Source organism: Sander vitreus, chromosome 2 (genome assembly GCF_031162955.1).
Source record: "Sander vitreus isolate 19-12246 chromosome 2, sanVit1, whole genome shotgun sequence".
In the NCBI taxonomy this organism is placed as follows: Eukaryota; Metazoa; Chordata; class Actinopteri; order Perciformes; family Percidae; genus Sander; species Sander vitreus.
The window spans coordinates 31,589,523-31,661,611 of NC_135856.1; the positions used below are offsets into that span (position 1 = coordinate 31,589,523).

The window sequence follows — 72,089 nt, forward strand, 5'->3', positions numbered from 1 at the left end:
GGAGAGGGGTTGCAGTTCGGTGGGCTGGGGATCTCATCGCTGCTTTTTTGCAGATGATGTGGTCCTGATGGCATCATCGGCCTGTGACCTTCAGCACTCACTGGATCGGTTCGCAGCCGAGTGTGAAGCGGCTGGGATGAGGATCAGCACCTCTAAATCGGAGGCCATGGTTCTCAGCAGGAAACCGATGGAGTGCCTTCTCCAGGTAGGGAATGAGTCCTTACCCCAAGTGAAGGAGTTCAAGTACCTTGGGGTCTTGTTCGCGAGTGAGGGGACAATGGAGTGGGAGATTGGTCGGAGAATCGGCACAGCAGGTGCGGTATTACATTCAATTTATCGCACCGTTATGACGAAAAGAGAGCTGAGCCAGAAGGCAAAGCTCTCAATCTATCGGTCAGTTTTTGTTCCTACCCTCACCTATGGTCATGAAGGCTGGGTCATGACCGAAAGAACAAGATCCAGGGTACAAGCGGCCGAAATGGGTTTCCTCAGGAGGGTAGCTGGCGTCTCCCTTAGAGATAGGGTGAGAAGCTCAGTTATCCGTGAGGAGCTCGGAGTAGAGCCGCTGCTCCTTTGCGTCGAAAGGAGCCAGTTGAGGTGGTTCGGGCATCTGGTAAGGATGCCCCCTGGGCGCCTCCCTAGGGAGGTGTTCCAGGCACGTCCAGCTGGGAGGAGGCCTCGGGGGAGACCCAGGACTAGGTGGAGGGATTATATCTCTAACCTGGCCTGGGAACGCCTCGGGATCCCCCAGTCGGAGCTGGTTAATGTGGCCCGGGAAAGGGAAGTTTGGGGTCCCCTGCTGGAGCTGCTACCCCCGCGACCCGACCCCGGATAAGCGGATGAAGATGGATGGATGGATGGAATACCACCGCCAATGACAAACTTTGCTTTGCTGTATGTCTGGCTCACTATGGAAACCCCCAGCTGTCTCAAAGTGAGAAGATAGACTACGCAAAACAACTGCACACGGATCTTGGGCTTGAATATTCACATACGGTTTCGTTCGCAGATGTTGACAGATTTCAGAAACATTTGAACATAAAAATCGTAATATTTCATCACGGAGCCGGTCATAAAAAAAAAGAGATCTTCAAAACACACGATGAACATAATGTGAAAACGGCATGGTTGTATCTGCATAATGCGCATTACTACCTCATCGAAAACAAAACTTTTTTTTTCGGGGCTACATATGTGTGTGATGTGTGTTACAGATCATACAACACAGCATTGGATCACAGGTGTAGTCTGCTTTGTAATGTGTGTCACACAGCATGCCGCCCAGGTAAAACTATTAAGTGCACAGCTTGTAAACGCATATGTAAATCAACGCACTGTTTTGAACAACATAAAAGGCTGGATGCAAAACATGGACTCATTCCGTGCAACAGATGTAAATATTGTGAGGCATGTCATATGACATATAGGGTGGCTAAAAAGCCTCACGTATGTAGAGCTCCAAAATGCACACATTGTAGAGAACCGAAAATTGACACAATGCATGAATGCTATATACAACCCCTAAAAAAACGCTAAACATAGTGACAAATACATCTTTTACGATTTCGAGACTAGATACCACGATGCCCGCCATGAGGCTAATTTCGCATGCAGTACGAATATGGAGGGCAAAAAATACTGCTTTGAAACAACAAAATGCGTGGAATTATTCGTCAATCATTATTATTATTATTATTATTATAGGACAGCCGGCCTATAAAGGTTTTACCTTTATAGCCCACAATGTCAGGTTTTGACAGCTATCTGGTGCTCAAGTACATGGTGAATCAAAGCATACGTCCAACGATTACCATGCGCGGTTCAAGGGTGATTATGATACTTGATGCTACATGCAATCAACGATGGATCGACTCATTCAGTTTTCTCCCGATGGCTCTAGCTAAAACACCCGCTGCTATGGGCTTTTCAGAGGTACTCAAAGGTTTTTTCCGCACCGCTTCAATACACGGCAGAATGAGCAATACATTGGTCCATACCCACATCTGTCCCTCTATGGGTATGACACCATGTCTGATGACGCTAAGAGGGCCTTCATGGAGTGGTACGTGACAGTTTGTGACACTACATTTGACTTTCGAATGGAATTGATTCGCTATTGTGTTAACGATGTGGCTGTATTGCATAAAGCATGCACAATATACAGAGATGCTTTCAAAGAATGTACATCGTTAGACCCCTTTGCATTCGCCACCCTGGCCTCATCATGCATGGGCGTGTTTAAAACCCTTTTCATTCCCAAAGATACCGTGGCATTGACATACGAGGGATTGTACATTAGGCAAAACAAAGTCTATTCGGACATTTCGATTCAGTGGTTGCAGTATGTCTCAAACCGAGAGAACATTGAAATTCAACACGCTGTTAACAGAGGGGAAAAAGCATTTGGGGCATTCTTTGTCGATGGATACTGTGCAGCCACAAATACGTGTTATAAATTTAATGGCTGCTTCTTCCACGGATGTAATAAGTGCTATGCACAAACTGAAATCAATCCTGTCACACAAAAAAAAAAAACACACTGAATTACGCAGAGCATTTTGTGACAGAATAGCCGCGCTACAAACTGTGTACGGTCTAACAGTGGTGGTGAAGTGGGAATGTGATTGGAAACGGGATGTGTGCAATAATCAGGACGTTAAGGCGTTCATGGCCACATATGAAAAGCCAGAACGTCTCAACCCTCGAGAAGCCCTCTTCGGAGGACGAACGAATGCAATGAAGTTGTATCACAAGACAGAGGGTGATGAAAAAATCAGATACTATGATTTCACAAGTTTGTACCCAACTGTCCAGGCAAAACGACACTACCGCATTGGGCATCCTCAAATAATCCACACTGATTTTGACGACATAAAAACATACTTTGGTATTGTAAAATGTACTGTGTCACCCCCCAGAGGCCTATATCATCCGGTTCTACCCTATCGATGCCACGGTAAATTGATGTTCCCCCTGTGTCGAACGTGTGCCAAGCAGATGAATCAGGCAACCCCATGTAACCACAGCGAACATGAGAGACAATTGTCGGGAGTGTGGGTAACGTTTGAACTAAACAAAGCCGTGGAGAAAGGATATCGGGTAGTATAGTATCAGTGAGGTATGGCATTTTCCAGAAAAATCAGATCAGCTTTTTAAAGGCTATGTTAAAACATTTCTCAAGCTCAAGCAGCAGGCTTCTGGCTACCCAGGGCATATCAAAACGGAAGATGAGAAACAAAAGTACGTCGAGGACTACTATGTCCGCATGGGTATCCGTCTGGACCCTGTCAAGATAAGTGTTAACAAGGCAGTCAGAAGTATCCAGAAACTCTCGCTGAACAGCCTTTGGGGTGGGTTTGCGATCCGTAATAACATACCAAATGCTGAGCTCATAACAGACCCAGAGCGCTTTACACAACTCATGTTCAGCGATGCTTTTGATGTTCGACAGTTCTCATTTATTTCTCCAGAGGTGGCGTTAGTGCAGTGGCGACATGCTGAGAGTCAAGCTTCCAGTGTAAAAGACGTTAATGTCTTCATAGGGGCCATGACTACAGCTAGATAAGATAAGAAGAAGAAGATAAGACTGTGACAGGCAGTCATTTGTATGATCTACTGAAAAGCGTAACAACGCATAATAATGTTTCAGACTGTTCGAGAACTGCCGGATGGAATGTCTTTTTAAAGACGTTAGCTCGCTTAAACATACCTCTATCCATAATCCCAAACACAGCTGTACGTCGTGCTATTGTTGGATTTAAAACAGGGTCCCCTGGGGCTGCTAATAGACATCACACAGTGACTGATACACAATCACCAGTCATGTTCACACCTAGGTCAGCACATATTGCCACACCCCTTAGACAGCCTTCATTGACAGGCACAAGCTCCACAAGCTAGATCAGTACGTATGGCTTCACCCATGAGCAGGACCCGGTGGGCTAGTTTTTGATTATTTTTTATCGTCAAGTTGTCAAAGACATTTAGTGATTGTATTTGCCTATTTTCTATTTTACATATTGGTTGTTTTTATTTGTTAATACTATTTTTTACATTATTTACCTATTGACTGTGGCTATGACACAAGAAAATGTTTTTCCTACTGTGAAAACCTAAAAAAGACGGTTAGTTTTTATTGTAAAGTTGCCAGAGACATCTAATGATTGTATTTTCTATTTTACATATTGGTTGTTTATATTTTTTAATACTATTTTTACATTATTTACCTATTGACTGTGGTTGTGACACAATGAAATGTCTTTCCCTACTGTGAAAACCTAAAAAGACATTATTGACTGTAAAACTGTGATAATATTGACTGTGTTTCTCTATTTGATTTTTTCAAAACTAATCATGTATTTTCCCTATTAGCTCTCTTTTTGAAAAGTTTGAATAAAAACTATTACAGAAATTGGTAAGACAATTATTTTCACGTTTTTATTAGCTAAACAAAACACATGCACATTGCACACATTTAAACTGCTGATCGTGGCACACATCGGGGTGTATTTTGTTAACAAAATGACTGACCATAGTATCGTTACAGACAAGATTATTACCGTACATGTTCAACAGTTTTGTATAAGACATTTTTTTTTTCTGTATATTACATAAAAAGAACACACAATGCTGTCCACAGGTTGTCGAATAGTTATTTTGCACCTGTACCCCGGAGTGGTACATCTCCACACAATTTTTTAAGAGGAAATGACTGATTTCTGGTAGAAAAACAGTCGGACTGTGTCCAAAGCTATCAAAGAAAAACCCATGTCTGTTTTCAGTAAGGTATATAGCCAGCCAATGTTGACCCGGTTTATCACTTGTGTCTGTGTTTACCACTAACATTGCGGGTAGTTTACGAATGATGGTTTTTGGCGGTTGATCACAGGGCATGACGCCTAAGAAATTTATTTCCTCATTCATTCTTTTTTTAAGCACATTGGTAAGCTCCATTGTATTGATACTAATAATGATCCAATAGGACTTGTCGACGGTTAGATATCTCGATTACAGAATCAAAAACAGAATAACAGACCAGGGTCACCGTCCGTGGGAGGGGGTTACGAAAACGCACTTCCAGTCTCACATTCCAGATTGAAACGGAACAATGTGTAACCATCACCGAAATCTGATCGTGTTATGGCTAATGATCTGTCCTTCAAATGACGCCCTGTTGATTCCACCATCTGATAATATTTGTGACAATATTGCCCTCTTTGAAAATGTGGTTGAAAAGGTCGGGCAGGGTGAGGTTGTCCGTCAGCGTATAGGCCTATAAATTCTGCATCATAGTGTCCGAAATGAAATGGGTTACATGCATACGAACCGGTGTATGCTTCATTATCAACAAAAGCTATGACTACGAATTTAGGTATCTTGAAAAGAACAAGTCGGCATGTACTGGCGATATTAATTCCACAATACGACTTTCACCAGTGTAGGCACCCCGTTGCTCTAACCCCAAATGATCGCCTGTAATAGATGTATCGTCCTGGTTACGCCCACATACTGAGGGGCTTCTTCTTGACGGTTTGCGACTGTATACCATGAGACCATGTCCCTGCTGTTTACTTGCTATGGTATTTCGAACATTAGACACAACGTTCCCAATAATACCCATGGCAGCAGTTTTCTGATGCGGTTTGGCTAGATTAAACCCCTTTTTTAAAAGGGGGACAGCCATTCGGAACAGATTTCTGAACAAGCCCCCTAGACCATTCCCATATGGGGTGCTGGTACCTATGTAACCAGGGAGTTCTCCACCCGCCTGGTTCATATAGTAGGCTGTATATCGCCCATCATCTGAGGTGTATGCTTTCCGCATCATTTTAATGCTGCTTTACGGGTCTAAAATGTAGTTTGACAATGACTTTTCCGTATGAGAAGGGAATGTGTTTGTTCTGATCGTCGCGTAATTCTATTTGAATGTCTGTAATAGTTGAGCGTGACAGCGATGTGTAATGTGGCGTATCGTAACTCATAGTGGGGATGCGATGGCTCTCATCAGAGATGTTTATACACCGGAGTAGTGGGACATGGCTATCACCGACTAACTGGTTGTCCACGATGTCGCTATAAATAAATATATTATAGCGACCCGCATGGATGTCTGCAGGTCTGGGGGCTACACATTTAACACGTGGGTTAGAATCTATTTCGAACACAGTGTCTGGAATGAAGCCAAGAATCCCGGCCAAACGGCCTGTAAATGCTAAACGATACCCCGCACCGCCGGTAAAGTAAACCCTACTTGTAATATTGTTGTAGCTCATGGTTATGTCAGCTGTCCCTATACTAGACATGCATTTCATATTATACTCTTTAACAATGCTAGCCACTGAATTATAACAACCGACCGCTAGCTCTATTCTATATGTCTGTTTAGTTTTTGTTTCAAAAATTTCAACCTCAGCATCATCAGTGATAAAATTATTCCATATCCTGGGGTACTGTATCTCTATGAGGCCTACCTCGTAGGGCTGCTGGAATATTAACGGTTTTGCCAATTTTGTTCTGAACTGCCATATCTTATTGTTCAGATAAACTAGGGCTGAGGCATTGCTGGGGAGCGTAACAAAAAAAACATTCTTATTCATTATACCTACACCTTTCACTACCGAATCAGAATGACAGTTTAGGTGTTTGTCATGGTAGCTTTATCTCGCATCAACTATGTCTTTTTCAGCGACCCATGAATTGAATTTATCAGGCCACCCTAACCATTTCACCAGGAAGAGTTTTTTACGACCTACTTTCTTGCTATCAATTATTTTCTCTATTTTAAACACTTTGTTTTTGTCTATAGTTACGGGTTGTAACTCTGCCTCATAAAATGTTCCAGTCAATGACTCCCCGTCAGTGTCTTTTAGTATATAAACAGGGGGTGTCCTTCCAACACATTTAGCTACTGTAAAAAATTCATCTGTAAAACTTTGCGGATAACCTTTCCTAAATACACCCCTATGTTTTGACAACCTGATGGTATCGCCCTGCTGAAATTTAAAAGCAACCATTCAGTTTCAGTTTGTATAGATTGTTAAAGACTGTTTTCTCATTGTCTTTATTCACTGCAGACAGTGCCATTTTTATTGACCTATGGTGTGAATCATTACACCGTAAGCACTCACCAGATCTTGCACAACATCAATATATCTATGTGCGTTAACAGCTGTTAAATATCTCCACATACGTGTCTTGAAAGAACAATTGAAACGCTCCACTACACTTGCCTTTGTCTCGTTTGATGTAGAGAAATGATGTATTTTATATTGAGTCATCAATCTTTGAAAAACCTTATTATAGAACTCTTTTCCCTCGTCTGTTTGAAGTTTCATATGCACCATTCCTTGACACAATATTTCTTTAAAGGCACTTGTGATGGTGGGGCCAGATTTGTCTTTAAGACATCTGGCCCATGCGTACTTAGAAAACACATCGATACAGGTTAAAATATACCGAACGTTATCGTTTTCCTCTGAATATTCAGACATATCGACCAGATCGGCCTGAAATTGTTTATCGATACTATTAACTAACACTCTGTTCCTGGGGAAATGTCTCAATGCCGGAGCGTGTAGAGTATACGCATCCTGACGCAACAGAAACTTTTTAACCGTAGGAATTGGTGGAGCCATCCCCGTACATTCTTTGACTGCATTGCGAAGCTTATGTACCCCACCTAACCCTCCAGGGTGTGCGGGGTCATAATATATTTTTCGTATTACCCTCTCCATGATTCATCTAGGACACATGTGAGCACATTAGATTTATGGCAACCTTTTTTATTCTACAACACACTCATGACAGTTATGTGGACAGCGATACCCCCTCTATTACAGATAGTGTTTTAGCTAAAATGGATACATCCGTTTTACTGATTATGAATACATGTAGTTTTTGCAAATCATGTAAGACACCTTTACAATGTTTTTCTTTCACATATAAACTCAACACATCTATAAGCATTGTGTACATAACCAGTATATGATATACTTTCAGCATCTTGAAATTGTGTGTGATGTTAGTTATGACTGTACAAAATGTCTCCACAACACTCTCACGAGTTATTACCATTGATAACAACATTTGCATCAACTCATCCCAAGGGGGTGTGCTATACTGGCTTCTAACAAGATCCATCAGTTTTTCTAACCTACACACATCGATGCTATTTACATTACGTTTACTCTGGTACTTTTTAACATCATTCACATTGATGGCAATGGTTTGATCTAAAATACAGGATAGACAAGTTATCACATAGCTCTCACTGATATGGTCACACATTACACCTAAACAGTTCCCCATATCCACACACAGTTACTTTTTTCTCTCATATAAATCTCTCCAGTAGTCTCCAATTTCTCGAATTTCAGCCACTTTGACAACGTCCTCACCAATCATAGCATCATACATTTCTCGTATTTTGACTGTGACATCTTCCACAGATTTCAACTCATACAAAACGGTTTCTGCTACACTACGGATTCTTGCCCCATCAGCACAGAGATGTTTCATCGCCAGAAAGCGCCGTATGACAGGGATAAATTTATCCGTCAACAGTCTTTTCATAAGCTGTTCAAAATGTCTTGCATAGATCCCCTCTGGTATACTGCCCAAACACTCGTGCTGTTTCTGACTCGGATGGCTGATCTGACAACCTTGGCACAACTCCTCCCAATAGTTGTAAAGCACCACGTTAAGCAGATGTAGAGACGCTGTTTTAACACTGTCTATAAACAATGTTGACACCATTCCGTCCGATTGATCATCCCCCACATTGTCTGAAGCCATCTGGCAGTTGTAAGACATCAGACGATTTGGGGAAAAGCGGATGTCCATAGGGGTGTGGGGAAGGTAGCGGTGACCTGATCAAAAGAGAGGATGGTAAAGGGGGGGAAATTTTTGGCGGAGCCAGGAAGCGTTCAGGGGTTATATGTGTTGATGATGATGATGATGATGATAAGAGCGATTGAGGAGATCCGGTTGCAGTCAGCTGAGCAAACAAACTGTGTTGGCTCGGAGGAGTCCCGGGTGATAAACAGTTCCACTCCATACATTCTGGAGAAGAAAAAAATCCACACATTACAGTCACAGTAATACACAATAAGAAAATTAAAAAAGCCTTTTTTAACTATTTTACAAGCAAATAGCACATACAAAAAGACCCACCGTTTTACTAGTCTTTGTGTCTGACGATTTTAGGTCTATAAAGTGGTCGTGGCAGGGGCAGAGAGTGTTGTCCGCCGTCATCGAAAATCAACTTTTTTCTTATGGTCTCATAAGAGCTCCTTATTTGGTTTCTTCTGATGATATAATCGACGGTATCAAACTGCTTCTTCAAAGTCTCCCAGTCACACCATTGTATAAAGAAGCCATTTTTAAACCACTTGTTGTATTCAGCGTTAGAAACAGAATATGGCTTTAATAACCATTCTTCACGACCTCTGGCTGCAATAACCTTCTCTTTTTCTGCGCATACACTTAGGAAAATAAAATCCTCAGCAGATCTTGTGAAACGGTCTGCTTCCATACGGTAGATTTCACCCCCTTTGCAGCCATCCCACTGGGACACATACACTATCTCAGGAAATCCAGGATTGTCCAGGTCCTTACACACAACCTCCCTAAAAAGGTTCCAGTCTTTCACCGAGATCGTACACTCTGTTTTAGCTTTGCTAGATAACTCCGCAGCAATTCTAGTGTACACAGCTAATGTCACATACCCCTCACTGTATCGAATGGAATAACAATATCCATTGTCACCCACATATTCCATACTAGCTGTACACGACTCTGCCATGCTTGGCATAAACATCTCTGGACGGGATCTCTTTTTCCGGGACGCCCAATTCACAGCAAATGGGGTATCTGTGATAGCAGTAGCTTCTCCAGTACTAGATGATCCATTTCGGTGTGCACAGTTCAGTTCAAATGTACTGGGTCTCAATTCAAATGTACTGGGAGCGTGTGTATCAAGCATACCTTCTTCAACAGATGATCCAGCTTGATATCCAAATAGGTGTGTAGACATGGCTGTAAGACGTTTTTCCTCTTGCTTTTCCCCAAAGGAGTTTAAAAGAAAAATACACCGTTGGTCTGTTTGAGATGATCGAAGGGACAAAACGAACTGACAAGCTAGCTAGCTAGCTAGCTAAAAACGGCAGGTAAAAAAGTGGCCAGACATGTTGAGACAGTACCCATTGGTCTAACAACGGCGTTTTTAACACCTTGATCTAGATAAACTCCAATATTAACGGCATCACACAGGTGCGGCCTCTGTGACGACGTCAACACACACTCGGGGGTGTGAAACGTCACTACAGTTGGGGCGGTAGCTTTAACATAACCCCCACACCAGACGCCCTTTAGGAATAAATGATTTAAAACATCACCAGACTGTGACAGGCCACTCAGGGCAGTCATGACTCTGGTTCTCACGGAGGTCCCTTCCCCTCAGTGGGGACCGGGGACTATTGATTTATTTTATTCCAGCGTTTTTTTATTTTAATATATATATATCTTTTTTTTTTATGCTGAAGAGGAACTGTAAACTGGCTGATGTTTTCCCCTGCTTGGCTGTAGAGGATTTTGAGTTTTTCCAAGGCTCTTGTGAGGTTGAGAAAACTGCTCCTGAGGAACATGCCACACCCACCAACCTTTCAGAACTTGAACAGAGACTGCGAGATGTTGGCCTCAGCGACCTTGACCTAAAATCTTGTCACACTGACCACAAGGGGAAAGAAAAGTTAGTGCAGTTGATTGAATGCTATAATGATGTTTTCTCAAAGCATGCATTGGACTGTGGCAAGACAAAGGGCTTTGTCCATCGCATCCGACTTACCAATGATCGTCCGTTCCGCCTTTCTTATCGGAGAGTTCCACCTGCTCAGTATCAGAAACTACGACAAACCGTGACAGAGATGGAGGAACAAGGGACAATACGGAAGTCTGTGAGTGACTATGCCTCACCATTGGTGTTGGTATGGAAGAAAAATGGAAGTTTGAGGATCTGCACAGATTTCCGTTGGCTGAATGCGAACGCTCAAGGACGCCCACCCGCTCCCACACCAATCAGACTGTTTGGTTGCTTTGGGGGGGAACAACTTTTTCAGCATGATGGATTTGACCCCTACCCTGATTTTTCACGTCCACTGATCCTGTCAATCGATGCTTCCTTGGATGGGCTTGGTGCAGTCTTATCTCAGATACCAGTTGGTGAGAGTAAGGCACGACCCATTGCTTTTGCAAGTAAGACCCTGAGCGGTTCACAAAAGAGGTATCCAGCACACAGGCTTGAGTTCTTGGCGTTAAAGTGGAGTGTGTGTGAAAAGTTCAGCCATTGGCTGAAGGGCAAATTATTCACAGTGTGGACAGATAACAATCCACTCACATATATAATGACCAAGCCCAAGCTTGATGCCTGTGAACAGGGCTGGGTCGCCAAGCTCGCTCCATACACCTTCAATCTAAAGCACATTGCAGGAACCAAGAACATAGTGGCTGACGCTCTCAGCCGGGACCCATTCGCTAGGACAGTTGGTCAGAGGCTTATCACAGAGTGTTATGACAATCTACTCACCGAATCAGAGGAACTTGAGCAAGATGGAGTGCAAGATCTCTTTCGTCTGAAAGTACAGTGTCTCCAGACAGAGAGATCAACACAAGAGCCTGCAAATAAGTCTCATCCTCTCCTATTCTCATGTAACTGAGTTGTGGAGGCCCTCCTTGATGCTCATAACCGATGGGATACTGCCACAGAGTGTAAAACAGCTCAGCTTGTCCAATTGGCTCAGCACCTTGTACCACCAGGACAAGACCTGTTACCTACCTTCTCCTTGGAGGAGCTCCGACAAAGCCAAGAGCTGGATCCTAGCATCTCAAAGATCATGCCATTTCTCAGCCGGAAGAGGAGGCCCTCAAGGAGAGAGAGGGCCGGTTTGGACACAGGGGCCTTGGTGCTCATCAAGCAGTGGGAGAGGTTGAAGGTTCTGGATGGAGTGCTTTACCGGGTAACCAAAGATCCCTTAAGTAAACAAAAGAGACACCAGTTTGTATTACCAAGAAGTCTGGTAGGAAAAGCCCTGCAGGGCGTCCATGATTTAGCCGGACATCAGGGGCAGGCAAGAACAACTCAACTGACAAGACAGCGATTCTTTTGGCCCAAGATGGAGCATCAGATCAAAGACTATGTCAAATGTTGTCAGAGGTGTATCCTGGCCAAGACACCTGATCCTTCCGCCAGAGCTCCCCTCGAAAGTATCAGGACCTCCGCTCCTATGGAGTTGGTGTGTTTGGATTTTTGGAGTGCAGAAGACTGCAAACAGTGTTCAGTGGATGTTCTCGTTCTAACAGATCACTTCACAAAGTTGGCCCATGCATTTCCATGCACAAATCAAACGGCAAAGCAGGTTGCTAAAAGGATATGGGATTACGTCTTTTGTGTCTATGGATTTCCAGAACGCATCCACACAGATCAAGGGGCTAATTTTGAGAGTGAACTCATTGCTGAACTGCTTAAGCTATCAGGAGTCTCTAAGTCGCACACCACAGCATACCATCCAATGGGAAATGGAGGAACTGAGAGGTTCAATAGGACTCTGGGTAGTATGCTTCGTTCGTTGCCATTGAGAGAGAAGGACAAATGGCCCCAACAAATACAAACTAACGTTTGCATATAATGCAACCGTGCATGAGACAACTGGATATGCCCCTTTCCATCTTATGTTCGGCCGTGTACCGAGGCTCCCTGTCGATGTCATGTTCAAACAGGTGTTACAGGACCCTGTGGTATGCAGCTATGTGAATACACTCATGTCCCACCTTCAAGAGGCAGCAGCTATTGCACAAGAACACGCCATCAAAGAGCAGCAAAAACAGGCCAGAGGTTACAATCGAAGAATCAAAGGAACTTACCTGAACAAAGGAGACAGAGTACTCCTCGCCAACAAAGGTGAGAGAGGAAAAACAAAGCTTGCAGACAAGTGGGCGGCAATGGTCTATACTGTCATAGACAGAAACCCACAGACACACGTATACAAGTTGGAAGATGAAAAGGGGAACACAAGAGTAGTACATCGCAATCTTATCCTCGATATCAGTTTTCTGCCCCTTGAGTCTGTTAACGGAGGCATATCTGAAGCTCAGAGCTCTTTTGGTTATTCAGAAGAGGAGTCTAACTCAGTGGATCTTGCCAGTTCTTTGGAGAAGGAGGATTTGGAGGATAGGACAAGTGCTTGGCTACTGAGTGGAACAGGAGATGCTGTCAGTCACAGATCATGGGAGGGTGATGAAACAGAAGACATCTAGATGTGTCAGGAAGATGTTGAAGTCGAGAGTGGAGAGGCAAGTGACAATGTCAGTGACACTCAGGACTCTCAAGCTTCAGACTGATGTAGACGGTGCCTCAGATTGTGAAAGTCCAGTTGTAGTACCGACAGTTGACATAACTCAGACCCAAGACAACCGAGCACACAGACCACCGGACACACATGGTGTGGTCAAGGTGGTAGAGTTGTTAAGAGAGTCAACCGTCTGGTCGAGACAATGGCTCGGACACCATTCACCTTCAGGGGATTAGCTATTTCCATCAATAAGAGATCACAGTCTCTTTTAACCCTGTTTTAGAGGGATTGTTTTGTTTATTTTCTCCAGCTTATTTTATAAGCTTGTGATACTGAGAATTGTGTATTAAATGCTTATATGTACAATTTGGGACTAAGTAGGTCGGGTGGTTTGGTGTACAAGGCACCATACTGTTCAGTGAGAGATTGGAGGCTTGATCACCCTTTTAATTTCTTAACTTGGTTAGTAGGTAGCTTTTACAGCTGAATATAAAGATTGTATTCTTTACGTGGACCCATTCCAGTGTTAACAGAATGTTAGATGTCTCTATTGTACATGTTTTATCCTGTTATCCAGTGTGCAATCAGGATATTGGTGTAATTCAGGGGGGGGGGTGAATGTAGCATGTATGGAAAAGTGTTTGTATTCCACCAAATATCCCTCATTTTACACTGTATTCATTTTTGTTTATTTGCTCCTTATTCAATGAAGGGACTGTGTATGTATTTTGCATGGGTAATGCGCCCTGTGCTGGTCGTTTTGTGGACGTACTGTTTGTTTTCCTGGCTCTCTTCAAACGATGTTGGATCTGGCCGAGAGCAGTAGGTACTTTGTGTAGAGCAAGGCGGATGTATAAAATACTATGTTTAATGTGTATTTAAGTGATTAGACAGGCTGATTGTGGTTAGTATAGGTTTTTAGCAGTTGGGCTGTTTCATTCTCTTTCGTGTATTTCTGTTTATTATTCAGTTCTGAGTGTTTTAGTGAGCTAGCTTACATGCTATGTTTTCATATGTATCTGCGTTGGCATTCGTCATTTTGTGTCCTGCAATGCACCCGTATAAGTATATGTATGTTCTCTTTATGTTGTTAGGCGTGTGTTAAGGGAATTTTACCAACGCTGTGTTTCTCCTCACTAAAACACTCAACAGCAATAAATGTCCTGTGCCAAAGTCTGAGTCTCCAGTCGTCTGCTTCACAAGTTAGACACAACGCGGGTAACCATACCGAGGCCAGGCCGGTTACATGTGCAATGAAGAAAAAAACTCTTAGGACTCTGTAAATGGGAAACAAAGAAAGTAGCTCCTGCCAAACAGCAAAAGCATGTTGATGCTCATGCACACTGCAACTTTCACCAGAAGCTCAGACTCCACCTTTAAATTAGTCAGGGAATTAATGTTACACAGCTGATATGACCCGCAGTTTTTCATTACAACCGGCAAAACTTGGCGACGAGCAATGCCGCATAAAAATTAGACGCTGCTACCCATAGAAATAGAATGAGAGTAGAATGGACATTGGCGTGTTTGCCTTGGTAGTTCAAAATAACACTCAGCACTGTGCATTGACCCAGAACCGGCCAAATTCATGTTAAAGCAATAGCATAGTATTGCTGTCTTTACGTATTACAGTCCATGAGAATAGCACGGCCGGTTAGCTCAGTTGGTTAGAGCGTGGTGCTAATAACGCCAAGGTCGCGGGTTCGATCCCCGTACTGGCCATATACGCTTTTGTTTGGTGTAATACTAGTCTCGATAGTTTGGATCAACGTCAGTTGATTTCCAAGGATAAACGCGAAATGTCCAGCGCCTTCGCTGTCTCCTTAAATTCTATTCCCATTGGGCTACAGAAACAAACTTCCAACTAGACGCTGGCCATGCAGGTTTTAAAGATCCAATTTTTTTATTTGTCAAGGCGGAAAAAAAATGAAAAATTGGATATTTGAACCCATTTTTCTGTTTTTCCAAATGTCCGTTTGTGCTTAGAAAATTGAAATGATAAGGGTTACACTGACCATAGTTGTCTTCCGCGCCCCTTCCTCCCCAGACCCGAAGTTCACGGAGGTTGCCAGCAGCATCCACAATAATATTGCTAGACGCTTGTCTCACATAGCCAGACATTACCATAGACAGTAGGACATTACTCCACAGCACAGCGGAGTAGCTAACGTTAGACGCTGGCTATATTGACAGTCATAAAAGCCCGTGCTCACGCACTCTGTAGCCAACTGACAGGCAAACATTTTCGGTTTACAATTACAGTAGGAAGAACTGCTTAAAACACAACAACCTTTCATGTAACGTTAGTAAAGCCTGTACTAACGTTACAGCTGTAGCGCGGTGGGTTTACATGTATATCTGGCCTGGCTGTCAAACTGGGCAGTTGATACCAACCAATACATCCATGATACCAACACACAGGCTAAAACACAAACAGAAATTCCGTCAAAAGGAGAAAATACTGGCATTAGCATTGTTGTCAGAAAAGATAGCCTACCGTATTTCAACTTATGTTTCCTTAATATCTGATGACGCATTGGGGTCATTTTTGGATTTATTACGGTAAATATATTACATATTGGACCTTTTTAAAAGAATGTTTTCATTTCATTTCTATCTAACTGGGACGTTTTGGGACCTAGTGTGGCAGGATTGCTGTAGACAAAATAACGTTACACAGGGCGATACACAGGTAAGGGTTATGCGACTGTAAATATTAATAATGAACTCATAAACAGTCTATGGTTATGCGAGACTAGTGTACTAGTTCAGTAATGCCAATACCTACTGATATTCAGCGTTTTCTCTTCATTTCATTACTAATCAGTATAGGCCCTATGTGTACTAGCTAAGCTTAGCTGAAAATATCTTTGTCAATAACAAAATTATATCTATTTTAATTTTCAGTATTGACACGTGCATTTAAAATCGGACTACCTGCCGTTCGATCAAGTTGAACAGTATAATAATTACAATATTAATTGCAGCTCTTAGCGGAGGTTCCATGGTGTAATGGTTAGCACTCTGGACTCTGAATCCAGCGATCCGAGTTCAAATCTCGGTGGAACCTGTCTTTTTAATAGTCTTTCTTTAACTTACGTGAAAACTTAAACTGTACTTACGAGTTTTATTGAATAACATGGAGTGAACATTTTTTACACATTATGGATGGATGGATGGATTGATGTTTTGATTTGATGTAAGTAATTTGCCATTACTCGTTTTCTTTCCCCATAAACACTATATACAGAGAGAAAAATCTTTATCAGCATACAGTATTTTCAGTTAAATGTGTGATTGTTTTTATTCACCAGAACACATATTTATACATTTTCCTTTTTTATTTCGATTCACAAACTGCACCAGAGATCATATTTTTCCTTACAAAATACACCACTTTGCAAGCATAACTGAAATGTTCAAGTCTGCTAAATATTTAACGGTGATTAAAATACTTTATTGAAACATACCTATCAACCTGTCAAATCTTTTGAACCTTTTTCATTGTTAAAAAAACAATTCTGTAAATAAAAAAAATTGTAAAACTGTACATTTCTTACCGCAGTCTGTTTCTACATCATCCACATCCAAATGGCTACAAACAAGAAGCAGACTTGATGTTCTCAGAGTAAGAATCCAACACTTTGAAGTGTACTAAACCACATTCTCAGCTAGGTAGGAATCATTTTAGCCAGGAGAGGAGTCTTTATTGTGAAGAGGTGCTGCAGTGTCTGGCACTGCTGTAGATATGCACATCTCGTACTGCAGCAGCTCAAGTGGACCCTTCCTTCATTGTTTCTGTTTTTTCTTTGATGTTGCTGCCCCCCTCTGGTAGGAACTGGATCCTGTATTTCTGAGAGCAAGGGGGAAAAAAAGAAGACGTTAATTCAAAAACGCTTTGTGCAAAGTGTGCATCCCTCTTCAGTTGCTAACTGAAAAGACAACTAGTGCACCTACGTGGGAGCTTTGTCTGGTTTCTCCGGATGAAGTATGACCACTTCCTCCTCTTCGCTGTCAGATATCTCAACCACATCTCCTGTAAATCAAAACACATTTCCATTGGTTTTTTTTTTTTTAAATAAAACATACAGAATAATTTGTTATTATTGGTGCTGTCAAACGATTAAAATATTTAATCGTGATTAATCGCATTAATGTCATAGTTAACTCACAATTAATCGCACATTTTTCTCTATTCTAAATGTCTTTTTGTCCCATTATTTTTTCTCATTTGTAATGTTCTTATCAACATGATACGACTTTTAAAACAGAACCTGAACCGAAAGATAGATAGATAGATAGATAGATAGATAGATAGATAGATATATTTTAAAAAAGGACCGCCTTGTTCAATTGTATTTGTCTGTTCTGTATGTTCAAAAAATAAAAAACAATAAAAAGTTGATCTAAAAAAAAAAAAGGAGCACAAAACGGCAAAAACAACCATTGGATGGGAAAGGGGTATTTTACAATACCTTTGAATGCACCACGAGGCTGGCGAGGCGAGGCCGAGTCTGTGTTTTTCAGACAACGGCAGCTACAGTCTGGTGTTAGAAGCCTCTCCAGTGAAATACAGTCACACTTTACACCGTTTACCTGTCAGCATTTTAACCGGGTTTACTCCAGCTGCTAGCTAACGGTAGGCTAACGTTACCTGCTGCTAAGTGTTGACTAGCGTCCCGTGCGGTGATGTTTCAGTTCCCTCTAACGTCCGTTTTCGGAGCATCAGAGAGAAGCTCAGGCATTTAAGTGGCACCTAAATAAGGCACCGAAATCCGCGTTGCTATTCGGTCCGGTAGATAACGGTCGTTAAGGCACCAGTGCCGTATTAGCACTGGGTCTCGGACCTCCCCCCACCAAATAAAAACTCTTTGGATCTACACGATTCACGTGGATTATATTTTCCCTTTCAAAACGGCGATTTTCACCGAAAAGCCACTAGTTTGCAGGTATGTACTACTCTTTGGCCGGCTCACAAGTAGAGATGTTCCGATACCGATACCAGTATCGGCTCCGATACTGCCTAAAACGCTGGTATCGGTAAGTACTGGAGTTTATGCACCGATCCGATACTACGTAATAAAGCCCTAAAGAAAAAATACGTTAAAGTAGGCTATTTATGTTCTTTTTCCATTATAACTAACTGTCAAACTGGATAATAAAAGAAAGTTCTGTGGCATTCATGTTTCACAAAGAGTTTAACCTGAGCCAGACTGACAACAAAGAAATCATATCACAGCCATACAGGGATAGTAGTATACAGTTCTTAAAACATAATAAAATATATGACACACTAGTATCGGATCGGTACTCGGTATCGGCCGATACGCAAGTTCAGGTATTGGAATCGGTATCGGGAAGCAAAATATGGTATCGGACCATCTCTACTCACAAGCCCAAACAAGTGTGTCTGTTGTTTAGTTTCCGGTTTAGCTAGATCCGGTGTGGTGTTGTAGTTTTTCTAACGTTACTAGTTGTTGCAACAGCATGTGAAAAAAACTACAAAATTTGCTAGGCCAAAAAGAATAAGACAAATTGACGGCGTTAAAATGGGTTTGCGTTAACGCGTTTAACTGACAGCACTAGTTATTACCTAATGTTTGGGCCGGTCAGCGTGCTGGTTTGACATCGTGATATGAGACTAGATATCGTCTTAGATTTTGCATCTCGTGATATGACATAAGTGTTGTCTTTTCCTGGTTTTAAAGGCTGCATTACAGTAAAGTGACGTCATTTTCTGAACTTACCAGACTGTTCTAGCCGTTTTATTATTTGCCTTTATTCACTTAGTCATTATATTTACATTATTGATGATTTATTTATCTGAAATATCCATTGTGAAAATATTTTGTGAAAGCACCAATAGTCAACCCTACAATATCGACATCGAGGTATTTGGTCAAGAATATGGTGATATTTGATTTTCTCCCTATCGCCCTGCCCTATCCTACTTTTAAAACTTTCACTTGACAAAGACTTAAAAGAAAATGAATAACCTCCTCTGCTCTCCTCCTTTTCATGCTGTTCTTCTTCCATCTTTGTTTCCTCCTGTTCTTCACCACTGTTGTCATTGTCATTTTCCTCCTCCTCCTCCTCCTCCTCCTCTTCCTCCTCCTCAAGTCCCCAGGTGTTATGCAGCCCCTGCCCTACCTGGCCCACACCTGGGACAGGCACCAGTGGAGAAGGCACCCTGGTATGTATGGTTAAGGAGCCACAGAGGATATAATATGGCAAAGTGACAGATAAAAGAAAAACACACAGTGGTCCTGGTAGATGCTGCTGTTATTCAGGCTCTGTAAAGGATACGTCTGAGGTGGGGCCTCGGCTTTCTGGACGATGTCATTGGCTCTGTCGGTCACATCTGTCATCTCCACTGGAGTCTCGTCCATTTTCAGGGCTGTGATTCGCTCCTGTGGCATGGACTCCGCAAAACCACACTTGCCACCCGTCTTCCTGGAAGAACGGAAAAATACAGTTCTTTGTATATCTTCTGACAACACCAGGAGTTAAAATAGCCGTCGATATGTCCACCTCCACCGGTTAATACTGAAGTGTGTTTGTGGTAATGTGATGTCACTGCTCACCTCGCTTTCTTATCGTTCTCCAGGGCTTTGCTGATGAGCTCCGTGATTTCAGAAACTTTGACGCTGGCTATTTTACTGCATCTCATAACCTTCAACACAACACACAAGAAAAATTGGTCTTAAACTCTGTGTGTGTGTGTGTGTGTGTGTTTGTTTTACTATATTCATGGTGTCCAAAAACTGGGGAATACAGTATACTTTATATATATATACTAATATACAGTCTGCACAGCTTTGTGCTGCCCAAAATGCTGGACCCCACAAGTTTAAAGGGCTGTTTGAGGGTTAAGACTTGGTTTTAGGATTAGGGATAGAATTAGGTTATGGTTAGGGTAAGGGTTAAGGTTAGTGTGTGTGTGTGTGTGTGTGTGTGTGTGTGTGTGTGTGTTAGGCATTTAGTTGTGATGGTTAAGGTTAGGGTAAGGGGCTAGGGAATGCATTATGTCAATGACGGGTCCCCACAAAGATACTGAAACAAACGTACGTGTGTGTGTGTGTGTGTGTGTGTGTGTGTGTGTGTGTGTGTGTGTGTGTGTGTGTGTGTGTGTGTGTGTGTGAGAGAGAGATCACCCAGCACATAGACATTTGTGAAGCTCTACATTGAAGTAAGTGACATTATTGTTTTAAGAGAATTGACCTTTTTGGCTGCAACAAACTAAACAGAGCAGTATGTAGACTCCACTCACCTGCTCTTTAAGCAACATGATGCCGCCGCTGGACTGGATGGAGCAGATTTCTCGGTGTTTGTTCATGGCGATCATCAGCAAGCCATCCATCACCCGCTCCTCCCGTTCACAGGGGTCCACCAGCAGATAGGTTCTGCAGAAGAAGGCTCGGTGTGAGGAAGGACGATGTTCATCCAATGACTGGTGAGCTTGCATTGGTCTACTAGATACTTGTATTAAAATAAGGAATACACTTCTTTTGTTTTATACACTCAGTTGCCAGTTTATCTGGTACACCTAGCTGAAACGAATGCAGCAGTCCTGCAGTATATCCTTCCCTTGTGAAGTTTCTGTCTAGCTTTTGTTGAAACTGTTTTAGAGAGGTGTCGACTCAACTGTATGACTATGCTGTTGAAGTGGATTGTGTTATACTGACGGGGGTTTCTTTTCTTTTGCCCACCTCATTTATATCAATGAGGGGAGGCTAAATCCATCCTCCAAAATGACCACACAGTTGAATTAACAAGGGCGACCCTCAAATAAAACTCTGAACATAATAATAATAATACTTTTTATTTAAAAGGCACCTTTCTTGGCTCTCAAGGACACCATACAGTCAAGTAAGACATTTAAAAACATTAAAAAATAAAAAATACAACACCAATAACAACAGAAAGAGGCAGAGCAATTGACATTAAGTGGAATAGGCAGTTTTAAACAGATGTGTGTAGACAGGTGTATGGAGGAGGAGGATCAGAGGGAGCGGGACGCTGGAGGAGATCAGACAAATATGGGGGGGGGGGGGATTTGAACTGGATACGGAACTGGACCGGGAGCCAGTGGAAGCTGTTGGAGGACAGGAGTGATGTGGTGGATGGAGAGGGTTCGAGTTATGATGCGGGCAGCTGAATTCTGGACCAGTTGAAATTTATGGAGGGGTTTGTGAGGGAGGCCGAAGAGGAGAGAGTTACAGTAATCCAGACGGGAAGTGACGAGACTGTGGACAAGGATGGCGGCAGTTTGTGGGGTGAGGGAGGGGCGGAGGCCATTGATGTTTCGTAGGTGGAAGTAGGCAGACCGGGTAATGTTATTGATGTGGGGTTGAAAGGATAGTGTGCTGTCAAGGATGACATGTTGGTACTGTGCACAGAAAAAGACTGGGTGTGGTGTGGTGCCTTACCCTTGCTGGAAGAAGGAGAAGCTGACGCTGATGGGCATGTGGTAGATACTCAGAGGAATAGGGTCTCTCTCCTCTGGACTGTACTAAGAGAGCACAGGAATAAATACAAACATTACAACCAACACACAGCATGAAAACAAACCGTTGAAAACGTACAAGATAAAATCGTTAGTGCAATGTTTTTATTTTGATCAAATGTAATAAACTAAGGACACGTAGCAACGTCGGATTCTTTTTTTTATTTTATTTTTTTATTATCTCTACCGGTTGAAACCTTTACACATTGATTTTTAACCGATTCACGACGCATGGTTACAGCCCTAGTATTCGTGATTAACCAGTGGTCACCTGAAGTAAAGCAGGAAAGTTCCCACATCACTGAGTGTCATCAAAGACCTCCAAATAACAGAGCAGTTTGGTGTTTGGAGCGTCAGGTTGAGTGAGGCAGAGACACCAGCTGCTGGGTTTGTTGCTGACTCACCACTGTGACGTCATCTCCCTGGATGCCGACATCAGGACGCCTGAAGTGGCACAGAGCGGTGATGGCAGCGATGCTGGCAGCGTCCATCAGGTTCCCATCGTGATTCAACATGTGGACATCCACTCTGATCTGCCACACCTGAACACAAACCCCACGTCATCACCGAGCCTACACTGGGTATGCTTAGTTTCTCTTTTCTTCTTTTTTTTTTTTTTTCCTTCTTTTACGCGCGTGTATTTTACCTTTTCTCCAGACACCACACACAGGGACTCGGTATCAAGGCACTTGGAGTTCCTCAAGCATCTCTCCAGCTGTCTGTTTAGCTTCACGGACAACTCGGACTGTCTGGAGAGAGAGAGAGAGAGAGAGAGAGAGAGAGAAAGAAAAGCCGACAGATGATTTACACTCTCTGCACAAACAGTTGCACTAAATGAACCATGCTTCAGAGCATACAGTCCTAGTCTAATATGTCTTTAACTCAATCAAAGAAACTCAAATGGTATCACGTGACGAGAAATCAAGTGTGTAACATATAATCTGTCAGATGTATTAGTAGAAAAGTACACACAAACAGAGTCTCGCATTGCCAGACCTTCCTCCACAGCGCTGCGGAGGAGGGTCTGGTGAGTCCACACAGCATTCCGGGATTGGAGGAAAAACGTGCTCTGGTTTATTGGCATTTCTTTAAACCAATCACAATCGTCATGGGCGGACGGAGCCACGGCACCTCTGCAAAATAGCCTCGGGAAAGAACTCGTTTTGGTGGAACATGTGTACGTTCAAAAGTTGTTTTAGTCGTGCAACAGAAAACTCAGATTGGACAGATGGTCTAGCTAGCTGTCTGGATTTACCCTGCAGAGATCTGAGGAGCAGTTAACCATAGTCCTCAGAAATCCACCAGAGTTTAAAATATCAACACGAAGAAAGCGGAAGGTGACGGACATCCGGCTGAAATGAGGGACATCTGGCGGAATTTCCGGCGGCACCTGAACCATCCCGTAAATGAAACGTTGTTGATATAGACTAATACAAACATAATCTCCTTTGGGGTTTTTTTTCTCACCTGCCTGCTTCAAACGCTGGCGAGGCCATGGGTGACAGCTCGATGTTGAAGAACATGATTCCTTCGTTTGGTCGATTCTCTTTAGGAGTCACCAGCTCCCCCGACACCTGGGCCATGACCCTGTGGAGTGCAGCACGCTGGTATTCCATTATCACGAAAATATAACTTCACCAATAAATAAAACATCCATATGAATCTGGGTGCATTGTGTGGGCAGTAGAGATGGGCAATATATTGATATTATATCGATATCGTGATATGAGACTAGATATCCTCTTAGATTTTGGATATTGTAATATCGTAATATGGCATAAGTGTTGTCTTTTCCTGGTTTTAAAGGCTGCATTACAGTAAAGTGATGTCATTTTCTGAACTTACCAGACTGGTGTAACTGTTCTATTATTTGTCTTTACCCACTTAGTCATTATATCCACATTACTGATGATTATTTATCAAAAATCTCATTGTGTAGATATTTTGTGAAAGCACCAATAGTCAACACTACAATATCGTTGCAGTATCGATATCGAGGTATTTGGTTAAAAATATTGTGATATTTGATTTTCTCCATATCGCCCAGCCCAGTGCACACTTAGGACTCTGCACGACCATCAGTGCCTTGAAGACACATTGTTCATCCCATTAAACTTCAGTTTAAATTGTATCATAAAATCCCAATGTTTTCCAAGATACCAGATTTGTCACGCGAACTACGAAACGAAATGTTTATACAGTGATGCACCAGACATCTTCAATTTCCCATCTGATATAATGGCGCAGTAAGGGAAAAAAAACATCTTAGATCTGAATACGTAGCTACAGAAAATACACTATATATGAAGCTGTCAAACTGTACGGAGGAAAACGCTAAATTTAGGTGAAGAAAAAGCAAAACACTTTACACATATCTGGCCACATATGTGGCTTTAGCACCTGGTTTTTCCCAGATCCACAAAGCAGCATCCAAAGTCCGTCCCGAATGTGATCTTCATCTTCCTGTAGTCGTAGGTCTGTCGTCCATCCAGGCGCTGCAGTGAGAGGACGGGTTTACTAACGTTACTATGGGATGTATTGGGCACGGACAACCATTCCCCTAAAGCAGAACTCATGAACCAAAACCCACTGAAACATTTTTTTTTTTAAATTTCCAATTACTGGAGCCTGACTTAGTGAACTGCAGTGGTTGGTATAAAAGTAAACAGTTACATATGATCGTTATGTAATTAATTACAGAGAACGATTCTTTATTATGTATCTGTAGAGTATGTTTTTTTTTCCTCTTTTGTGGAACATCAATGTTGTCACTTTGACTTGTCAGTGGAACAACTTGACACAACGTTGAGAAACCAGCTCACCTTTTTCTCTTCGATGGCTTTGAGCAGGAAATCCCGCTCACAGTTAGACAGCGGCGTGTCCTTCATTTCGCGGGTTTGTAAGTGACTGCAGCTAGACTTCAATAATTTAGTTCACAACTGTAAAGTTACTGGCTCTACCCATAGACTGTATATAAAAGGCTCTACCCCGGCAAGCATGCGGCCACCATCAACATTTTCTGAACTCCAACCCGGAAGTGTATACGACATGCCATAGTAAAGGTGGGGGGAAATCTTTAAAAAAAAATGTTTTTTACTTGTTTAGAATTTTTGTGAAATTGCTAATATGCCTATTTGTGTTTGTTTATTTATTGCGAAGCATATATCGTTGGCACTATGTCCGCTGAAAATTTTTTTTTTTATAGAATATACTAAAAGTAAGCTTTTACTTTGAAATGCAGCTGCAGAGCGAGTTTCTGATGCCTTAAAAGTGCTCCTCGTAAACTCGTAATTTGGGGCTTTCAAAGTTGTAACTAATGACAACAAGCACATTGCTGGAATATTTGCTGGGATATTGAAATATGAATGGGTATCATTCATCATCCGCTTGCTTCTGTTGGAACACTAACGGAATGGATCCTGTTGCTAAGGTGTGGCTGTGTTTTGGAAGTGAATCGTCAAACGGCTGTTTTGTCCTGAGCATCGTGCATATTCATAAACAAAACTACAACTAAGTTATACTCCACAATACCTATAGAAACGACAGTTTAAGTGGTGGGGATATTATTCAAGTCGTTTACATAGCAACTGTAGTTTAGTCAGCATGAGTCTGTGCAGTGTGTACTGCTGGATTGTAGGGGCTATGAAATGGAAAGGACGAAACTGAGATTAGCATTAAAGCTAAAATAAGCTTTATAGTAAGGAAATGTACTTGGAGATGCAGCATGGGGAGTGGTGCTCATATTATTGAATATTTGAAGGAAACAGGGCTATTGGAGAGAATTTAGTATATCCTAATTTTTGAATTTTGAGTTTTTATTATTTAATTTTTTCTGCTAATATACTGTTCCGCAATCCAGTCCGGTAGGTAATAGTAATGCACCTTAAATTGGTTGCCAACCGCCAATAAAAATCAGAAGAAGCAGAAGGAGAAGCAGCTCCAGTATCGCACTCGTCTCGCCTATTATTTTTTTTAGAACTGACGGGGGCACGTGAAGGCACCATACACGCTCTCCATCTGCGCGATGTGCGCATGCCCATTAGCAGGGACTCGCTCGCGTCGCACTCGTCAACCGTGCACCGTCCGGGCCAAGCCAAGCTGTCATCCACGTTATCTTCTCTAGCCTACAACCGTGTTTCACCGTGTTTTATCCACAACCTTACACGTCGGGCCTCGGTGATACTCTTTAGACATAGCGGTCCAAACGCACAAGATAATTTCAAAGCGGAGAAACAGCGGACTTTATCGAGACATCATTTTCTCTGCAAATAACAAGAAGGCGCAAGGTTTGTTTGTGGGCGCTCATTCATTCTCTCCCTGCGACATCACTGCTAGTCTAGCAAGCTAACAGTTGCTATCCACTAATTTCTGCTGTCTAACAAGACATTTTCGGTCACCCTTTTACTTTTAAATGAATGTTTGCCGTTTGTGTTTTTAACGCCAGGGCATGTTTAACTAGTGGGCTCCTTGTATTCGAATTATATATATATAAGCACATTATTTTACTAGCTAAGCTTATGTTATGCTAACGTTTGCTGTTTATGATTGGCGCTCCGTCCAGTTAGCATAGCAACGTTAGCTAGCGGAGCAGGTGCTGCAGCCAGAGCCATTCATCTAAAGGAGTTTGGACATTGCAGTGGTCGGTGGCAGCCATGTTAGCTCTAACGTTAGCTACAACCTTGTCCTACGAAATTGTATGTGTGACGTTAGTTCCTAGATCTGTTTAGTAATACGCTTCTCTTACATAGTGATACAAATTGCTGGCACTGTTAAGGGGTATTAACCATAGACTGTATGTTAACCAACGTTACCCCAGTATACTCGGACTCGGAGGATTAAACCTTAATGGGAAATAGAATTGGTTTAGTTGGATACATTAAAATAAGTGTATGGCACATTTACTAGTACTTTATTTATAATTGTGGTATGATCTTATATAACGTTAGCTGCTGTGTCTTATAACTCTGCTGCATGGTTTAGGTGTATGATATTACCACTTTGCTAACTTGTAACTGCATCTTTTAACATTTTATCAATATCAACATTATGATTGGCTTATTTTATTTACGCTTTGCTTGTGTCAAAATCAATCAATAAAACTGCTCTTGATCCCAGGGATCAATAAATCTGGTTAATCAGTATAGTTTGGCTGTGTTTTGTTGCTTTGTGTTGCTTGCATGGCTACATGTACCAAATAGTGGATATTGTTGTTGTATTAATCATGTCTTGCTGTTTACTGTTGCTTTGCATAGCTTGTTGTCTTCTGTCTGTCCATTTTGAACCATCACCTCATTGGTTAAGAAACATCGCGCCAAACTGCAGTTTAAAATTAGCCAGCTGACTGATTTAAAGAAATGTTGATTCATTCGCATTAAGACAGTGGCAACTGTTCAGAGATGCCTTGTTAGACTTTGGCCACAACCAGATTCATCCTCCAAAGGGAGACCATACCTATATTACTGTTGGATTGACAGCAGGAAGGATATCTTCAGGATGTCACTTCAATTCATAGGCAGTTACTTGCTTATTGTGTCTGACTGCTGGGGTTACATGAGTTCCACATTGCTGTTGTTGAATCCTGTCTCTGTTTAGTCAGCAAGAAAGGCTAAACTGATATGTTTCACGAGGAGGAAAGGCTACAATTTTAATAAATATGTCTGAGAGGAATGGGGAATTTTTAATTTAAGATTCTTTTTGGGGCATTTTATTTGATAATGATAGTGGAGAGAGACAGGAAATGTAGGGAAAGAGAGTATGGGAAAGACATGCTGCAAACCATCTGGCCAGCCGGCAATCGAAACGTGCTCGCTGTTCAGGGCACCCTAACCACTCATCTATCGCCCAGCAATATTGAATTTCGCACTGTTTAATTTAAAATTGATGCATTAACCTTTTACGTCCCCTCACAGTTGTAACCATTGCCCCAGGTCACTTTCCCTGACATGTTTTATAGACGTGTCCTGTAGAGCTGTAGGGCTGTGGGTAGATCGGACTGATATGGGATTTTTGAGACTGATTCAGTTGCATTGCTTGCTATCAGACGAAAGATGAGCAACATTTTAAAGCTTTTGAAGATAACATAGCTCTTAATAGTGCTTCCGGTTTATCATCTCTCCCATATGTGTATCATCTGATCCCCCTGTGCTCTGATGTTAGCAAATGGAACAGCGGCAGTATGGGAATTAAGCTAATTAGGAATGAAGGGAAGCGTGCTGCTGTGCTGCCTGCAGTGATGCTTTTCAATTCCTGCTGCTCACAAAAGAGGGAGCAGGTGTGGCCTGATCAATAGATCATTGGGTTGTTGTTTGGTGTAACAGATATCTGAATTGTACAAGCAGTTCAGCAGGGTTAGATTTCAAATGCATATTAGGACACACACACACAAATGGATGGATGTTTGGGGAAGGAAAGGGTATACACTCACCTAAAGGATTATTAGGAACACCATACTAATACCGTGTTTGACCCCCTTTCGCCTTCAGAACTGACGTTGTGGCATTGATTCAACAAGGTGCTGGAAGCATTCTTTAGACAAGTTGGCCCATATTGATAGGATAGCATCCCCCACACCATTACACCACCACCACCAGCCTGCCCAGTGGTAACAAGGCATGACGGATCCTTGCTTTCATTCTGTTTACGCCAGATTCTGACTCTACCATCTGAATGTCTCAACAGAAATCGAGACTCATCAGACCAGGCAACATTTTTCCAGTCTTCAACTGTCCAATGTTGGTGAGCTCGTGCAAATTGTTGCGTACCTCGGTTGTAACGAGTGGTTATTTGATTCAAAGTTGATCTTCTATCAGCTTGAATCGCTCGGTCCATTCTCCTCTGCTAGCATCTGCTTATAAGGAGTCATGTCTTTCTGATTTATCTGGTGGGAATGTTACAGCAAAGAAGTGGAAGACTTAAAGGTTTTGTGAGGAAAAATGGGAGATAAGGATGTGATCTGAGGATACAGGCTCTACATCAAGTAGCACTGTGTACTAATGTGACCTCAATCTTTTTTTAGTTTTTTTCTCTCACCCTCCTGTCCCTCCATCCTTTTACGCACTAGAGTTCTCTATTTATATCATTGATGCCCACACACACACACACACACACACATACACACACACACACACGCACGCTTCTCTCCATAAATAACATCTCACACCTGCCTCTTCTCCCTCATCCTCCTATACTACGGCCCTCCTCACACCATGCTCGTCTCTGACGCCCTTATCTCACACTCTGTCCCCCCCCCCTGCTATCGCAACACCCCCTCTCTACCCTCCCCCCTACAGATGACGTTGGACAGGGGTTGGATGTGGCGCGTGCTGCTCCTCTCCTCCCTGGCTGTGTCAGCCGTAGCGGCCCAGGAGAAACAGTTGGAAGTTGATGTTTCAGACATCGATGAAGATGCGGCGTTGGATGAGGAAGAACTGGAGGTTCTGATGGCAGAAGAGGAGGAGGCAACGGTGATGGATGAAGACCACCACGATGAGACTGTCGACACAGCAAGTGGGAAGGCTGGCAAGGCTGAAATGGATGCAAATGTCTCTTTCCAGGTCAGGAATGGGTCGTAGGTTCAGCTAAAGGTCATAGGGAAAATGGCCCGTAGGTCGACTTCTAATGTATGGGTTTTGTCCCCCCAGGTTACATACAAGACTCCTGTTCCCACTGGAGATGTATACTTTGCAGAGACATTTGATGATGGAACACTGGACAGGTATAGCCTAATACATTTACCACCAAGGGCTGCTAAAAAAAAATACAGCGTAAATCTTTGATGCATGCTAGGATACATGAGCCTGCGATGTTATTGAGTGGCCAGGATAAACTTACACAATCATTGGTTGTAGTGCGTTTGTGTGTGTATGTGGAAGCTAAGAGTTTTGTGACGTTGATCCCCGCAGTTGGCAGCTGTCGAAGACGGTAAAGGGGGATGCGGATGATGACATCGCCAAATATGACGGTTTGTAATTTCCAACATTCTTTTATTGAACAAATTGAATATTGAATTGAATTAAAATGCCATTTTCTACTGATCAAAAAAATCTCGGGGTGTCTGTCGCGATATGTCTCAGCCTTTTGGCAATATGTGTATTGCGGCGGTTAATATTGCGATGGCGATAACGACACGATATATTGTGCAGCCCTAAAACGGACTCACTGTGGCAACATCATTTTCTTTTATTTATACTTATACAGTGTTTGCAATTTTCTGCTGTCTCAAGCCGAGGCTCCGCAACCACACCATGCCCGTGAAAATAAATGTTGAATGTGTCCATTCGGGCTGCAGGGAAGTGGGCTGTGGAGCAGCTGAAGGAGAACAAAGTTCCGGGAGACCAGGGTCTGGTGCTCAAGTCCCGGGCCAAACACCACGCTATCTCCGCAATGCTGAACAAACCCTTTGTCTTCAAGGATGAACCTCTGGTCATACAGTGAGTTTAAACGTGCACATAAAGGCGATCTCATTTTTCTTCACGTAAGTCGACTTTTTCCGTGAGCTACAGTGGTTAGTGGCTGTGCAAGTGAGACATCTGTCCTCTGCATTTTACAGTTGATAAAACCTTGTGAAATAATGTGACCCGACTTGTTACATTGCTCCGTTGTGTTGTGGTTGCAGGTATGAGGTGAATTTCCAGAATGGTATCGACTGTGGTGGAGCATACATCAAGCTGCTTACAGACACTGGCAATCTAAACCTGGTTGGTATACATGTTGTAATTCTACCTTACTCCATTTATAAACGGTAGAGTTTTGATGTGCACAGGCCAATTGTTAGCCATTTATATCCAAATCATCTTACAGTGGAGCAAGTACTTAGGTTATCTGTGTTAGTATTGGTGGAAACAGAATCCAAAACCTTCAGCGCATTCCTCCTCTGTCTTGTGTACGTGTGGTAGACTTGGGTAAAGGTTGTCCAAATTTAAACCAAATGGACTTACTCTATTTACTCTTTAAATGAAACTCTTGTTTGTACTGCGCCGTAGGAGCAATTCCATGACCGTACACCCTACACCCTCATGTTTGGACCAGACAAGTGTGGCGAGGACTACAAGCTGCACTTCATCTTCCGCCACCAGAATCCTCTGAACAAAGACATGGAGGAGAAGCACGCCAAGAGGGCTGATGTCGACCTCAAGAAGTTCTACACTGACAAGAAGACTCACCTCTACACTTTGGGTACAGAGACAGCTTTTTATATCTGTCTGGCACGTGTCTCTTATATGTAATACCTTGCATACCACACTGGAGCTTAATAACTTCAATTTCCCGTGTACCTGCATATCCTTCTGGGCTTTCATAAAATGTGCATTTCTGATTTTGCTCACACATTCATTCAGCATTTTCCCCTGTTGTCAGTCCTGAACCCAGACAACAGCTACGAGATGCTCATCGACCAGTCCAGTGTGAGCCGCGGCAGCCTGCTGCACGACGTGGTGCCTCCAGTCAACCCAGCCAAAGAGATCGACGACCCAAATGACTCCAAGCCAGAGGACTGGGACGAGAAGGCCAAGATTCCTGACCCCGAGGCTACCAAGCCCGATGACTGGTGACTACAACCCCCATACTACTGGAGGAGATAGTACAGGTTTTGATGCAGACCGGATATGTTTAAATGTTTTGGCCTCAGCGACTTAGTTATTAAGTGTGTGTGTGTATGTGTCTTTTTCTCTCTCTCTCTCTCTCTCTCTCTCTCTCTCTCTCTCTCTCTCTCTCTCTCTCTCTCTCTCTGTGTGTGTGTGTCTCTTTCTCTCTGTGTCTCTTTCTCTCTCTGTGTGTGTGTGTCTCTTTCTCTGTGTGTGTGTCTCTTTCTCTGTGTGTGTCTCTTTCTCTCTGTGTCTCTTTCTCTCTTTCTGTCTCTCTCTGTCTGTCTGTCTGTGTGTCTCTCTCTTTCTGTGTCTCTCTGTCTGTCTGTGTCTGTCTCTCTCTGTCTGTCTGTCTCTCTCTCTGTCTATGTCTCTGTCTCTCTCTGTGTGTCTGTGTCTCAGGGATGAAGATGCTCCAGCAAAGATTGACGACCCTGACGCTTTGAAGCCAGAGGGCTGGCTGGACGACGAACCAGACTTTGTCGCCGACTCTACTGCTGAGAAACCAGAAGACTGGTAAAAAAAAAAAAATAATCAACACATTCACCAAACAACCCATGATGTTACAGTGAGGAAATGACCCAGGCTGACAGCTCTCCACTGTGTGCAGGGACGAGGAGATGGATGGTGAGTGGGAGGCCCCGCAGGTTCCTAACCCAGCCTGTGAGACGGCCCCCGGCTGTGGGGAGTGGAAGCGTCCCCAGATCAACAACCCTCAGTACAAGGGCAAGTGGAAAGCCCCTCTGGTGGACAATCCCAACTACCAGGTAACTATAACTAAACCCAGGTACTATCAGGCTGCGTTGGGCTTATTAGAGCTTTATTTACTACATGGGTCAGAAAAATCTAACTTACACACTGGTATCTGATCAGTCCATTTCTCTTATATTTATTGTCCCTAGCTTTTTTTCTTCTTCAATGAATGATGAGGTGCACACTACAGCAAGACCAAGAGTTTACTCTCTGTGTTACTTGCAGCACCTCTAACCTGTCCTGTTGGAGGTTGCTACAGTATGTTTGTGCACCACCTTGATTGTTTTCCTCTACAATCTTTGTCTTCTCACAAGGGAGTCTGGAAGCCGCGTAAAATCGATAACCCGGACTATTTTGAGGACCTGCAGCCGTTCAGGATGGCACCTTTCAAGGCCGTGGGCTTGGAGTTGTGGTCCATGACCTCGGATATCTACTTTGACAACTTCATCATCACCTCGCACAAGGAGGTGGCCGACCGCTGGGCCTCTGACAGCTGGGGGCTGAAGAAACTGGTGGCCAGCGCTAACGAGGTCAGTGGGGTGTCGTGTAAGGGCAACAGGACCATAGAGCAGCGCCCTAACAGACTCTCACATTGTCACTGTGTGCATATAATTTACCACAGGGCTGTCAGTTTGTGTGAGGGGAAAGGCTCACAAAGGCTCACTATTTGCTCTTGCCCTCTGGTCCCTTGTCTTTCCTCGCCCCTCAATCCCACCAGCCGGGGATTTTTGCTCAGCTGATGATGGCAGCAGAGGAGCGCCCGTGGCTCTGGGTGATCTACATTCTGACGGTCGGCCTGCCCATAGGACTGGCTGTGCTCTTCTGCTGGCCAAAGGTACTGTGAAGCTAATGAGTCCATTTAATGCTATGTTTCTGATCGCTGGTTTATGCAGCAGCACACCCTCTAAACCTGACAGTGTTTAGAGCTTTAACAATTCAAAATGTTGCTTTACAATTAAAGGTGCAGTAGGTAAGACTTATAAAACTAACGTTCTGTCATATTTGCTGAAACTGACCCTATGTTCCAGTAGAACTACATGAAGCAGGTCATTTAAAAAAAAAAAATCCGGCTCCTCTGGCACCACCTACAGCCTTTTAGTGTGATTTACGAAAATCCACCGCTCCCTGTTCAGATGCACCAATCAGAGTCGGGGGGGGGGGGTGTCTTACTGCGTGTCAATCACTGCTCATGCACACGCATTCATTCTCCCTTGTGGGGGGAGGGGCTTAGGAGACCTTTTTGGGCTTTAACAGAAAGGAGGGAGGGACTGAGAAGTTGTCAATGACCTGGATCTTCGCAATCCTACCTACAGCACCTTTAATTGTCTCAGAATTAATTGCGATTAACAATATAATTGTCTCTTTCAGTCAAATTTTTAAAAATATTTATTTATGCATTCCTTTTTCAAACATAGTTTTGAATGAATCCCAGCATACATCTTTTGGTTGTACCACTGTTATGTGACCCAGATAATGTAGTAACACAGGTACACAGCCTATGAAGTAAACCACGCCTCTTTACTATCATAAAAACAATGGATTTTTACCATGATTACCATCAATATCCATACCTCTTAGCACCTAACGCAGCTAATGTTAGCAATGAATTGCGGTTAAACAAAGAAACGGCGAAATAGCAATTAGACAATGATGTCGTCATTGTTACAGGCCTAACTGTGATCTCCTGTTTGTGTCATAGAAGTCAGACGACGACTACGTGTACAAGAAGGTGGATCCTGCCCGGGCCGATGTAGAAGAGGAGGACGAGGAGGACGAAGAAGAGGAGGCAGCAGCAGCGGATGAGGAAGACAAAGCGGCCGAGGCTACACGCGGAGCAGCAGCTGCAGGTTAGAGGGCCAAACGCAGGGCATCACACACTCCTCTGTATCGATCAGAGTGTTGTACTTTTACTGCCACATTGTTCTAGAGGCGTATTTCCCACGTCCTCACCTTTACTCTACCGCTCTCCAAAGCAACAGGAGAGGCAGTGGAGGAGGACGATGAGGAGGATGAAGCCGATGCGGCAGGGGACAACCTAGAGGGGGGGATGACGACGACGATGACGAGGAGGAGGAGGAAGAAGAGGAAGAGGAGGAGGAGGAGGGAGGAGAGGAGAGCAAAGCTCCCGAGAGAGTATTAGAAGAGGAGGTTGGTGTCTTTGGGAGTTGTTCTTACCCATAGCAGCATGAGCTCATGGTGTTGGTAGATAATATCTGGGGGTTCATGTTCGCTCTCGGAATTAATACTTGGAACCAGATCCTCTGATTGAACCACCTTCTTTTTCTTCATTTTATCCAACATCCATCTGCTTCAGGGTCATCATTGTTGTGTGTATGTATGTTTTAGTTTAAAGGAATGACTGAATTCATTTAATACAGTTTGAATGTTTGAAGCCTTAAATACAGCCAGAAACACTGCCTTTCCATTTTCCATGCGTCTTTAAAACTCCCCCAGTAACAAAATGCATTGCTAATGCAAAACTTCACGGATACAGTGGCACTCATAAGTTTATGAACCCATGCTAAAGTTGACTTAAAAAAAAAGAATAAAAAAAAAAATCGTCTTTTGGAAATTGATCTTAATGCCTTAATTAAAAAAATGAGGAAAAATCCAACCTTTTAAGGACACCAATTGTCTTTGTGAATGAATAATGTATCGTGAATAAATAAATGTTCTTCCTTAAAATACAGGGGGCATAAGTAAGTACACCTCTATGTTAAATTCCCATAGAGGCAGGCAGATTTTTATTTTTAAAGGCCAGTTATTTCATGGATCCAGGATACTATGCATCCTGATAAAGTTCCCTTTGCCTTTTGGAATTAAAATAGCCCCACATCATCACATCCCCTTCACCATACCTAGAGATTGGCATGGGGTACTTTCCATAAGATCATCTCTCAGTGCAAATCAAACCAGCTATTAGGCTAACTGAAATAAAACCATGCCAATGGATTTTTCCTCTTTTTTTTTTTTTTAATTAAAGCATTAAGATCAATTTCCAAAAGATGTTTTTTATTCCCTTTAGCATGGGTTCATAGACTTATGAGTGTCACTGTATATATGAGCTAATCAAATAAGACTATTGATATGGTTACAGGAACTAAAGTGAAATAAAAATCCTTTTTTAATTTATTAAAAATGTTTATAATTCTTCGCCTATTTCCTTAAGTGACCGATCGAAGTTCTACCAATACGTGATCTAAGAAATTCTAAATATATAGAATATATTTGCACTAGAATATACAGACTTTCACAGCAATGGCACTTGGAGGTGTGACGAGATTGTAACTGTACAATGTATTTCGTCGAGGCTAAAAGTTGTCTCGCGATATCGGCACGCAAGAGCAGAATTACGTCGGTACTAACGAGGACCAACTGACGTTAAATCAATCGGTGGCCAATTTCGGTACCTCCGAGCGCGTAAGCGCGAGCTTCTCTGTCCTCTCTGCTGTTTCACAGAGAGCGGGGCTCCGACACACACACACACACACACACACACACACACACACACACAGAGGTGCGGTGCAGAGGGAGCGAAAGTTACATTGCCTCTGCAGTTTGTTCAAGTCAAAGTGAGACAGGGTGAAGCGGACACAAGGGTGGTTACAGTTTTCAAAAGTTGCAATATAATATAATAGCTGTTTAACTTCCGAGACAGACAGGTGTTCTCCATCGCTCTGGTGACTAACGGGCACAAGACAAAAGCGTTCTTATGCCCTGGTGACTGACTGACAGGCTGAGGTTGTAGGGCAAGGCAACTTTATTTCTACAGCACCTTTTTAGCAACAAGGCAATTGAAAGTGCTTTGCGTAAAACAAAGAGCAAATTAAAAACGATCATGAAAATAAAACTGACTAAAATAGAATAAGATACAAATACAAGAATACAAGTTATAGTGCAGTGTAAGAAATGAATAATTATTTGATTTAATAGGTTGTAGGGACGGGTTTGGGAGGAGAGAGGGACGCCTCAGTTATTAGGTCTGAAGAGGTTAGTAGATATACAGGAGAGAAGCCAGTTGAGTTTGTGGAAAAACCTTTCACCTTTCAATTGAAGGGGGAAAAAAGTTTCCTTTTTAAAAAAAAAGGGTTAAAATCTGGTCTTGTCTCGTTCTCATTAGCCCAATCGCGTGTCTCGTCACACCCCTAATGACACTCCGTCTGTCAGAGTCTGTCAGGCCCAAAAGTGTGAATTGGCAGCCACTCTTGCTTTAACACACGTGATGTGTTCTGAACACAGAGCTAGAACGTCATGTTTTTGTATTGAAAAACAAAGGTCACAGCTCATCACGAACTGTGGGCTTGTTCAACACTGTTGTGACAAGACGTACGATGTTCTGTTAAGCACGTGTAGGCGAACTGGCCCCACGTCTGCAGGTTATTAAAATGTTGTAATCAGGGGTCGATGGATCAATACCTGAAGTATCAGTACTACTATACAAAGTCTTGAGTCATTAGGATTGATACAACAAAGGATCACTGTAATGGCGGATCATGTTCTGCACACACAACTCTTGTTAGTGCTGCACTCCTAACTTTTCTGCTGTGGTTGTGTGAAGCGATCGCCGCATTAGTTTTCAACATTTGCACAATACACGTTTATTATGTCTCCATAAAAACGGTCTTGTGTGCACATGCATATAAATAATCGTAATTAACAGAAAATGGTCAAATAAAATGCTTAATGTTTTGGAAAATCTCCCAGTGGTATTGAAAATGAATTTAGCAGTAACCTATTAATGATGCATTCACCTCATGAATCACGATGCATCGCTTTCCCCTGCAAGATGGTACACAAGCGCTGTCTTCTCTCTTGGTGGTTTAGATTTTACTGGGTCTCTGATAACCTGTCGCGCCCGATGGTTTGGTTTAACACAGAACCATCTGAGTAGCGCCATTGGAAGCTGTTTGGGAAAGGGCAGGCGCTCTCCAAAAAGTACCTGGCAGGTGATTGGATGAACCATCTGTCTATCCCGTTTGCCATTGTTGTTGTTTTTTGAACGCCCAGTGGAGGCCGTCATACACACCTAAACCACGCCCGCAGCTGCCAGTAGCTCCTCTCTGGAGGCTGACTGGTGCAGTAAGCGGTTAGTTCAGACACAAACGCATTAGGTTGGAGCCTGACAAGTAGAGCTAGGTATCGTTCAAAACCATTCGGTACCGGGCGCCTTGGTAGCTCACCAGCTAGCCAATCACAAACATCATCAGATCTTGCGGATCATTCACTCCCCTCCCTTCAGTTTAGACCATTTCATGCCTCGGCTGTGAGCTGTGACACCTTCCTTGTCCCTGAAGGACTGAAGGAGTCTGGCTGCTCTCGTTTTCGTTTTCAGTGACTTCACTTTTCAGAATGATCGCGTATTTTATTCTACTAGGCATTTGAAAGGTGTTGATTCGATTAGGTCTTGAGCCAATTTAATTCTGGTAATGTGGCAAATGCAAGAGTGATGCTTTATGTCTCTAAATTTGCTTCTTTCTTTTTCTTTTTTTTAATTCATTCCAATCCTGGCCCGCAGCCGAAGGAGGGCGGAGACATCGCCGAAGAGAGCCACAAACAGGCTGTGAGAAAGAGGAGGGTACGGAAAGACTGAGGGGTGAACCCCACACCTACTGTCTCCTTTCTACCCTGATGCGGAGGAGTTGGAAGGGCCGTCTCAGCTGCTGCTCCCCCTCTCTCTCTCTACGAGCGGAGCTGCATGTATTTCCTCCAAACCACCTGGTAGCCTGCAGTCACCCCGGCTGCCCCATCGCAGGACTGCAGTCTCCCGAACCACATCCTGGATCATCCCGTCTCTCCCTCCCTGCCTGCTCATTGAACTATAAGATGAATCCCCTTGGAGATTATGTGCATTTAGATGTTTTCCCTCCTCCATCCTGAGTTTCCACGCTTTCTTCATCCTTATTTTCTCTAAGCCATTGCTGTCAAAACGCCCCATCAGCCTGAAAAAGGCCCGCCTCTTCCACCGCCGTTGCTGTTCTGCTGTCAGTCTCTCTCTCTGAATATATGCCGTCATTGATCTGCTGTACCGGTCTGTCTCCTCTGAGGAGTGAAGGCAGCAGGGAGCGTCTGCACTGCTGTCAGCTGTTCACACGATTTTAAAGCATATCATAGGGGCAACATCTCCTAAGTTACTTTATTCTCGTGTCCTTTGTTTTAAAGAACATGTTCGAGGACACAGTTTGACAAAGTTCCTTCCCCGTTTGAAGTTGTTCAGGTTTTAAGAACAGGCCAGGCGGAGGGGACGCCAGGCTACTAGAGATGGTCCTGCAGTGTCAGGACATTTCAGCTGACAAGTTGCCTCAGCTTAGGTTAAAAAGCTCTACTCTTTCAAAATGGACGTTCTGTGTAGATTTTAGGTAGTTTGTAAGGAGCATTACTTTTGCGTTTTATACTCCGTTACAGCAATTTAAGAATTGAGGATTAGCACAGATCACCCTATTTGGTGGTTTTTGTTTAAGATTTGTTTAGTTATCAATTAAGATTTAACAATGCAGTGTTTTGAGTGACTTGAGGCAGTTTTCTTAAATATGATATGCCACTGGTGTGCTTATTCTGAACCTAGGTCTGTTTGAAATGCTTTACGTGATCAAAATACCAAATGCCTTGGCCATCAGTTGTCAATAAGACAGAGTATATCAAACAGCTGGATGTTGAACCTGTGAAAACATGTCTCATTTAGTCAGCACACGGCAGTGCTTCCCCACAATATCTAGACTAGCTGGAGTTCAGATCCTAGATTATTGCCTGGGGGAGAACATTGATGCTAATTTATTTGTTTTATATTATTGTCTCAAGCTTTTGTAGTTCATGTCCTTGCCAAATTCTGGCAGGTATCCCTGTTTACATTTGTTTGCAAATTGTACATTGCTCTTGAAAATAAACCTATTTAATAAAAATAAAGTCAAAAGTCTGATTAAATGAGACATCTTTCATTTAGAGTGATTTTATTTCATTTTGCTCTCTGACAGATAATGTAGGGTTGTGAAAAGTGACAAAAAAAGACCCAGAGAAAGGAGTGAGGTTATGTTTTTATTAAAACAAGGTGCAGGGTGTCTACACAAGACGGGTGGTACAATGGTGTGTGCGTAGGTGGGGCATATTCAGCATGTCAGACAAAAATTAATAAAATGCTACTGTACAATGTTAAAAATAGCAAAATAACCTTGATAAATTACAGCATATACAGTGTTCATAGCCTCCCGTAATATTACCAGTTCCTCCCATTTAAAACCGCACCACAGTCACTTGATGTTTACACATGAATTACTACTTTCCAGACATTATTGAACTTTAAAGTTTACAGTTTAAAAGGGAATACAAATGTGTTCAGATTAGATGACTTTTTTTTTTAGTTTCCTTTCTCTCTCTTTTTTTCTTTCCCCCCCCCCCATCTGTGGCAGCAGCAGTCTTGGAGGACACACCCTCCACTCTGCTGTACACTGACAACACCAGCCCATTTTACGGTCAAACCTCTCCTCTAGCAGGTGATGTATTCCAGGCCTGGCTGAGTGGATCAATAGCACTCAAGGCCTCTTTACTGCTTGCAGTTAAAGGGCATTTTCTTCTTTCCCTTTCTTCCCTCCTCATCTCACCCATTCAGTCTCCTCCCCCCATGGACATTACAGAATAAGGACACAATGTAATAATGTGGGGTGGGGGGGGAGAGCCCAGCCCAGCCCAGCTGCATTTATGACCCTACCATTTCCTTTGTCACTCTTACATTACAGTTTGGGCCACAACACCAACACTCATTCGTGACGTGACAAACTGAAAGGGTTACACATACTCTCCAGCACGCGACGTACACCTTGTGTCATTGTAATTAGCAATAAAAACATCACTGATGTTAGTTAAGACATACACTTTTTATGGAGTTTTACACAACTCTTAGTTGCTCTGTGCTTTCACTTGCATTGTTGCTAAGCTCTCAATGGTACCTTAGTATCCACCTCCTATTGGTGGAGAGTTCTCGCTAGCTTTATACAGTCGGTTATTTAGTGATTATTGATTTAAAAAGGCATTTCATTAGATATACTTAACTTTCAAAACTTGAACTCATACATGCGATGCAAATGCCGTTTTCATTCTCAGTAAAACTGCTCAAGTTTGTGAGCCTTTTTTAAAAAAAAAAAAAAAAAAAAAGGAATAGTCATGCTTGGTATAGACACGATGACATCCGAGACCTACGTACAAAATGATATACAAAAAAATAAATAATATAAAAATGCTGAAATGAGGTTCAAGATCGGACAGTAGTTGTAATATTTATGGTTGGTTTTCACCTACTTACAGGTCAGTTTGAGACCGGAACACGAGGGGGGGTGGGAAAAAAAAAATCAGAATTGTCCTCAAACATTAAACCAAGCAGGTAAAGCGAGGCTAAGAATTATTTTACAGATCCACAGAGCATTAAGAAACTCAAGGTACAAATGACCCTCGACCACGTCATGTACATGGTCTGGCTGTGTGTTTGTATTTGTGATTAAAGGGTGACGTCTATCTCGTCTGTAGCGTGGAGAGGAAGCTGCTGCGAGACAGACCTGGGCCAGACTAGCGGACAGCGGGACAAAGTCAGTTTAGTTGTTTTTTTTTGTTGTTTTTTTTTTAATTGTTAGTTTTTGACTCAGGAAAGTGAGCTCAGTTACAGGAAGAAGAAAAAAAAAAGAAAAACAACGCCCAGGTCTGCTGAGAAAACAAACCCCTCTCCATGTCTCGATGGTGGGTTCCCTCTCCCAGCTGCTTGACTGGGACCATTTTTTTTTTTTGGTGGTGTGGGGTACCTCACTTCCGTTTGCTCTTGGTGTCAGTGGTCTGGAAGACGCTGGAGGCGGACATGAGGTTCTCGATGTACTGACCGAGGACCTGGTTCTCAGACTTTAGCTTCAGGTTCTCCTCCTTGACTGCGTCGACCCGCGCTGACAGGTCTGAAACCGAGATAAAGAGTCAGGGTTCATACGTTTTGAAAAAAACCTGGAAAAATGTTATGGAATTTGGAGGAAAAAAAATGCAAATTCCAGGCCTGGAAAGGTTTTGGAAACATAAAAAGACCCAGAAAGTTTTGGAAAAGTCATGGATTTTTTTTTAAATTTTTTTTTAAACAGTATAAATATGTGATTAATAAATGTATTTTCACGTCGTCATAACCTCACCGTTCTATTCTGGGCGCGATATTACGATTTTCAGGAATACATAGTCATGGGAAAGTATTGGTTAAAATGCGTATGAACCCTGAAGAATGGGAAGCTAAAACACTGGACTCATCACAGTGACAGGAATAAATCCGGTGATATCTACTACTAGTTGTAGGTGTGTGTGTGTGTGTGTGTGTGTGTGTGTGTGTTACCTTCCAGTGTGTGCTGAAGTTCCAAAACTTGATTTATCAACCTGGTCTTCTCCTCCATCTCCACCTGGTTCTCCATGTCTCCTGCAACAGACACAAACGCCGATGCTGTTCACATGCACTCACGACACATTATCTCAGCGTTACGCGATCACGCGTGAATTGTTTCGCCGAGTTGCACGTGAGCAGACGCACCATCTATGTCGCAGTTCATGATGAAAAGCTCGTTCTCCTGTGTAGTATACAGGGCTGCAGATCCACCGTCCACTGTAAAAAGACAAAGAACAGACACGGTGATTTCCATGAAGCAGTCTGCAGTCCACTGATAGTAGGACGTTGTAACGCGGGGAATATTTCAAAAGCCGGCAGAGATTCCTGCCATGCCTCTCTGTTCATATAAATAACGCATTAGCTGGGGAGTCAGGGTTTCCCCTGAAAACTCTTTAGTCAAGTTGGTAAGCCACCCAGATCCTAGTCTGGATCAACAGAGTACACACGGGGCGATACACTGGTAAGAGCAAATGACGTTTAACCATGTATCCAGCTAATTCAAAAAGCTCACGTTACTGTATTGTATTATTCTGCGGGTTGCAAATGTTCCACCAAAACAAGTTCCTTCCCGAGACTATTTTACAGAGCCGCTGTCGCCTGCGTCCGGAGCTTAGCGCCGCCAAAGACGACTGTGATTGGTTTAAAAATAATGCAATGCAATTCCTATCCTGGAACGTATTTGCTGTGTAGCCAGACCTTATCCACACAGCGCTGTGGAGATAGGTCTGGCTATGCGAGACTACCCAGATCCTGACACATCTTGTCTGGTGATCTTTTAAGTTAGTAGACGATGGCCTTAAAGCGTTAACTCTCGCCAAAATGCAACCTAGGGTCTTTTTGTGAATGTACCCGAGTCAAAACTTTCGTTTAAAAGCGTAATTAGGACGGAAGCGCCACTTTTAAGATTTGTTTTTCGGTCAAATGGCCTTTTGAATGGGAGTGCTAGGGGCACTGCTATGATCACAAGACGGCTCGACACAACATGAAACTTTGCTCCAAGTATGACCAGGGTCTCTACACATGAACTCCAGCATTGAGAACATTGTTTGTGTACACAGAGTTTACTAAAAAAGAAAGGTTTTGAACGACTCACTGTAGCTGTTGGCGTTTGCGGTCGCAACCGTCTAGCCAGTCAAAAGGAGTCGATCTCCGAATGCGACGTAACAGGGAGGAGAGTAAAGATGGAAAGCTCCTAAAGCTTAGTTCCATATAAATGCACGGATAATTTGTTGTTTTGTCGTTAGTGAAACACAATATTGACCTTGTAGTTGAAAAAGGAGCCTCATATAAGAATGACATTTCCTCCTATGGAGTTCGTTCATTCGCATTCAGAGATCGCCTATTTTGGACTGGGAAAATGGCCGATAGCGTAAACAACAACTGCTAATGTGAGTTGCTCAAAACCTTTTTTAGTAAACTCTGTGTACACAAACAATGTTCTCAATGCTGGAGTTCATGTGTAGAGCCCCTGGTGATACTTGGACCAAAGTTTCATGTTGTGTCGAGCCTTCTTAGTATTTTAAAAATAGTGATTTTGATGCTATCATAGTAGTGCCCCTAGCACTCCCATTCAAAAGGCCATTTGACCGAAAAATGAGAATACGGTAAATCTTAAAAGTGGCGATTCCGTCCTAAATATGCTTTTAAACGAAAGTTTGACTCGGTTACATTCACAAAAAGACCCTAGGTTGCATTTCGGCGAGAGTTAACGCTTTAACCAGAGATCTTCAACAGGGGGTCCGCGACCCCTAGGGGGTCCTTAGAGTTACTGCAGGGGGGCCACCAAATTATTGTTTAATACTCTTTAAGACTTTTAAAGTAGGCAAATAATAATAGGTAAATAATTATTTAAATAGCTTAGTATTGTAGGGCACCATAAAAAGGTGTGTGCATAGGCTTTACAGTTACACGTACGTTATTGTAGGCCCAGTTTATTGTGTGAAATAGCATTTTTATGTTTCAATGTGTTATATTATAAAGGTGTATTTATTTTTGATGTTAGCAGAGGTGGTCTTTGTTTTAGGCAAGGTGGTCATAAAACACAGGGAAACCCTGGACAATATGTGAACTACATTAGTATTTACTGGGAACAGAATCACTAGCTAAACATTACTGCCTGGCTTGGATTTGCTAGGCAAAAATGCAACAAGGTCACATAACATGTTGCCAAACACGATTCCTGCTATGTTTACTGTTATCTATGTCATTAAGCCTTGTGAGCTAAGAAATGAAGTGCAGGCATGATGAGGGTGTTGGTAGCTGACACCGCGCCCAGGGCGGCCACAATGATGTGCTGAATGATGCTGCCTACTGCTGCCTGCTTGAAGCCAAACGCTTCTTTAGACGTGGGTAACGTTGGACTTTATTGTGTCTGTATACTTTCCAACAACCTCATGAAACGTTGTATTGCCATTAAGTTACAGCCACAGTTAACGTTAGTCCGACAAAATGATCTCGTTTGACAACTGCTGGTCCTAGCTTGGGTCTAGACACAGTTTAGCAAACCCCATAACATAGGCCGGAAACGTGTATGCATTGTTACTAAACTTGCAAATAGGTTGGCTCTGTCACATCGGGTAGTGCCAGGCACATGTAACGTCCGTATAACGTTAACACTTTGGGATCTCAGCAGACGTGTCCGATAATGGATGCGTAACGGTGTACATTAGCTAGCTATGTAAGCTAACGTTAAGCAATGTGGCTAGCTAACGTTACGTCAACGGAGCTAACTTAGCCAGGTTAATGTCTCACCAGAAGCAACCAAAACGAAATCGTCCAGTTATCTCATATTTAGAAGAGACTGTCTCATAAATACATTTCACAAAGTGCCATCAGCCGAAGGGATGCTAACGTTAACTGTTATCGTCACAAGCTAGCTAACGTCAACTGCCGCTAGCCTTAGCTTCACATGGAAATTGACAGACTGCCTGTGATTTAGCTACTCAAAATGTTCTGTTGCACTAAACAACTAGCTAGCTAGCACCCGTGGCGTTTAAACTCACCTACAGCAAGAAATGGCTTCTCCGTTTAGCGGAGTGACCCTGTAAACAGACCAGAGGCTCGGTGCTGGTGATGAGGAGGAGGATGGTGATAGTGACGTCACTGTATGTGCGTGACCACACCGACCGACAGGGGGAGCAACTAACAGCTACTACACACACACACACACACGAACAGATGCTCAGGCCTTCAGTCATTCCCCCTGGTAGCATATCACATATGCAGACAGTCATAGCAGCAGTTGGCAATCAAATCCTGACCAGCAATGTCATCCCCACCAGACCTTTGTGTTTTTGTTTTGTGTATCCAGCTCTCTTCCTGTCCATCATATGCTGCTGCTTGTTAGCCAAATCAAACCCTGAAAACACTGCTGTTTCAGCCAGTCTACTCTCTCCATCTTTTTCTCACCCTCTCTTTTGCTTTCCTGCTGTGTGTGTGTGTGTGTGTGTGTGTGTGTGTGTGTGTGTGTGTGTGTGTGTGGGGGGGTGAGGGGGTTTGTCTGTGTGTGAAATAATGACCTTCCACTGAATGACAATTTATTTCTCAATAACAAAGCTATGAGTAAACACGTCGAAAAATACAAGCTGTAATCAATTTGCAAGTCAAGATTATTATTTTGAGCACTCAGTCCCAGTTTTCACCATTTATTTAAGAAAGCATCCAGTGAGATTCGTTTGAACAACATCTGCTGAAAGTTGGACCAATCAGCGTTATGGTAAGTTTGCAGCAACAGGAAATGCTGCTTGTCAAAACTCTATACTGGTGGTCGATTTCTCTAGGTGCCTATTTTATGAATCAATGATTCTTCAGGGAGACTGAGATGGTGCTATATAAGCTCTTTTATTTTAAGATTCTGTTTTTGGGGGCTTTCCCCTTTAATATACAGTGACAGTGGATAGACTGGAAAGGGGGAGATAGATGGGGGGACGACACACAGCAAACGGCAGCAGGTTGGAGTCGAACCCGCGCCGCTGCATCTCATCGCACTCATCCAACATAAGTGCGAACGCGCTTACTGGGTGAGCTAGAGGCCGCCCCGCAATGTAAGATCTTTATTCAAAAGACCTGAGGTAGTCTGCGGAGTAACTAACTGAACATGACTTATTGACGCAGTGTATATACAGTACAAGTCATGCATATACTGTTAAGTACTACTCTTAATAATTACTAAATCTACGACACTTTCACACCGAATTGTGAGCAATTCTTCATTTCAAGTGACACTATGTAGCCAAACCTTTGCGGAACGTAAAATCAGAAACTGCATGGCAAATGTTTTCCTCAGATGTACTAGGGATTTTGATAGTTTTTAAAATAATTTGACATTTCCACAACAGCTATTCATTTGAACATTAAAGTCCAGAGGGGTGAATATCCAGTGTAGGTGTAAGAAGGATTTTTGAGTCTTGAGTGAACAAGAAATGACGTGTGCAAATGCCCTTACCATCACTTGCACGCATATTCAAGTGTTTGTTTCATTGTATTGAAGATGTTGGTCACTCACATATGGATTATTGATCGTTTTTGATACAATCCTAAAGAGTACGTACTGTAAGTTCTAACTGTAAGATACACAGTAAAAGCAGCTAGTCACTGTTACTTCATTTAGGAAGGATTTCAACTGGAAGGGATTATTCCCCACGTAAGTCTCGACCTCTTTTTGTCCTCATAATCAAATTTAGTTAAAGGAAAATAAAAAAGAAAACCCAAAAGAAAGCCGTGCAGCCTTGGTAGGAGCCACACCTCAGTCCTTTCACAGCACAACACACATAACGTAACCACTCAGGATTTACGAGCTGGTTTCATTGCCCTTTGTTCAGTCACGTACTTTTAACAACTGCCTTAACTGTATGTCATGTGTTCTGCCATTCACAACAGAATAATAAATATATAATGAAATTATAAGTTTGACTCAATGTGTAGATATTTTGACTGTCTAGACAAATAGTCACTTTACACCTGAAGAGCATGTTTCATATGTACAATTTATCTTTGCAGAGCTAAGGCAGTCCATGGCAGTGTCTCTATAGAAAACCCATATAACTTAGAATTGCACATTTCAAACGATTTAAGAAGAGATGTTGAGAAATGCGGAAAGAAATATATAAGTAGGCTATATGTATAATACTGACTGGTTCCTCAGCTGCAGATAAGCAGGCACTGTACTGCTGTTTGTTTGGTGCACATAGAAAATGGACAGAAAAGGACTAACTTTGGAAAAAAAAAAGACCAAAACAATTGCTTAATATTCTCTTGAGGCTTTACCTGTGTCATCTGCCAGAGAGATGTTAGTGAAAGTCCCATCATCCGCGTCCTCCACGGCCTCTAAAGCCTGAGTCTCCTGTCCTTCCTGCAGCATGGTTATCCTTTTTTGGTTTTTAACTCACAGACTCATTCTTTAGTGTCAGCACTTTCTCTCTATTCCTTTAAACTTTGCACTTGTTTCTTTTCTCTTACTCTTGTTTTTGGCCGTGCCTTCACACACACACACACACACACACACACACCTGTCGCCTGAATCATTCACATCGTCACGGTTACCTGCTCTATCTGACTGGTGGCTCAGGTTACAGAGTTGTCACAGGCATGCGTCGCAATGGTGACCACAGGACCAAAACATAGAGGCAGACCGCCTTAGCAGGGAAGCTATCAGGGGCCAAAGTTTAAATCCCAGTCTGTAACGTGAAAGGGAGCCATAAAGAACACACACACAAACAAACACACACACACACACACACACACACAGTCACACAGGCACACATTACCCTGAAAAGTAAGTGTGTGTGCTGTTAATGAGTTCATATAAATACAGTCAGATGCTCCATCTTTTTGTTCTGTTTGATGCTTTTCTTCCATTTTGCTCAAAAACCAGAACATCACAAATCTGCAGTGCTGTTACACGCATTACATAAATCAGTTATTTGCTATGATTATTCATGTATTCTCTTGACCCCTGTCCAGTGGCTCCCTGTGGCTTTGAAAAAGAAAAAAAAATGGAAATGATTAACGGTTATGTTTAAACATTTTAATTTTAATGTATCATTGTTGTAGGCCTAAAGTGATTTTTACACAGAATCAATTTGCATGACTTTCAACTGAAATATGCGTCATAGCCTACATACCTCTATGGCCCGGCGCCTTATCCTCTAAATGTTGCCCCTCTCTGCAAAGACAGACATCACTATAGTAATGAATGCTCATTTAAAACTATTAGTCATGTTGATTGGCTAATTTAGACTTACATAGGGCTGGGTATCGTTCAAAAACGTTGGATATCGGTACTGATACCAATACCGTGACTTCGAGACCGGTTCCTTAACAATACTTTTTTCAAAACCAATTTTATAAAACAAAAAGAAATTACAACATTACAGCACAAATCTTTTAATTTATTTTTCAGCTCCTACTATGTGAGCCCCGTCTCTGTGCGTAATGTAGAGTTTTCCTGCCTGCCTCTACGACATGTAACGTTAGGTAGCCAATCAGCAGCATTATTGGTAGAAGCTTGCTGCATGCTTATTGGCTCACTGATGCTGATGAGATTTGCTCCTTAGGTATTGAAACTTGGTATTCGGTCTGTGCCTAAAACGTATTGAATTCGGCACCCAGTCCTAGACTTAGTAGACTGTGTTACCTTCATTATAAGGCTCAAATATGTTTTGCGGCTCCAGACAGATTAAAAAAAAAAAAGGCTCTTTTGATAGTAAAGGTTGCTGACCCCTGACCTACACAACGCTTCGGTGCAGTGTTGACCTAAAATGACAAGAGGTGATATGAATGGGAAACCAGTTTCATTGAATCTATGAGAGCAGCCTGCACTCTGGTGGTTAATGTTAAACACTGCAGATCAGTGACAAGTAACAGAGACTCCATCATGCTCCATCTGGGAGAAGCCTGCAGTGACGGTGCAGTTATACACATATCCAGCAATGAAGAAAACTGAGGCTTTCATGGTCTAGAGCTTTATGTTCAAGTGAAACCACTGATACAAAAAAGAATTAGGGATGCACCGAATCCAGGATTTGGGTTCGGATTCGGGCCGAATATTTGGCTTTTTGACGGGGTTCGGTTTCTGCCGAACCGAACCCTACACTTGCACTACGCGCGCTACGCTGGTCGACGTAAAGACGCCGCCGTTGATTACGGGAAGGTGTTTACGTAGGTGGACCATTCAATGCAGTAGGCTGTGAGAAAGTGAAAGTGGAACTCGTGAGCAGAGAAAGTGTTGTTTGGCAATACTTTCAGTCAAAAGAAGACCATTCAAGTCCAGCTACATGTTCAATTTGCAATGCCGATTTGTCTCGTGGTGGCAAGGACCCTAAACAATACACAACATCGCCGCTGTTAAAAAATTTGTGTATGAAACATCCGAAAGAATACGAGTTGTGCATGAAGGAATCTACACACAGCAGCCAAAATGCAGCATCTTCAGGTACGACAAAGGAAGGACAGTCACAGCTAAAAACTGGTGTTAACCAGACAGTGCCTCTCCCGGGCTGTCAGCCGTTCTCTCGGCAAATGAGTCTCCCTACAGTGGGAGCGGAGCGACCGAACGGCCGGCTGCTGCTCGTCAGCTAACGTTAGCTTTGTAATTTCACCCACTTAACATGCCTTCATCATACACTGGTTAGCCAAAATTTGCCAAACAAAATTGTCACTCATCTGGCGATAGCGATGTGCTTTCCTACGATGTGAAAAGAGCGTGTGAATTCAACATTAAGTTGTTACATTTAACTATTTTAGAGGCTGTGGACGTTGTTTACTTCATTAATGTGTTTACTGTGTTAATGGACTGAGGATGGGAGTAGGATTCGGTATTCGGTTTCGGATTCGGCGGAATCCTAACCAGTGCATTCGGTGGATTCGGTGCATCCCTAAAAATAATATATGATGCTCATTTTCTGGTTCTTGTTTTGTGTTTCTACTAGAACATGTTTACATGCTTTAATTTAAAAAGCACTTTATTTTTTTTTATTTTTTACTGCATGTCTGTCTGAAACGCTCCGTTTGAGCGTCTGTCTCTTTAAGCCCCCCCCCCCATCTGAAAAGCCCAGTCTGCTCTAATTGGCTTGCGAAAAAAATACGGCGCACCTTCGCAAAGGTAGTTCTCAAGCCGTGGGTGGAGATACTCAGATGTGGGGCAGTATATTCCATGTGCACGTGACAGAGGAAGAGCAGCCAAATCTCAATGTGTTGTCGAATCGCATGTTTTCTGATCTAGGCAGCCAACCAAAAAAACCTTTTTTTCATTCACAGTTGTGGGTTAGTAGGCACTCCAGAGGCCCGTTTCAGAAAGCAGGTTTAGTGAAAACTCTGAGTTTGTTAACCCTGAGATGAGGAGAAACTCTGGGTTTTCTGTTTCAGAAAGGGAGGTAACTTAACCTCAGAGTCAGTTACTATGGTAACTGAGCCTGTGAACCTAACCTGGTCGGGAGCAGGTTTTCTTCAAGAAACCTCCAGTTTCTCTCAGTCTCCTCCCTCTGACACAGCGCTCTCTCATTTCCTCATTCATTCATTCAGTCTGTATCGGGCGCATTTTAGTGCAGTTTGTTATCGCCATGAATAAAAAAAAAACAGTGTTGGTTTATTAACCATGTTAGGCAGACTATACGTTTCCTTTTGTCGACGATCCCGTTGCTGAAGAAGCTGTATTACTTCGCAGGGAGTTAAACATACATTGGGAGATGATATTGAGGCCCCGACTATAGATGCATTTTCATTTCCAGATACTAGCCTACCTATTTGAGCGGTATCGTTTTTCTTCCCAGTCTATCAGTTATGTAGCCTACATAACCTTATCCGTCCTCATATCACTAACATCACCCATCGTGGACATGCTCTTACATCCCAGCAGATTATTTGTGTCGCATTACTGTTGTGCTAATGGCAGTTTTCTTTACAACATTGGTGATGCGGAGCATATTAGTAAAGCCACTGTATAGCAAAGCTCCGTCAGAAGAGTCGCTCTGAAACGTTTTTGTAGTGTTCCCTGGACACAAACCAGTAAGAGCCATTAAAAAAGAAGTTCCATGTATTGCAGGTGAATGATGTAAACCCATAGACTGTATATTAATATTAACAGTCTATGTGTAAACCCAATACATCATCCATGTGTACCCTTTGAAATAAAAGAGTATGAATTATAATGATGTTAATGATAGTGCTGCAGCCTCAGAATGGGATTAGTAGGCCTAGGACTTTTTCGCCCGCAGGATTGCACTTAAATGAAATAGATTATAGGTTCAGTACCATTTAACCAGTAATATTATAGGCTACTTATGATTAAATATGATATACACTATATTGGAATAGATGCATTTACTCTAGCAGCAAATTCTCTCTCTTTTGCAGCAGCCGTTGTGTTGTAGATAAATAAATAAATTGTATAGACAAAATATATGTTCAAACTCGCTGTATGTGCGCATTTCAGTATAGCAGTTTGTTTGTGGTTGTTACCATGGTGAATCGTAGTATCATGGCTCCATTCATGCTGTCTTTTTATTGTGCTGGTGCACGCACTTAACTCTGAGTCAACCTACTCCGAGTTGATTGAACCAACTCAAATCAGCTGTTCTGGAACCGAAAACTCCCGAGTTTCCCATCTCAGGGTAAATCAACTCAGAGTTCAGGGTTAGACTCAGAGTTTGTTAAATTTCCTTCCTGAAACGGGCCCCTGATACCCAAATGTATGTACACAAGCACTGAGAAGTGAGTTTTTTTTATGATGTGTTCCCTTTAAAAAAAATAGTAAAACTGTGATCCATTTTAGAGGTACTAAGGTCACATGTCTTCACTATATTAAGCAGCAACTGAAGGCAAAAAAAGTACAAAAATCTCATAGTTGTACCATAAGAGATAAAATAGGTCCTACAATAAAATGAAGTGTGAAAGTTTAGTCTTAAAACAACAAAAACACTTCAAGTTCCACTTTGCCAAATTTCTGGGTCATTACATTAAGCTGATGCTTTTATCCAAAGTGAATTGCTGTGTATGTCAGAGGTCACACACACACACCCCTCTGGAGCAACTAGAGGTTAAGCATCTTGCTCAGGGACACATTGGTTGACGTATCGCAGTGGGAATCAAACCCAGGTCTCCCACACCACAGGCATGTGTCATATCCACTGTGCCATCACCACCCTCGAGTCTTCCTCGAGGGAAGGTGTTTGTTCACTTGTCATGGAAATAGCTCAATTGCACCACATATCTAAGTATGGAACTTCAATGACAACCAAGCGATTTCCATCAGCTGAGGAAGACCATGAGATGTGGTTGAAAGTTCTGAAAACAGCTAGTACAGTACGGGAATCACAAGTTGACATTACTATAATTTTTTTTGGTCAAATCCCAGAAACTCACAACTGACAACATGATGTTATAATTATTTGGGGGGAAAGAGGATTTCGATCTTTCAGCATTTTTATGCTTTGTATTGACAAAAGGCCAATTACTGAATAATAGTGATGCATGGCGATGCTAGAGAAGACAACTGTTGCTTAAAGACTTTGTGCTAATAATAGTTTGAAGGACTGGAAATACTATGTAATATAGCACAATGCAAACAATAGAGGGACACTGTAGCAGGCAAGCCATATCGGGTATTTAAGTCTAGCCAGCTGAAAATAACTACTGACATACTCTGTGCAGATAGTAGGAATTACAGCAGCATGCGGTTTTGTTGTCTGGAAGAGAATGTGTTTGCATTTTCTGTGTTTGTGTGTGTGTGTGTGTGTGTGTGTGTGTGTGTGTGTTATGTTTGTTTTCATGTATTTTTGTGCAGATCTGCTCATGCTCACATTTTAGGTGCTTTGGTGCATATATGCTCTTTCCTGTTTGATTATAATTTACTTGCTTGCTTGCTTGCTGTTTTGTTGTGTGTGTTTGCATGCATGTGTGTTTGCAGAGGATTCAACCACCCTATAGTTGGCTCACTGTATTGTATGTCCCTCCCATTCTGCTATCTCCGCTATCTATCTTGCAAGGGCACAGTCGCTGCATCCGAAGCATAGGGCCGTCCAGGACGGTTGTAACTCGTTTAAAGTGCTCATATTATTCTTTTTGGCTTTTCCCCTTTCATATATTGTGTTATTTATCATGTTTGTGCACATTATAGGTTTACAAAGTGAAAAAGCCCAAAGTCCACCCCAAAGAGACTTACCATCTCCAACAGAAAACACTGTTCACAAACTGCTCCAAACAGCTCTATTGTAGTCCAGCCTTTACTTCCGTGACGAATGTGTGTCACTTTGTAACACACGTTATAATGCTCGCTTAGCTGCTAGCGTAGCACGCCCTCATACTCTGCTTCTGACTGGCTAGTAGTCCTTACCTAGGTACTGAGCATGTGCGACTCCCAACAAAGATGGAACAGAAGTGAGATGCCTCACTCTGTAGCTAAAACAGAGAGCTCAACACACAGGGTGAAAAGAGGAGCTGCAGCAGTGTGTAGTACAACAAAAATATGGTGTTTTTTGAAAATGAAACCTTGTAAACCTCTTCTGATATTACTTCTAAATATAATTATGACCCTGAAAATTAGCATAATATGAGCACTTTAAAGAAATACAAACAAGTCAGAGTGTTTTTTTTCTCCCTCTATCCCAGAATAGATAAGCGGTGTAGCCAGACCATTACTCCAGCGCTGACACAGCACTGTGGAGATAGGTCTGGCAATGCGAGACTACCCGACCCATAAAGCCGGGAAGGAACTGACATTTATGGGAGCAATTTTACAGGGAAGGAAAAGCCGTTAACACGCAACAGTTTGCTGATAATCCAAACCTTACTTTCAAACTGCACACTGATCAGCTCTCTCTGAGTCCATCTGCTGATCACAGATCAGCTTTATCACTCACGCAGTATAAAGAACGACACTGCCAACTAAACTTGGCTAGTGACACTTAAGCAACGGTTCCACCCAAAAACACTCGATAACACTCAAAGGCTAGCAGAGAACATAGGTTTAAAGTTTACAGGCTGGTGGACGGTGATGTTTTTAGCAAAAGAGATTGTGTGTGTGTGTGTGTGTGTGTGTGTGTGTGTGTGTGTAATGGTTAGTGGCCAGTGTTAGGTTCTAGCACCTGCGATACTCCGGGCCCCAAAGACAGTTGGAAGCAGTCCACTGAAATACACACACACACACACACACAGAGACACATTCACACACGCACCAGAATAAAGGTCACACACTCTCAGTGGCTTCATTTTCTGTCAGAATCAAGCTGGTGTGTGTTTGTGCATATGTGTGTGTGTGTGTGTGTGTGTGTGTGTACATGTTTCTCTGTATTTGTACCTTGAATGCACAGCTGTTTGTCGAAAATCTACAACCAATGTGCTCTTTCTCTCTCTCTCTCTCTCTCTCTCTCTCTCTCTCTCTCTCTCCTTTTCTTTGTGTGTTTTTGTACTTAATCATTGCTCCAAGAACCAGAACAAGATCTGTAGCAGGATTAGCTGCATCCACAACTTTAGAGAGGGAGAGAGAGAGGGGGGGGGGGGGGTTATATTGGTGTTACTCTTCTCCCCCCCCCCCCCCATCTCTCTCTCTCCCCTGTGATAGTCCACGGACCAGATGCCCACTTTGGCACCAACGCTCTGCCAGTGTTATGCTAGGCATGGGGCATACACACACACACACACACACACACACACACACACACACACACAGGGAGGAGAAGAGGCTGTAAAAAGAACACTCGTCCATCTGTCCATGTCCCGGCTAAACTGGTACTGAACACATCAGGACGTTGTGTCTCCCTACAGTGTCCTCAACATTCTTCTTATCTTTCACCTCTCTTCATCTCTACTCCTCCCTGATTGCTGTCTTGATCGCTACAGCAACATGAAAGTAAACGGAGAGACCTGAATGATTTTCAGCAAAAGTAAGGAACCCAGTTTGAGGCATTGGAAGTCTTGGGGGACAGAGCGGGGCCCAAAGACTCGAGCTGGGTCCCAAATCCATACATGTTATATGTTTGACATCTATCAGGTGACTTTCAAAAATCATACAAATGTAGTATGCACACTGGCATCTTTGATTACTCATTGAGTTTTGACAGCCCTACGTGTATTGGATTGATTAGATGAAGATGAAAAATGAGAAGAGCCTTCTGTCTCGACAGTCGTTTGCTTGCTTTCCATCGCTGCCGTGTTTGTTCTCGTGCACTTATTAACTGTAAGTTGAGCAGCTAATCATGGGGGTTCCTCTCAACGACGGGGGGTCCGACTCCGATTCAAAAAGCAGACGAGGGTCGACTAGTGTCAACAGCGTGGGACACATTGTAAAAAACGTTTGCGGTTTATTGTAGAGGAAGACGGTGTCCAACGTGTGTGTGTGTGTGTGTGTGTGTGTGTGTGTGTGTTTGTCTCACATTGTAGCTTTATCCATTGACTAATTGAATTGCTCTAAAATATTCAGCAGCTTTCGGGTAAACGAGGCATTTGAATGAGGATCAGTTTTGTGTCATCCTCTCACTCTCTCTCTCTCTCTCTCTCTCTCTGTATGTGTGTGTCCATCAACAAATACAATAATGTAGTAATTAGAAATGATCTATCTATCTATCTATCTATCTATCTATCTATCTATCTATCTTTCTTTCTTTCTTTCTTTCTTTCTTTCTTCCTATCTTCCAGTATAAGTCCACTCCAGGGTTTGCAGGCAGCCATGAATGGCTACAGTGTTCTTACAGTGTCCCCTTCACCTCCCTTCTCCTATCCCCCCTTCTTCCTCACTCTATTCTTCCTGCTCTCATCCCACTCACACATACTCTGCGGGGTTGAACACACACACACACACACACACACACACACACACACCTAACCCTCCTGGAAGAATACTTGAGTGAGTAGTTGCACTCTGAACTGCCATTTCTTCTGACTCTGTCTGCCAGAAACCACAGGACAGAACAGAGCTGTTGATTCGTCAGCAGTGGAGGATTGTAGCAGTCATCAACCTCACCTACCAGAATAACACACTGACACGCCATAGCATTAACCAAACAGTGTATCAACCATGCAGCACAGTATGTTTCAGAAACAGAAAGTTGTATTGTTACATTAGAAAACACATATAACATAGACATAGCAGATATAACTTTAACTTTGCAGTAACTGAATAATGACTGCTACAGAGGCAGGTTGTACGTATACACTGGATATATCCCTTGTGAACAATAACTTATGATAATTTTGTCAAATTGTTGACTGCCAGTGTTTGTAAATGGGATTGCATTACAGTGATTCAGAGTGATTTAGTATTGCACTTCCATAAAGTTGGAAGACTTGCAAAGGACAGCCCAAAAAAAAAAACGGTCAAAGTGCAGCAAGAATATTCAAACTTTACTATTTTATTCGTCACGATGATTGCGAGAGTTGAGAAAAGTTTGTATCGCTTGCACTCTGACGCGCAATACAAAGTTGTTTACTACTCCGCTCCAAGAGGGGTCGCTGGGTCGCTTCCAGCAAAGATACAGGACAGCAGTTTGAATCCTTCTTGCCTACTCAAGCACCATTGTTGTATTACAACAACATTTTCAAAAACACATAATGCAAGGTATAAAAAAGACCACAAACAAAGCTATTCTGACCTCAGGAAACAAACTGTTCAACAGAAAATGAAATACTTCTTTGTGTGTACGCCTGCTGTGTCAGGAAAAAAAAAAAGTCTAGTCCTAACATAACAATTTCAATTGTGTAAATTAGGTGCTCAATGCATCACACCCACAGAGCAACAGCCTAAGCTCCAGAAACCCTGGAGTCTACATTTCCCATAATGCAACTTGGCAGGGTCTTTTTGTTAGACTCTTTCTGCCAGATCAACGTGATATCATGACTTCGCGTAAACATACACGCCACTTTCCTAAAGCCAAGTGGCGTGTTATCTGTATGCATTTTGAGCTATCTGCGTGTATGTCTACGCTGTATACAGCGGACGGCCGTCAGCAACGTCACAGCGTTAACATACATGCCACGTGGCATGTTATCGCGAGGCTACGTGTTCTCACGAGGCTATAGTTGGGTTTAGGAAACGTCACACGCGGATTGGGTTTAGGAAAAGAAGAACGGGGTTGGGTTTAGGAAACGTGATACGCGGGTTGGATTTAGGAAAACAAGAACTGGTTGGGTTTAGGAAAAGAAGAACGGGGTTGGGTTTAGGAAAAGAACAAACATGGAAAGGAAACATCACACGCGGGACATGAAGGAAACGTGACACGCAGAACACGATCCCTGCTCTCCTGGGTGAAAGTCCTGTGTTTGACCCATCCTCCACCCCGACCAACCTTCCTATACGTGGATTTTCGCCTTTTCATACTACTCGCTACGGCGTCAATTGACACGCAATCGCAAGGTAATGTAAGTCAATGGAGGCCAAACGGCAACGCCACAAACGCCAATAATGCCCTACGAATTGGCGTGTCATACATATGCCACTTCATGAGATCAGTCTAGCCTGATAGATGCCTATGTCTTTTAAACCCCACATACCAAGTTTGTATCAAATGCTTTGTAGTCTCGAAGCCAGCACTGAAATAACCCTGATGACATCATCGGGGACTTTAGAGAGTTCCCTCCACAGCCACAGAAGATAATATACTAGATAATAATAAAAGATAATATACTGTTTTTCATAGGTTGCTGAAGGCTACGCACTGTGACAAGTAAACTTATTATGATCTGAAAGTACAGTTTGTTTCTTATTTTGTCTAGCCTCCTGTACATATGTGCAAGTATTTGCTGAAGAAGTTGAGATGTGAAAGAATAAACAACTATACGCACACTTTGCACAAAACTATGTTTTTATTGTATTAGTCGCGAGAAACATACAAGACTGCACGTGATGTGTTTACCCCTATGTACCAATGCAGTAAGAAAAGGTCATGCACATTTTAAAAGCTCAACAGCACAACCAAACACAGACTAACCAACCCCATATCTTCATCTTCATATTTTTGCTTTGAAGGAAGGATGTGCAGGGTCCTCTTTTGGATCAAACCTTTGGCTCACTGATCTCGCTCAGAAGCCATGCAGGGATGAACTTAATATGACGAGCTAAAAAAAAAAGTAGATTTGTTTATCTCGTTACTTGAAACTGTGGCATTTTGAAAAGACAAAGGTTTGCACAACACAGAGACAACAGACGCATTTAGGGCCCCCTAAATTAGCAGGCTAGCTAGCTAAGTAGCGGACAGCTGGCTAGCTAATTCCGTCATACTTTCATGCTACACTGGTTACAGAAAATGAGCCGAACAAAAGTGTCACTCATCTGGACATAGCAATGTGCTTTCTACGCTGTGACAAGAGTGTGTGAATGAAGCATGAAGTTGTTAAATGTTACTCTTTTAGCGGCTGGCTAGTTAGCCTGTGGTTAAAATGGCTGTTGCAGTTGCAGTTGCAGCATTGGCTCATGTGATCGATCATTCAGCGACATACACTTACGTCTGGACCAATCACTGTACAAAGTTCCTCTTGTGCTGGGAGAGTTCCTAAGTAAAACTGGGTTTTTAGAACTATGAAAAAGTTTCGTTGGTCCGAAAAACGCCAAATTTTGCTGATTAGAGCTGTGAGAATAAGCAAAATAATAAGCTGAAAGACACTCGGTAGAGCTGAAGGGAACTGTGGAGTAGGGCGGCCCTTCACACATAGTCATTCGATACATTGTAATTATAAATATATTATATTAAAGCTGCTTTAACTTTTTTACAAGGCAAAAGGGATTGGCCATGTATTCCTTTTGCTGCATGCTACCAATGACTACAATTCAAGACGACAAAAGATCTTCTCTTTGTGAAGACCTTCCTAAACATTTTGCAGTACACTGTGAACACCAATACGTTTGGTATTATGCTATTAAATGTGAGCTACAACACTATAAAGAATTGTTTTTTAAATCAAAAGATTTGGACAAAAGAATTTTGATAAATGATTGATTTTGGCATCAGAGCTGCAGAGTCGGGGCACCCTTGTTTTTCTGTTTTTTGCATAGGCACAACAGTCGTATTTAATTGTTCTCTTTGCCTTGCGTCACCATGACATGGCAAGAAAGTGCCAAATAACAGTCATTAAGGGATGTGTGTGTGTGGGCGTGTGCATGTGCATGTGTGTGTGTGTGTGTGTGTGTGTGTGTGTGTGGTCGAGTTATTGACATCAGTCAGTGGTCCTTCTCCAGCTGACCAGTGTGGACACGGAATGTCTCGATGGTGTCATGAAGTCATAAACGCACCAATGAAGTCATGAACACATATGATCTAAATTTAGAAGTCAGACTGTCACATCGTGTGTGTGTGTGTGTGTGTGTGTGTGTGTGTGTGTGTGTGTGTGTGTGTGTCTTAAATCCTAGTTGTTTTGATACTCACATGAATGATTGCATTAAAACAGACTTGGTTTGATAAAGCAGTTATCATTCAATTTTATTATCAGTTCAACATTATCTTTTAATTTCAAATTAATTTAGGGTTTTCTTGTGTGTCTGTTGGTTTTGTACAGTATATGTACATATGCAGGTGAGCCTCTGGCAGCAATATAATCCCCATCGTTTGATGTGCAAAAAGTGCCTCATTTATATCTATGTGTGTACTTGTAAGCATTTGTGTTTGCAAAAGTGTAGGGCCTGTGTGTGTTTTTGTGTATGTGTACTGTATATACAGGGTTAAGATGAGTCAGTCATGCATGGTACTTAAGAAATTAACATATTTTGAAAGAAAAGAAGATGTTCCTTAATGAGAGAGGGCATATGCATCTCATTATGGCATCTTTAGCATAATTACCCAGCATCCTTTGTGATCATGACATGCCAATGTGTGTGTGTGTGTGTGTGTGTGTGTGTGTGTGTGTGTGTGTGTGTGTGTGTGTGTGTTTGTTTACAGGCGGGATTATTTTTCTGTGCCTTTTTTTTGTCATTAACAGTCCACCCACACGTTTTCTGTGTCGTACTTTTCTCACGCTCGTGTTTTCTTCATTCATCTTTTCTTTTCGTTCCACCACCTGAAAATGATCTTTTACTGTAAAATAACCAACAGTAACAGTAAGAAAATATCTTTGTCCCTTATTTCTAAAATCAGGCGTTTTCAGTGGAAGTATGGTGTCAAACTAGTCTTCAAATCTGTTTTGCCTTTTACTCTTCTGAGTATAGAACAGCTGATCAGGCAGAAAACAATATGATTCTCCTCCCCAGCCTTTGCAGCGAGTGTGGTCATCACTGCTTGTCTCCCAGCCAGAGGTTTTAGACCTTCACAGTGGGAGTAAACACTGTGGTAATGTGTGTGTATGTGTGGGTAACAATAGCATTCCTGTATGGAAAGCAGCAGTTATTGCAGCATATCACAGTCTAATTCTAAGCCACACACACACACGCACACACACACACACACACACACACACACACACACACACACACACACACACACACAAAAACACTCAAACACAATTCACATTTAATGTGAATTGGCATATCATATTTTCTAATAAGATATTTCTTGGAACATTTTTTTTGTCATTCACACAAATGCAACCCGATTGATTTCTCCAATCTTTTTCTCTATTTCCCATGAGACCATGTGCAACATGAAGGATGAACATTTTTATCATATTGGTTTATCCAGACAAAGAATAGTCTAAACTTAAACTTAGTAATTTATTTGAACATGTAAAAAAAAAATATATATATATATATTTGTTCTGGCCTGCTGTCATGGCCTGCTGGTGCAGTCTCGTTTTCATGTTTGCTCCGGAAAGAACATTTTACTTTGAAAAAGGTAAAACAGTAGTTATGAGAGTGACCTATTGTCTGTGTTTAGTTGTGTGGCAGCGTGTTTCTATTTCTGAGTTGCCATGTATTGTCTACTTTAGATAATCACCTCCGACCCAACACGCCTTGACATGCCTCTCATTAACTGCATGGCAAGGCTTCACAACACACAGCAAATACAACCGAAAACTCAAAATGGCATAGATATACCTAATACATGGATAGGAACAGGGTACATGTACAGGTCAGTAATACTGTCAGATCAGACTCAGCACGCTACAAAAAGTCAAGCTATTTTAGAACAATGGCTAGCTAGCTAGCTAGCTAGCTAGCTAGCTAGCTTGCCAAGTGCACTATCATGTAATACAAGTTGTTTGTTGATCTGATTGGTTGAAGTTAGCCCGTGATAGACAGACGCTTCATCCATTCCCCCAAGTATTTTTTGAAAGTTTTGAAACCCTTTTCTAATGACGGTGCTGTACGCGATTACGTGCATGTAGCCATGACTCAGCATGTGTAGCTGTATTGCAAAAAGAAGCGTATATTGTTCTGTCAGATGCAACAAGCTGTAACATGAGGCTTCCACAGTTAGGCAAATTATGAGGGTATCTTCCAAAGTTACAGTCTGTTTAGTACAAAATTTCCTTTGTGGTATCCCTGGATACGGCAGCTCAGCAAGAAAACTGTCTGTGGAAACACAACGAGGGGATTTCATCTTAAAGAAGAAGAAAACCACTTAAACTGGTGGTGGAAGCAGTATTCAGAGCCTTTACTTAAGTAAAAGTACCATTACCACGCTGTAAGAATACTCTGTTACAAGTAAAAGTCCTGCATTGAAAATGTTACTCAAGTATATACTATATTGAAGTATTGAAAGTAAAGTACTTAATGCAGAAAAATCCTCACATTTCAGAAACTGGAAACAATCGAAACAGTTCTGTCAATCAACTAAGTGTTTAATCGTCGAATCATGTCACTTAACTTGTAGGACTATATATTGTTGGGTAGTTTAATTTTTAATTTTTTTTTTTACAAAACATATTTTATAAACTATGTGTTTTGTGTGCAAAAAATCTTGTAAAGTAAAGCTGTCAGATTAATGTAGTGGAGTAAAAAGTCCAATATTTCTCTCTGAGATGTGGTGGAGTAGAAGCAGAAAGTGTTGTGAAAAGAAAAGACTCAGGTAAAGTACAAGTACCTCAGATTTGTACTTAAGTACAGTACTTAAGTCACCACTGCGACTTACTGTAATTTGGGTCTCTGAGACTGCTGAGGCCTCATGCTGTATAGCTTCTCCTTTTCAATGGATAATTAGCCACGGTAGCGACATTGCTTGAGGGATGGTGATGTTGGTCGGTTGATCAACCACTTTGGTCCAGAATGTAATATCATGACAAATATTGGATGGATTGTCATTGTTGTGACTTTGGGTCTAAAATGATTGTTTGTTTAGATTGAATTTGTTGACAGCGTTTTGAATTGAAAAGTTACCTGTATTAGTGTGGACATCTTGAAACAGGGTGGAAACAAATCTGGGTGTGGACAGCAAGCAACTCGCTCCACTCCCTCACTAAACTACGTGTGGCCTTGTGCAAGGTTGTCTCTCACATCCTTTCTGTCCTCCCTTCTCCTTTTGTTTCTCTATTTCTCACCCTTCCTCCTTCCTTCCATCCAGTCCTGTGCCCTCCCTCCGGCTCATCAATATATCCACCACCGTGATTCTCTCTTTAGCTCAGTCTCGGAGGCAGTGCTGCGTACATAAAATATTTAGAGACAGCCCGGCAACGTCTCCACTGAGAGAGAGAAGGACAGGGTCATCTCACACTCTCTCTCTCTCTCTCTCTCTCTCTCTCTCTCTCTCTCTCTCTCTCGTTCTCTTTGCCACTCCAGGGAGGGGAGTCTCCGGAAGAGCCCGAAGGGTGGGGGAGCCCCGTTCTCCCCCTGGGTATCACTGAGCGTGTGTCGGGGGTCATCACAGGGTGAACAGTGCAGTCTGAATGTCAAAACACTGTGGAAGTCAATGTGGTGAGCGCAGAGGAATACAGGAAAGGCCACATGGAAGAAAAAAAAAAAAGAGGAGGAGGAGATATGTGGTGTCAGTGTGGAAAGAAATCCTCAAATTAGGTTAAGCACATTTCTCTTTTTTTATGTGGATGTTTGTGTTTGGTCTGAATCTGTTTGATTGGTTTATGATGTATCAAAGAGAGCAACACGCAGCCAGACAGCTACACAGACAGCGTTATTTGCCCTGTTGATTTTTACAACGCTCAGTACTTCCTTCCAGTTCTCAACCCTGAGCGTGTTACTCTGTGTGTACCTTTTGTGTAAACTCTTTCTTTACCTCCCACGCTTGAAGACGTGAGCAGACAAACCGGCATGGCAGTGAGAAAAGGAAAGAAATACGTCTCTCTCTCGTTCAAGAGCGAACAACAAATGATCTTTTGTGCTTTTGTGTAAGTGCTCAACGCAGATGCAGATCCAGTAAAAACAGCAATTAACATCCCTTAATGATCACTTTAACCTCTCAAAAACAGCGAAAGTGTTAAAAGCCCTCTGCAGCACTATTATACCTTTGCACAGTGTGGCATGGGCATGCACTATCCTAATGCATCACTGAGAGCTGAGGCCGGAGCTTTTGCTATGGTGGGAAAGCTGTATTGTAACTTAACAATGGCTGTTTGAGTGTCAAAATACACTTGGACACTCCTCCGCTCAAAAATCCTGCAAACATTCACAACCACCCACCCCTAAAATGTCAATGCCGACAAGCAAAATGAATAGATAGTAAAGCCATCTCACTTTAAAACTAAATTGAAAGAAATTCGGCCAGTATTACAACAGCAGAGAAGGAGAAGAAACAGAGAAGACTGTGTGTGTGTGTGTGTGTGTGTGTGTGTGTGTGTGTGTGTGTGTGTGTGTGTGTGTGTGTGTGTGTGTGTGTGTGTGTGTGTGTGTGTAAAACAACATTCCATTCATTCCTGAAGCACTAAGCCGGCCAAGCTGGGCAGCAGTGCCGGAGCACTAGTTACAGCCACACACACACACACACACACACACACACACATCTAAGTCTCTTTATGCTTGTAGCGCTAGCTGGACAACGTGATGCAAGTAGTAGTCATGGTTTGTGGAGCGCAGGGGAGTAGAACAGGAAGTTACAGTGATAATTCAGGCCAAGGTTGCCTGAGAACCAGATGAATCTGCGAACTCATGTTTTATTTGCTCTGGCAGGTGCGTCTGATCCCCCTTCGTTTTAGACAGATTTCCAGCAATTTGAGATCTGACGGGCCAATCCCAACCGTTTATCTAATATAGGGCATGTCTGACGCTCGATGGTGTTTTTTGCCCCCAACGGCTCCTTCCAGGCAGCGCTGCGACCGCTGCCTTCAAGGCACCTAACCCCTAACGCTAACCCTAACCATAACCCTAACCAGTGCCTGATCCTAGTGCCTGATCCTAGTGCCTTCCAGGCAGCGCTGCCTGGAAGGAGCAGTTGGGGGCAAAAAACACCGATAAACATGTCTGACACAATGACTGTAAAGAGGAGCGCCGTTGAGGCACTAAGGAAAAACAACCAAGATGGCTGCAGCTGGTGTGCAACTCTCTGTTGTAGCCGCTATCCCGTAGCCTGACATCGCCGGACCAAATCGCAAATGCATCTGCCAGAGCAACTAAAACATGAGCTCGCAGATTTATCTGGTTCCCAGGCAAAGTAAAAACACCTTTTGTCAGACATGTTGATGCTACACCATCAAAGCTCATCCCTGCACGCTGTAGTCTGTTTCAATTTGTCCGTCGCGCAGCACTATCACTGTGTTTCAATTTGGATACTTCCGCGAGTACACTTACATGTAGTACACTGTGAATGTACACTATGTTCTTACTTGTGTAGTGCGATAATTTCGACTGGGTAGTGTCTCAAAATCACGCTCGGCCGTTATGCATTGACCAGATAAGACTCTTCTTCTTTTCTTCTTCTTGAGTTTAACGGTAAATTGCAGCCGGGCTGAGCATTACCGCCACCTATTGTCATCTGCCAAAACATATACCGGCCTTGTTTTCTCACTAACTGGCGGCAGTATAATGGTACTTATTGTAAAAAACACATGTATATATTACATTTGTATAGTTCGGGTTTCGCTGTTTCAATAGTAAAAGCTGCAGCTTACTCACCTGTCACGTTCACAAGTTTGAAAATACTGTACGTTGGTAGTCCCGTAGCTTCCGCCCTGAGTAATGTCCAGCGTTCCACACTCAACATTTTGGCTCCTTTGAGTGCATCATCCGGGTAGTGCACTGCATTAGCCATACTTTGTTAATGTAGACACACTATGCCCTCAAAATAGCAAGTGTAAGTACAGAATTGCTCAATTTGAGACACAGCATGTCATGTTTGGTTGCTCTGATTGGTTGTAGTTCTATCTACAAAGTAATTACGTCCGGAGGTATTTTGGTCTACGCCCGTTGACGGCGCCACTTGGAAATAAAAAGTGAACTGAGAGGTTTCAGACTAACTTTCATTTGCAATTTAAAGCTGATTTGATCAAATCTGGAAATTGGGATAATGGTTTACCGGTGTTTTTATTTTACCTTTATTTTACCAGGTATGGTAAACCTATTGAAATGCTGAAAAGCTGCAATGTCATTTTTAGCCATGCTAACAAAGTGGTTGTAGAGATGGTAATGTTAGTCGGTTAAAGAGTTTGTTCAGTCCATCAGTTTGTCCAGACTGAAATACTCAACAACTATTGGATGGATTGCCTTAAATTTAGCAACAGACATTGATGGTCCCTCTGACATAATAGCTAAAAGCTTTGATATCTGGCTTACAACCCCTTCTGCTCTGTAGCAGCTGAAGCTAACGTTAGCTTCCCAGACTGGCAGGACAGGCTGCCCCCGAGCCCTGAGTCCTGGAGGACCAGATTCAGAGCTTTTAAGGTGATTAACTTTATCTGGGAATTTCGAACTATCAGTCATTATCTGCCGGCTGCTGTTCAATATCTTAGTTTAGCATGTTACCCTTTGCTAGTTAGCAAGGGTTGAGTGGACACAGGGTACATGGGGGACATGCCCCCCACATTTTACATAACAGTGCCCTTCTTTCACCCACACTTACAACATGTCTTATTTGATTTGAACGCACCATAAGTAGGCAATGTGCATGTTACTCCTGTTGCGTCAGTTGATATATAGACTCATATAGATAGGCAATAATAAAATAATATATAATAAAAATATACACAAAAATATATGGGGGAAAACTCATTTTTAATATGCAATAATTAAGATCAGTGTATATGATGGAATAGTGGCATTAGAATGTGCCAGAGGCCACCAGATCTGGGCTATTATGGCCAAACATTTGGTCTGGAGGAAATGTCCATAGTTGTGGCCAAACAGCCCAGTGGTACAGTATGTTTGTTACTGACACAAACATAAGAATAATTGGTGGAAGAATCAACTGTCACATGGCTGAAATCTGTAAGGTACTCTTTAAGTCAAGAAATCACCCTCTTCTAAAGTAAGGTGTAGTGCTAGCCTGGTCCTACCAGACTCTGGTCCATTTCATTTGTACAGAGAGTCTGGCCACTCTCCATTGACAAGTGTTAACGTCCTTGAAGGCGGGTACTCTGTTGAAGTTTAAAACTATTGGATCTGCCCAGAGCCACTCTGGATCTGCCATAACCAATCACTAACGTTTGGTCGTGACGTATGTCATGCACATGTGCAATAAGAGGGGAGACCGACAACAACTATCGGCTTAGCATCGCTAGCGATTGCCTTAGCCAGCTCCTTCACCACTAACAGAGCGAGCTGGAAAATCAAACTTTTCCCAAACCCTGTGGGGAGGAGAGCCACAACATCATGGCCACCAACACAACTCAGCAAAGATTGTTCTGGATATTCGGAAGCATTGCCACAACGGACCGCATCTTTCTCCGCCGCCATTACGAAACTATAACTCAAACTAGCACACAACCTCAACGTCATCGTTCTCAGCCACTCCCTCTGTTCGCTGATTGGACCGGTAAAGATTTGGCTGGAGAAAACCCAAGAATATACCGCAAACCAGACGGTGTACTGAAGGAAAATGAAAATTGAGCAGAAGTACGTAGGAGGGCGGAGCCAGGCTAGTGTAGTGCACTATAAGCATGTAAAAAAAAAAAGCAGTTAGAGCAGAAGCGTTATTTGAGCCAATATTTCACCCAGGGCCAGTGGAGGCATCTCCCCGCTCAACCCAGAACAACAACAAGTGAACCAAAGCCTTTCCTCTGTCTACAAAGCAAAGAGAAAGCCAAGATGTTCCAAGAAAATCCTCATGGCTTCAGTTCTGGCAGATGGGGGATGATGAAATAGTCAGAAACACTGTAATAAGCATTTGCTTCTGCCACTGTTATTCTTTTAATGCCATTGTCATGTCACGCTCAAAAAAGGAATGTGAGGTCCCTGCTCTTACATTTTGCTTATATGTTTTTACTGTGGTAGTTTTGCATTGGATTGATCACAGTTTAATTGTTGATCAACCAGTGTTTTTCAGCACTAGGAACAAGATTTCCTGGAATGTTCAGTTGACGCAGTTTGCTTTTCTGTACAATTCTTTTTCTGGTAACTTCTTAGTTTTTCCTCTATTTACTCCAAACAAACCGCTGATGCTGCTGTACACTTCCTGTGCTCCACAAGATTTGTCACTGGAAAGAGCGTTAGTGCTTGACCAGGACATTGTAAATCAACAAATGTAAAGCTTTGACCAAAAGGATGGATTACTGAAAAAAAAAAATAATAATTTCACCTTACTGTCTATCTTAAAATACTCATCGTGTGTGGCCGGGGCTCAGTGGGTAGAGCAGGCGCACATATACTGAGAGGTTCAACGCAGAGGTCCAGGGTTCGAATCTGACCTGTGACAATTTCCTGCATGTCTTCTCTCTCTCTCCCCTTTCTCAGCTAGCTGTCCTGTCAAAAATTGATGGCAAAAAAGCCCCAAAATAAAAATGCTCATTGTCTTGGTTTTTTTTAGCAGCTGTAAGACAAGTTAGAGAACATTCATTGAGGTATATTGTTTGTCTATAAGTGCCTTTCCATCCACCTGTTTTGATGCACATTTACAATTTTTATGTAAAAAAAAAGGTCGAAATATTGCAAAACCATTTTTTATGTTTAGTTGAGGTGGAGAAGTTGATGTATTCAATAGAAACAAACTTAGAGAATAAATCATGATGTACATGAAGCATTTGACTTAACTTCAGTGGACTTCATGTTTTTCATTTGGTCCTGTTTGCATTCACGCTGCACCCTGTCAAGAGCATCGAACATTGTCAACAAATGTCACACGGTCGAAATGGTCGCTGATCTATTGGACAGAACATCCAAGTGACACGTGCTGACTCTTCTGGTCTCAGAAATAATGGAGCAACACCTAATTTATAACGCCTTCGGTTTTCTGGTTTTGCTGTAGTGTTTCTAAGATCAACACCAATGTTTCTTTATTTGTCTCCCTTTTTGGACAAGGGCAAGTTGCTGCACAGACAACCCAAAAACATAGACAAAATATCAAACAAAAAACATCTTGGATAGTAAAACCACAGGCAAAAACATAGACAATGTGCAAAACATCAAGTCATGGCTGCTGCTTCTTAAAATAGAATTCTTCAAAAAACACATACACACTGCTCATCCATACACCTCCCCATTCTTCAAAGTGTATACACGCTGCTTAGCCATACATACTGCTACCGGCCATATTCAGATGCCTGTACAGATATGCTACCCAAATATAAATATAATACAGTATTTTAGAAGAAGCCGAACAATATAAGCAGCTGACAAGACAGCGAGTGAAGGAGAGGGCGGGCCCTGATGAAAGACAGATTATATTGCGTTCCATTTGTACTCGGAAGTCGGATTTTCCGAGGTCAAAGTCGGAAACACGCCCCCTGACCTCGGATTTCCGAGCTCGGAAATCGTACAGCCTCGCAGTACCCCGAGTTTAAAATCCAACATGGCTGCCCTGTGCCTCAACAGTTGTGAAAGTTGTTGTAACATACAGTTATTAGCACTTCTGCCTTATTTGTGTCGTACAGACAGTCCTTCTATCTGTGGACATGTCGTTACGCTGTTTGTATGCACAAAAAACATCGTGAACAACCGATGAGTTCAGAGATTGCAGCCTTTTTGAGATCATCCAAACCGGCTGTAGAAGTTCTCAAACACAATCCAAAAAGGAAAACGTTGTGTACTCTGGGTAAGAGAAGCTAGCACATACCGCTATCCCACACACACATACTTGTGTTTGATATGTCATTTGTAATTTCGATCAGACAAGCAGAAATGAATAACACCCAATGAAGAAGAAGCAGAGACACATGCTGTCCACGTTTTAATTGCCGATTGTGTGAGTGTGTATGTGAGTGAGTGTGCAGGTCCATGTCTCTGTTGGTTCACAGTACAGTAGCCTATGTGTGGGGGTGAATAATTGCATGTGTGAGCACATGAGTGTGTGTTAATGGGGTGGTTAGAAAAGAGACAAGGGAGCACATATGGCCTGAACAGTCGGGGATGGAACTCAGAACTCCCACATGACATAGCAGATAAAAATAAAAATGAGAGAGAGAGAGAGAGAGAGATGGTCTCTACTGCGACATAACATTGAAATGAACGACACACGTTTGTAAATGTAAGATTTACAATGTTGTACGTTTATGTGAATGTGTGTCTGCATGCATGTGACCGTTCATGGTGTTGACTTGGTGACTGGAAATAGGAGTGCCATCAATGGTTATCAATATGCAATATAAAGGCTTGTGATTCACAACATGACTTTGTATTACAAAGAACCATCAGTCATGTGTTGTCACTGCATTGCACTATTATTCAAATATTGGATCCTGAAAGTTGATAGGAAGATGGGAATCACTTGGTTGTCCTAAAGAACAAGCAGGACCTTACATGTGCTTTACTGTGGCAGTGTATTTATACCAGCTATTATTAACGCACAGTGGCTCTGTACTTATCCCTATTACTGGGGTCTTTAAATGGAACTGAACCAAAAGGCACTGACACACCAACCCAATAATCGGCCGTCGGACAGTCTGGCGAGGTGAGTGACTCGAGTCTGTTCGGTTTGTTCCGTGCCGTCGTCCGTCGGAGGAGCCGTCGGCCTTCATTTTGGCTGATTTGACATGTTGAATCGGAGGGCGGGCAGTCGGACTCAATGACCAATCTGATTGGTGGAGTGCTAGCCCGGAAATAACGAGCGGGATGAGCCTGACAAACGCCTCTCAAAATGTGATGAAAATCTTTTAAACTGACCTTTGTCGATATGAAATTAAATGAATTTCTTGCTTAAAATGTTTTCAGAAACACGTTTCAGTGAACTATTTTCGTTAAATACGAGATTGTAATCCGAACGAGCCGCCATTATTGTCGGTGGGAGAAGACAGGCCCACGTGACGCGTTCGTCATTTCCAGTTTTCATTTTTTTGGGCGACAATACAGATTAGCGCCGCCTGCAGTTATGGAGACGTATTATGTCTCGCACACTTGCAGAATGTACGCTCAAGTCTGCCTCGATTCCGTGTGTTCTGAGGCCCTTTTTGGACCTTGGGGAGCCGACTGATCAATCCGACTGCCTTTTCTGCCAACGGTTGGCCATCGGGTTGGTGTGTCTGGGCCTTTATTCTACTGTTGCACCCTTTGTCATGCTCGATAGAAAAATTACCTAAATGCCACGAAGTGTAAACTGTGTATTTGATCTGCTCATTTGATTGATGTTTCAAAAATAAAACTCGGTTGTCCTTCTCTAAAACATTTTTTTGCTGGAGTTTGAGCACCCGTTGCCACTGAACCACTGCTTTTTTTTCAAAGATTGTAAACTGCCACTGATGTGAAATTTTATCAACATTTTAAACAATCCTTATCTGCTAAAGATTATATTTTAAGCTATAAATAGCCAAAAAGATACACAAGTTGAGCTTAATCGTTTGAATCTATTTGTACATTTCTAAATCATTAATTCAGCTGTTATACTCCATGTAGGTTTGGTGTAAATGGTCTAAAACAGTCCCAAAACATTAGTAAACAAGAACAACTCTCTCCCAAACCGGTGCTAAAACTCAAATGTTTGATGTCATCAAGTGTAAAGTGTGGAAGTGCTCCAAATACAAAGAATTGGGAAAGATATGACACTGAAAGCACCCAGGGAAAGGTAAGGACTACTAGCCAGTCAGAAGCAGAGTATGAGGGCGTGCCATGCTAGCAGCTACGAGCATTATAACGTGTTAAAGTGACACACGTTTGTCTCTGAAGTAAAGGCTGGACTACAATAGAGCTGTTTGGAGCAGTTTGTGAACAGTGTTTTCTGTTGGAGATGGTAAGTCCCTTTGGGGTGGACTTTGGGCTTTTTCACTTGGTAAACCTATGCACAAAAAAGATATATAACACAATAAAGGAAAGGGAAAAAGCCAAAAAGCATAATATGAGCACTTTAACTGAAAGAGAGCTGGAGCAGGGACCCCCAACTGAAAAAAAAATGAAGTTGCATATTAAACTGGGCCTACAGTAATGTGTAGGGCGGCCTAAAGCCTTTATACACACATTTTTTGCATTGAATACTAAGCTATTAAAATAGCCTAATAATTGTTGGCATGATTTTATAAATCATGTTTGAATGTTAAACATACATGTGGCACACAGTGACACAGTGATTCATGTTAGGACTTGACCATGGGTCATTCCTGTTATGCAGCAGCATTTCTGTCCCCATGAATTACATCCTCATATTTTTTTTTTTAAATGTCAAAAATTTATAACAACTGGCTTTAGTTATAGATTGAGGTCTTCTTGATCACAAAACGTAGGAAGTTTGAGCTGTAGGGAAGCTACAGCCCTCAGTTACTCATCCACTGACCTACTACATATTATTCAATATAGGTATTATAAACTGTACACTCAGCAGAGGATGTATTACCACAAAACCATTCAACACACCCAAACTATGCATCACATGAGTAGGCCAACCAATAGCTCATCATAGAAAGGCTATCAGCATGTAATACATTTGATGTCATTACATCAGTTCCTGCTTAAAATCTTTTAGTAATGATCAATCAGCCACAGAATTTCAAAAAAAAAAAAAAAACTTGTAATTTTTACTGAGTTATTTCACAATTCATAGAGTAATATATACATTCTGAGAAAGGATTTCAATAAATCTGGAATGGTATTATGTAATATATTCATGACTTAATTTAGTTATTTGTTTAGTTATTTTTGTTTATTTGTTATGGTGTTTTTTTATACAGCCAGCTCATGTAAAGTTTGTTCTGTAATCAGTTCATAAATATATGCAATTGTGCAAAACAATTTTTATCCTTTAGTTAATTAGGCTACTATAAAATAAATATTCATCCTATCTACATCACTGCCCTATTTCTTGGCCTGACCACTGGTGGTGATGTGTTATGATGCCCATTATTTAATTCGTACTGTAATTAACGATTGCCTAAATGGGCCTCTGTTAGCATCTCTGTATATCGCTATCTTTATGCTACATTATATGGTTTTATTTGTTTGTAAAAACAAACAAACAAACAAACAAAAAACAGGTTTATCCTTTTATATAAGTCAGACCCCTGTAAGGAACATTGTAATAAGGAAATTAGCTAGTTATTTTGCTAACTAGCTAGCTAGTTGACCCATTTACAACAATGGCAAACTGATTGTTTTTGTGTAACCTATGAAAACAACACAGGTCGTAGGTGGGACCAGTCCGGTCCTC

The 72,089-nt window shown here is 42.3% G+C and overlaps 2 protein-coding genes, 2 non-coding genes and 1 pseudogene across 7 annotated transcripts; 3 read left to right on the forward strand and 2 right to left on the reverse strand.

Moving 5' to 3' along the window:
• Nucleotides 1-14,991: 14,991 nt before the first annotated feature.
• trnai-aau (transfer RNA isoleucine (anticodon AAU)) lies at nucleotides 14,992-15,065 on the forward strand. Its single transcript has one exon. It is a non-coding gene; the product is annotated as a tRNA-Ile (tRNA).
• Nucleotides 15,066-16,341: 1,276 nt separating this feature from the next.
• trnaq-cug (transfer RNA glutamine (anticodon CUG)) lies at nucleotides 16,342-16,413 on the forward strand. The gene has a single exon. It is a non-coding gene; the product is annotated as a tRNA-Gln (tRNA).
• Nucleotides 16,414-16,456: 43 nt separating this feature from the next.
• exosc9 (exosome component 9) lies at nucleotides 16,457-24,876 on the reverse strand. Its single transcript, XM_078266044.1, has 12 exons — nucleotides 24,672-24,876; nucleotides 24,250-24,344; nucleotides 23,317-23,436; nucleotides 22,496-22,598; nucleotides 22,254-22,391; nucleotides 21,773-21,855; nucleotides 20,614-20,746; nucleotides 19,928-20,016; nucleotides 19,650-19,796; nucleotides 19,340-19,533; nucleotides 17,301-17,379; nucleotides 16,457-17,196 (listed from the first exon to the last, which is right to left on the reverse strand). The coding sequence occupies exons 1-12, from the start codon at nucleotides 24,735-24,737 to the stop codon at nucleotides 17,133-17,135; spliced, it is 1,311 nt and encodes a 436-aa protein (XP_078122170.1). The 5' UTR covers nucleotides 24,738-24,876; the 3' UTR covers nucleotides 16,457-17,132.
• Nucleotides 24,877-25,182: 306 nt separating this feature from the next.
• Nucleotides 25,183-39,106, forward strand: LOC144527796 (calnexin-like; annotated as a pseudogene). Its single transcript, XR_013502850.1, has 15 exons — nucleotides 25,183-25,279; nucleotides 29,139-29,402; nucleotides 29,490-29,563; nucleotides 29,751-29,809; nucleotides 30,137-30,278; nucleotides 30,464-30,545; nucleotides 30,831-31,023; nucleotides 31,204-31,393; nucleotides 31,833-31,946; nucleotides 32,041-32,197; nucleotides 32,498-32,713; nucleotides 32,902-33,018; nucleotides 33,883-34,030; nucleotides 34,157-34,331; nucleotides 37,699-39,106. The product of XR_013502850.1 is annotated as a calnexin-like (transcript).
• Nucleotides 39,107-39,199: 93 nt separating this feature from the next.
• Nucleotides 39,200-44,669, reverse strand: scoca (short coiled-coil protein a). 3 transcript variants are annotated; one of them, XM_078266070.1, is made up of 4 exons: nucleotides 44,577-44,669; nucleotides 41,719-41,790; nucleotides 41,527-41,607; nucleotides 39,200-41,107 (listed from the first exon to the last, which is right to left on the reverse strand). In XM_078266070.1, exons 2-4 carry the CDS (start codon nucleotides 41,735-41,737, stop codon nucleotides 40,965-40,967), a joined length of 243 nt encoding a protein of 80 aa, XP_078122196.1. In that variant the 5' UTR covers nucleotides 41,738-41,790; nucleotides 44,577-44,669; the 3' UTR covers nucleotides 39,200-40,964. The 3 variants fall into 3 exon arrangements, with proteins under 3 accessions (XP_078122196.1, XP_078122203.1, XP_078122211.1); XM_078266077.1 differs by having other exon boundaries at nucleotides 44,581-44,667; XM_078266085.1 differs by lacking the exon at nucleotides 41,719-41,790 and having other exon boundaries at nucleotides 44,577-44,665.
• Between the last annotated feature and the right edge of the window lie 27,420 nt (nucleotides 44,670-72,089).

Coding starts and splice junctions, on each gene's coding strand:
- exosc9 (XM_078266044.1), bottom strand. CDS start 24,737: ATGAAGGACACGCCGCTGTCTAACTGTGAGCGGGATTTCCTGCTCAAA. Junction 24,345..24,671: donor AAGCCATCGAAGAGAAAAAG/GTGAGCTGGTTT, acceptor CTCTCACTGCAG/CGCCTGGATGGACGACAGAC. Junction 17,197..17,300: donor AAACCAGACAAAGCTCCCAC/GTAGGTGCACTA, acceptor CCTTGCTCTCAG/AAATACAGGATCCAGTTCCT.
- scoca (XM_078266070.1), bottom strand. Junction 41,108..41,526: donor ACTTCAGCACACACTGGAAG/GTAACACACACA, acceptor TCTCGGTTTCAG/ACCTGTCAGCGCGGGTCGAC.